Raw genomic sequence first — 69517 nt, 5'->3', positions numbered from 1 at the left:
GACACTTTATGCCTCACCCCATACTTAGCCAAGAGATTCTTTACTATTTTATGAAGTGTGATCTTTCATCGCTGATAATTGCTCTAGGAGTGTCAAATCGAGTGAAGATGTGCTTCTTTAGAAACTTGGTCACCACTTTGGAGTCATTGGTGGGAAGAGCTACGACCTCAACCCACTTGGACACGTAATCTACTACCGCTAAGATATACTGGTTTCCATAAGATGATAAAAATGGACCCATGAAGTCTATGCCTCATACATCGAAAATTTCGACTTCTAGGATGTATCTTAATGGCATTTCGTGTCTTCTTGAGATGGTGGTTGTTCGTTGGCATTGGTCACAGTTCTTCACATACCCTGCAGCATCTTTAAAGTACCTTATGCGTAGCGCACTCTCCTACATGATGACCACCATATGGTGATGAGTGGCAACTATCTAACACTTAGCGCACCTCAATTTCTGGCACACACCTTCTTACTATTTGGTCTATTACCTGCTTGAATAAGTAAGGCTCTCCCATATGTAGAACCAAGCCTCATGCATTAACTTTTTCTTTTTTTGTGAGGTTGCATCTGGGGGAACACCCCACTCACCAGGTAATTGACTATGTCGGCGTACCATGTCAATTCAGTCAACTCAAGAGCTAAAAGTTGCTCATTAGGGAATTCTTCTTTGATTTGCATTTGTTCCCCAACATATGTCAAACTCTATAACCTAGAAAGGTGATCGGCAACTTGATTCTCACAGCCCTTGCGATCTTTGATCTCGATGTCAAATTCTTGTAGCAACAGGATCCATCTTATGAGTCATGACTTTGCATCTTTCTTGTTAAATAGATACCTAAGAGCTTCATGGTCAGTGTAAACAGTTACTTTAGTACCTACCAGATAGGATCTGAACTTTCGAATGCATAAACCAATGGAAGCATCTCCTTCTCGATGACTGTGTAGTTAACTTGAGCTGAATCAAGAGTCTTGCTTGCATAATAAATGGAGTGGAAGATCTTCTCTTTTCTTTATCCCAACACTGATCCTATTGCTACATCACTAGCATCGCACATAAGCTCAAAAGGTAACTCCCAGTTAGGAGCAATTAAGATTGGGGCTCCTGTTAATCTCTTCTTTAGTAACTCGAAGGCCTGTATACATTTATCATCGAATCTAAACTTTATTTCCTTTTCCAACAAACTGCATATAGGCCTGGCTTTTTTTGCAAAATCCTGGATGAACCTTCTATAGAACCCTGCATGTCCTAAGAAACTACGCATTTCTTTTACTGAAATCGGGGGTGGTAAATTCTCTATCACTTCTATTTTGGCTTTGTCTACTGCCAACCCTTATTTTGACACTTTGTGATCCAAGACAATCCCTTCCGTTACTAGAAAATGACATTTTTCTCAGTTCAGGACAAGATTTATGTTTTCGCACCTTGCTAACACCTTTTCTAAGTTCTGCAAACACAAATCAAATAATTTCCCAAAGATTGATAAGTCATCCATAAACATTTTCACAGAATCTTCGACCATGTCATGAAAGATTACCATCATACACCTTTGAAAAGTTGTCAGAGCATTGCACAGCCTAAATAGCATACGCTTAAATGCATATGTTCCATAGGAATAAGTGAACGCAGTCTTTTCCTGATCTTCAGGTGCAATTGAGACCTAATTATATCCTGAATAACCATCCAAGAAATAGTAGTACTCCTGCCCCACCAACCTGTTTAGCATTTGTTTAATAAAAGGAACTGGGCAGTGATCTTTTCTTGTAGCTTTATTCAATTTGTGATAATCCATGCAAATTCTCCATCTAGTGACTGTTCTAGTGGGTATTAACTCATTCTTTTTATTTGTGATCATAGTCATTCCTCCTTTTTTAGGCATACACTGCACTAGACTTACCCATTTGCTGTCTGAGATGGGATATATGATACATGTATCTAGCCATTTAATAACCTCTTTCCTCACTATATCCTTCATCACTGGATTCAATCTACATTGAGGTTGTGCAAATAATTTATGCCCTTCCTCCATGAAGATCCTATGCATGCACAAGGCTGGGATAATCCCATGTAGATCAGCTATTTTCCAGCCTATAGGTTTATTTCTTCGTCTAAGCACCTCCAGTGCTGCTCGACCTGTATTTCAGATCAAGAGGAAGAGAGGATTATCGGTAATATGTCATTGGGATGAAGAAATACGTATCTGAGATGGGACGATAATGGTTTCAACTCTAATTTAGGAGCTTCCTCAGTCGAGGGTTTGGTTGAAGGACCCAATACTCTGTTCAATGGTTCTACCTATTTTTTCCACATGCTCACATTGTGAGCATCTAAAACACCAACAATTTCTTGTTCTGTTACATCGCTTTCTTTGTCTTGACCCACTAACACTTTTTCCAGTGGATCCTTTAATTCCACACATTTCTCTGCCATAGCTTCATCAATTACTGCGATCATCAATTACTATTATCATAGATAACTCTTCATATATGGAAGGCAATTTTAATACGTTGTACACATCAAATAATTCTACCTTATCATGAGCTCTCATTGTGAGTCGTCCGTTCACTACATCTATCAAAGTCATTTCCAAGAATAGGCATCCCAAAATAAAGGAAACCTTCGGGTCTAGCTCAAAGTCTAGGATGATAAATTCCATAGGGAAAATAAGAGATCCCACCTGGACTAAGACATCCTTAATGACTCCATCCGGTTTAGCTACAAAGCGATCTGCCAGTTGTAATAAGATGGTGGTAGGCTTAGGATTTCCTAAGCCTAATTTCTTGATCATAGAGGTTGGCATCAAGTTTATAGTCGCACCCAAGTCACATAGTCCTCTTGCATTCACACATTTCCTAATAGTAACTTACACCGTGAAACTCCCTGGATCTTTCTGCTTAGTTGGAAGCTTAACCTTATTCAAGATTCTAGAAATGCACTACTCAGTGAGTGCCACTGTATCATACTCAACCCACTTGCTCTTGTTGGCCATAATGTTCTTGACATACTTGGCGTACTTAGGAATTCCCTACAAAACATCAATCAAAGGTAAATTAATTTGTACCTATTTAGAAATTCTATGAACTTCGCAAAACACTCCTCTTCCTTCTACTTCTTAAACTTTTGTGGGAATGAAAGAGGAGGTTTTGTTTTTGGTTCTTCGACTTCCTTTGGTTTACTAGATTCACCTTCTTCCCCAACTCGCTCTTTATCTTTCACCTCTGTCGGGTTAATTTTAGGAGTCAATGCAGCTAGAGGGAGACTACTGCAAGTACTCACAGCATTCACCTATTTGGGATTTGGGTAAGTGTTACCTGATAAACCTCCTTGTTGACGAGAACTTTATGCACTTATCAATTGCCCAAGCTATTTTTCTAAATTCTGAGTACCTAACTGATTCTGACAAACATGTGAAGCTAACTTAGCTTGGTCTATCATGATCTATTTTAACATGTCCTTTACATTCATGCTTCCTGATTTTCCTAAGCTTTGATTACCTTGATCTTGATTATTGTACCCTTGACCCTGATTGTTGTACTGTTGCCCACCTCTTTGTGGTCTGAATTGGGTTTGCCCTTGATGTTGGTTTTGCTGATTTCCACCCATGAGAAGTTTGGATGGTTTCTTTAATTTGGGTTGTAAGTATTTCCAGAGTTCTGCTTACAACTACCCCTAGGTGCATTACCCACAAAATTCACTAACTCAGGATTATCTCCACGGTATTTGGCCGCATGTTCACTACTTTCACAAAATTCACACCACAGTGGTTGTGGCTGAACCATTTTTACTGAAGCTTGTTGCTGCCCCAATGCCAAATTGTTAAAGTGGGTGGACTCATATTTTGCATTAATGCAATCTGTGCCGTCAAAGCGGTAGTAGCATCAACTTCTAACATTCCTGTTTGCTTTTGTACCACCATTCTGGAGTTTCCTCCGATCCATTCATGATTCCCTTGAGATATATGATTTAGCAGTGTAAATAGCTCATCATAGGTTTTCTCCAACGCCTGTCCACCTACAGCAGAATCAAGAAGAATTTTGGTATTGGGTTCCAACCCCTCAATGAAGGTATGGAACAATACCTCATTAGCTTGATGATGGTGAGGACAACTAATGAGTAAGGATTTAAACCTGTCCCAAGATTGGTACACATTTTCTCTAGATTTTTGTTTAAAGCTTAAAATTTCAGCCCTCAACTTAGTTGTCTTCATTGAAGGGAAGAACTTGATAAGAAACTTGCGAGCCAAAGCATTCCATGAATTGATTGAATTTTGTGGTTCCGACTTTAACCACCTCTTAGCTTCCCCCAACAAAGAAAATGGAAACAATGTTAACCTAACATAATCAGAAAATACCCCATTAGACGTATAAGTATCGCTAATCTCTAAGAAGTTCTGAATGTGGAATTGGAGATCTTCATGAGGCAAACCTGTAAACAGCCCATTAGAGCACAACAGCTGCATCATGTTCTGTTTTAGTTCAAATATTCCTCCAGCTGGTGGTTTCTAAATGTTGGAGGTGACATTTGCTGTGAGTGGGACTGCCATATCATATACTGTCCTGTTGCCATCTCCATAGGTACCTCCTCTGGCAAAACCTCTCCTTCCAAGTCGTGATTATCCTCTAGATTAAGTTTCTGTATTGGGTATTGCGAAGCCGCTATACAAGCTTCTTGACCCTGTCCAGTGTAATGTCTCAGTTACCTGCAAAAATTTACAGCTAAGACCAAGTTAACACTAGCACAGTCAATATAGAAACTTAGGAAAGACACATTGCCTAATTTTAAGGTCGCAACGGCGCCAAAAACTTATTGTGGATACAATTACACACGCAAGTATACGTAGTCTCTCAAGTAGTAAAGTGATTCTTTTAAGCCAGATGTTGAACCCCAGAGACCTTAATGAGGCAAATTATTTCTTTTCAACGAGCTACACTACTTGCGATTATGTGATGGATTTGAGATAATTTGTTAATAATTTTGGCTGTAAGAAAATTTTCTATGATTAAAAGCAATGCAGTAGTTACGTTTATTAATCAGATTACGAGAAATTCTTGGGCTATAGAATAACGTGAAGTCAAGCTTACTACTCTTCGATCTTAGTCTCCGATGGATTATTTAATTACTTATCAAAAAGGGTTATTAATCTAATCATGATCTCCCGACCTATAATTTCCTATCTTTATCGTCAACCTAACTATATCATTGAGCAGGATAGACATAAAACAATAAAGATGCATTTAAACTATCATCCATTATCATGACCAAACATGGTATATAGATATGTGTCTCGAGCATGCTATATACGAATCATCCTAGATTATTCTAGTATGAACATATTTCTTCCATTCTTTGATCTATCTACTTGTTCTCTTTTGAATTCAAGGTAGAAAACGCATATATTCTAATGTTGGCCAAACATTAAAATCATAACCCCAAGAATGCAAGAGTAATTAAAATTAATAACTCATCATCAACCAAGCTTAAATGATATTAAATCATGCCTTCGTAGCTATAGCCCCAGATTTTGGGTTCTTAGCTACTCATATTCAAATGATAAAACAGGTATTTAATTTCATACAAATCAATGGGTACAAGAAAAAGAAGAAAAAAAGGAACCCAAAATGTTTGTGAACTTCTTTCTCTTACTTTTTTTTCTGCTCCAAAACGCGGCTGCTCCTTTTTCACAAGCCCTAAAAATCTATTTAAATTCCCTCCTTTAATTATTGTCGGACCCAGAATAATAAATAAATAAAAAGTTCTTGAAGCTGCAGTGGCGCGGAGTGCCACTATAGCTCCAAGAAGTTGTCTTTGTAGTTTTTATGCTGGTGTGGTGCACCACTATAGTTCATGCTGAGAAATTTATTGTTTTCCTCCTGGCGCGGCGCACCACTGTAGCGCCTGTAATGTGTCTCTGAAGTTTTGGCTCTGGCTCGGCGCGCCACTATAGCATCTGCAGACCAAATTTCGCCCTTATGTCTTGTGCTTCTCCAAATTTCCTACATTTACTTAAACACATACCTTAGTGCACATTTGATTGGTATTTCATTCAAAACACTCCATTTAGCTCAAACATCTTCTCAAAACGCATAATAAATATGGGAAAATATGGCATATGGGCTCATAAATGTGCCTAAGATCACTTTCATGATAGAAGGTGGAGGAAGAATTTTTGGTTAGAATGAGTTAGATTACACTTGAACTTAGAAAGGAGTTATGTTGATGTGTTAGTGTGTTAGTACAGAACAGTTATAGGTAGTGGACCGAAGAAAGAAGTTGTCATGAATTGGTGATCTAAGATGGACTTATGATATTATAGGAAGAGCCCCATGATATTCACAGATCCATGAACATAGCTAGGCAATGAGGTGTAATGAATGGCTAAATAGTACCTATGTTATGAAAGGAGATATGGGATAGACTATAATTAGACAGATTGTGAGATAGAGATCGATTACTTGTCATGAGGTTTTAATAAGAGTGTTTCTTAATTTCACCTAGTAGTGTAAGTTGGTATAGTATGCGAGCAGTGTGTGATGTGCGTGTTAGTACTAGACCCTAAGATTGAATTTGAGATAAGTGGTGAGAATAAAGAGGGGATAGCATTATGAGTGTGATAATACTAGTTTTAAGATTTGATTTAGTAGGCTTGACATGGCGTATGCGAGAGATTAAGATATTAACTTGCGAGGAGTGTGTGTTACGAATGGGGGGTATTTGACCCTGAGATGGAAATAGTGAATTGAGGCTAAGTCATTTGGTAAGAAAAGGCTTAAGATGTGTATCCGAGATAGTATAATGTTGTATGAGGCTCTAATTTTATGAGTTTCTTTGGGTGACTAATTAGTATCCTTTAGTTGCTAATGTGGAGAAGGCTGGATGAGAGTTTTTCTTTCTATCTAGTATCCATAAGAATAGGTTCGTATATAGATAATGATGAGTCTTTTGTTATAGTTCAAATTTCCTCCAACTAAGTTAGGAATATGTGAACCTAGAAGATAAGTTTTAGCAGGCTAAAGAGAAAAAATTAGATCATAAGAATTAGAGAAAGTGGGTGTGTACGTTAATAAGAGCAGCAAATATAAAAATATAACTAAAAGATAAAAGGAAGTTAAGGGAAGTATCTTAGAATGATGCCCCAGAAGCAGTTTGGTATCTTCGGGTATAGTATAATCGGAGAGTTTAAGTGTTCTTGTGAATAGTGATACTCTGTCCTGTGGAGCAGTGTGCTTATAGCTAAGTGTAGAGAATCAGTCCACAGGCTCAGAGTAGTGACCTTCGATCTAAGGGTGAGATGATGAGGTAATACACCAAAGTGGGTCTTAAGTTTTAAGAAGTGATGAGTTGAGTTGACCAGGATGAGACATCAGTACGTTTCCATCTCTTACATTTCCTATACTACAGTCAAGGTGATACCCTACACCTGTCTTGTGTATGAGAGCCACACCCATGGCCTAGACCCATGTACTTCATCTTGATTCGTGTTCATGCCTAGTTCCTAAAGTGAGAAGTGGTAACTTCCTTCAACGATCCCTATCTTATTCTTGAATCTACAAATTTCTAGCCATATGTTATATAGGAAATGATATATGTTTTTATGTTTCGGAGTATGCTCAGTTTCATAAGTCTATGATATGCCTTAAAAGTCTAGTAAGATCATGTTACGTTATGAATGTTCTCAGATCAGATTTCTTGAATGAATCGTGCTTATGATCTGTCGCTCTAAGCCCTTCCAGTGATCCCTTCTTTTCAATCTTGATAGCGATGTTGATGATAGTAGATGAATGGTGGCATATGGGAGAAAGTGGGTGTTTCTTATGGTGATAGTTATAGTGTGTTTATTCCATTTAATGCAATAGACGTAGAGGAAGAGTGAGATTGGATCTTGTTGTGTGAAATAGATAGGTAAGAGTATTTTTATGTACCTTTTGGTAGAAGTTAATGCAATTGTCGGTGTATAGATGATAAGATTGTCATGAGAATTCTTAAGAGATGTTGACTTCAAAGAATCCATAAAGTGGTTAGAATGATAGGCTTGCATGTGTGGTGGTCATTATGTGAGTGATTGCAGTAGGCTATTTGTGATTTATTGTTAAGGTTTTCAAGTAAGCGTATTGGTATGGTTATAGAACTAGGCTTGAATGTGGTATTGATGACATGTGGATGAATGCACGATGCATTAGGTGCTTCTTGATTTGGACTCGAGGTTGGTTAAAAGTAATTGAAAGGAGTAGAACTCTTGAGATGAGGTTCTCTATAAAGGTATAGAACATGAAGCTTGTGGTCTAGATTAGCATAATTATATTATGTGTAGTACCCTGTGACTTAGCTTTAGGCTTGAATATAATAAGAGCATGCAGTTAGACTTGGAATCCTAGGCCTTAGTGAAGGTAGTCATATGTATCTTTGTGGGAGTTATGAGTTCCAACTGAAAAAGAGTTATATGTATAAAAAAGATTATTTAAGCTCGAAAGCTATCAATCACGTCGCTTAATTCATAGTAGTCATACTCTTATATTAGGCTCATAAGTCTCTTTCCCGAAGTTACGAGAAATTTTGATAAAAACGTTGGAGATTATAGCCCTCCTCTCATTTTTTCTTCAGTGTCGATGTCGAAGGTAATGTCCCTTTTCTTGATTTGAATTGGTATGTCCATCCTTGGTTTACTCATCATTTGAGGACGAATGATCCTAAGGGGGAGATATTGTTATACCTCAATTTTTTTAGCTAAGACCCGAGTAATTCTTCTTATGTGTATAGGACTGATCCTGATGAATTCTAATTGTATATATGTTTTAGTATCAATTACTAAATATTTGAAGTGTATTAGGGGTGAATTAGGGTCATGAGGAACCTTTAGTACTAAGTCGAGTTCAAAGATCCTTTACCGATTGAGTTTTCGTATAAGATCATATAAGAGTCAACTTCAAATGACCATAACTCTCCGTATATTAACAGTTAGGTGGCCCATACCTATGAAATTAAATGTATTTGAATCTTCTTTCCAACTCCACCAAGTTTGCCTCATTCCAAGTCAAGAGTAAAAAGTTATGACCGTTTTAACAGAGACTATTGTTGCAGTAATTTGGGGCCTGGGGCGGCGTGCCAGCGGTGCGCCTGACCTCATTTTTTAGATTTTTTCTTAAGGAAGGACATTTCGGAATTTTTCACCTTTTCCAAACTTAAACCAAGCCGTTTTGGGACTGAAATTCGTCCCTTATCAATACCCTAAGAGTATTTTTCTCTCACTTAACACTTAGAAAGTTGAGAGAGGAGAATTGGAGAGAAGAAATAAAGCTAGAGTTTAAGGTTTTCAAGTCATTCCTTCAAAGTCTCAATCGTTCCTTCGATCTCCAGGTATGTAAGGCTAAGCACAACACTGGATTGAGTTCGTCCATGTGCCCTACATCTAATTCTATCGATTGTTGAGAATGAGTTGAGTTTAACCTAGTTTCTTGAATTCTGAATGAGTTAATTCTTCTCCTATTGAGTTCCGTATAATCATGTGTTGAGGTTATTGTTGTTTTCTATCTCTCAATTGATTGGAATTGTTGTTCATGGTTACTTTTCCATGCACCCTAATTGATTTGATAATTATGACTTTTACAAATATATTTTTAAGTAAAGATGATGGCTTTTATGCATTGATGAGTATGAAGGTCGAATATGATTGATTAAAGTCGAGGAAGAGTTTTGACAGGATGTGAATGATTTTGAAAGCATATTTTACTGAAAGAACTTGATGATTTGAGCATGAGCATTGATTTCAAATGGGTTTGAGTTTTCATATGAATTGAGTTCTTGAGTCTTTCATGATTTTATTGAGCCTTAAAGCATAATTTGTGAAAGTCTTAAATAAGCATGAGATGAAAATGAGTTGAGTTTTGAGGAGTCCCATAACTACCATTTTTGAGTATAAAAGAGTTGAAAACTTATATTTGTTCTTTTAAAACATAGATTTGAGAATGAGTTGAGTCTGAGAAGTTATTAAATTTTATTATTTTGAACATGAGTATTTTGAGTATAAATGATTGTTTGAGATAGAGTTTTGAGGAGATCTGATTGAGTTTGAAAGCCTGTTTTTAAATGGAAAGGCATTATGATTTGAGATGAGATTGAGTTTTAAAATGTGTCTAATGAGACCAGATGAGATGATCTGAATATTTTACCTGATAGATATGAGCATATTGAGTCTTGGGAGGAGTATTGAGCACCAATTTGGATAAGAGTATAGTTACAACTCAAATCCTATGAACTACGTAGCCAGCATAGGATGGAGGGTTAAACTTCTTAAGTCCCAAAACGATGGACTTTCATTGATTGTGGATCCAATGACAATGATTCGTCCCTTATCCTGGGAAAGTATTGGACGGGTGTGGCAATGACACCGCTTCGTTGTACATCACTCGCTCATATGGTGATGGTTGTCGATTAGAGAAACTCTCTAATAATAATACAAAATGTATGATTTGATTTGATTGAGATTGCATACGATTGAGTCGATTTGAAAAACTATGATTGAGTCGATTGAAAGACATTGCATATTTTTTAACTTGCATCTTTATTGAGTTGAGTTATTTTCAGAGTTGAGTCCCTTGAGTTGAGTTGAATATCTTTAAATAAGTTTCCTTCAGTTATATTACATACTCGTACAAGATATATATTGATGACATTTGGCCTGTATCGTTTAATGATGCAGATACAGTTATTAGAGATCCTCAACAGGTGCGTCGTTGAAGATCATTTTTACTCTCAGCTTTTGGTGAGTCCTCCTTGCATCCGAAGGCACTCTTGAGTTATTATCTTTTATTTTGAATATTTTCTTTGGGGTAGACATGAGCTTGTCATTGACACCTTCTTCATAGTGATAGAGGCTTCATAGACTGATAGATGATAGTGTCAAGTAGATGTCTTGGTTTTCAAAACTATCCTTATGATATGAAGTTGATATGAAATTTGTTTTAAATACATTATTCTTCTCGAAATGTTGATTTGGTTAGCCCACTTGAATGTCTCTTAAATTCGTGTTGAGTCTTCTGTTGAGTGCATGAATGAATGTGTGGTTGGATCAAGTGGTTCGCTTGGGACCAACAATGGTCTTCGAGCGCCGACCACGCCTAAGGTACCCCCTTCAGGACGTGACAGTTTATTGTACTTTTGTTATGAACTTTTACTTATTTGGTAAGATTGTATAAAGAATTGGGGCAATTTTGATAGTTTTTACAATTTATGAAAATTTTATGTTTACAAACAAAAAATACAACTTAAAAATGCAAATTGCAAGTCCAAACTAAACTTCACCTTCACCTCGTATGATTTCATCTCACATTGCCAAACGGGCCCTAATTTGGCGTTGTCATTGGCAACTTGTTAATATGCATAACTAAGCTTCAGATCGTTGCAACCTTGAGGAGTTTGAAATGCAAATGTTTCGTCCTGCTGCCAAATAACATTGACAGGAGCTAAATTGAGTAGTCTCTCATCTAAAATATCATATGCACTTCTTTGCAGTTACTGAGAATATATACACTATCAGAACTAAAGAATTCCCAAACCTCCTGAAAAAGCTAATCTAATATACAATTTGCTATATGGTGATGGGTTCTTGAATTTTGACATACACACAGATATGAAGAAAGTATTCAGGGTTCATCAAATTGTTTACGACCCATGCAAAAGGAATCTCCATCTTTGGTTCAATTCCCTGAATGCGCAGGAGCTTGATCTCAGCACCATCTGAAACAGAGCAGGAGACGATGTGCTCATTCAACATTTCCCCACTTTGTTCCGTGCTGCTCTTGTTTGTTTCTTCAGGAGATAATCTCTGTCCAACCTCAACTTCTTCTTTAGATACATCATCTTTTGGCGGAAGTTTCCCCCAAAAATGCTCAGGCAGAAGTTTTGTTATGGCATCATACAAGGTGAAGCATTTGCCTGCAAGGAGATGGTACATCTATTAATGCAGAAAGATTTCGCCTACCTTTGCTTTTGGGTCTTCTTTACCCTATCATATACTACCTTCAACTCAACTACCTAATCTACACAAACTTTGCTAGCACCACTTGTTGCACATTCACACAAGAACCTCTCTGACTTTTTCTTCCCATATGAGATTGGTGATCTTCATTCATAAGTTATTTGTTCCAAGGTTGCTCAAAATCCATCCTCATCCTAAGCTTGTCTCAATTCCATCTAAAATTTAATTGTGGTAGAAAGGACCAAAAGATGTAGATTACTCGCATTATCTTATTCTACCAAAGCAAAATTGCTAGCCTCCCACCAGTCAACATTTACCCCATAGGAAAATAAAGACTAAAGTTGAGCATGATATATGGAATATAATGACCAATCTTAAGTATGCATTGCTGTTCACGAAGTTACAGAAGTTTGAGTCACTGTGCATGAACAAATAAAATTGAAACTAAAAATTATATGGGGCACATTTCTTACCATCTCCATGGATCTCAACAGGTCTGTTTATGTAAGAGATTTTGTCCCAACTATCAACAACCGGTGCTTCTTCTAACTCATCAAAATCCTCATTGATAGTTCTAACATACAGTCGAACCGGTATTCTACCTGAATACAGCACAAAACAGAAGACAATTTATATGGGAGTTAGTGTAAAATTTTAGGATGGAGTAGACCATTTGTTGATCCCCAAAAAGGTCCAAGCAGCAAGAATGCACCATTAAAGTTAATGAGGATCTTTTCAGGGATAAACGAACAGTGTTATATTTACTGCTAAATGGACAAGGGTGGGTTTCAATCTCTAAGATACCTTCCCAAGGGAAACTTTGACAACCGATCTTGCGCTCCCACCAATAAACTACTGAAGCCCACCCCAAATAAAAGCAGAAAAAGAATTAGTGGCTTTTTTCTGTTATTTTTCCAATGTCCGGGGGCCAGCTTGCGCTCACCTCGACTATTCCATTGGAACTTGCTACCTCCCACTAGCACAAGTATTGAGTAACTTTTCCATCAAAACGTAGGCGGATGGGAAGAAATCACCTAGTGTTTTATCTCGTTTGAGATTCAAACCTACGCCAATATCTTGCAAGAATACAATTCCTCAGAAAAACAAAAATGCCATCAGTTCTGACAAGATAGCTTAAAGTAAATCTTAAGCCTAGAAAGAGCCCAATCTCCTATGCCACAACAGCACATGTTAAGTTGCTTCAGTGAGCTCATAAGTGCCACACAAAGAAACAAGTCATGGGCAACTCATCAGGTTCCACCACTTTAACCCAAAATCACAATGGAATTATCTTTCTCGAACAGTTTACCAAGTCAATAAGAAAAATCTGAAGGATGATCAAATTACAATCCCATCAGTTGGGTTTAAACTATCACTGACATGGTTTTAACTGGGATTAGAAACTATAGATAATCGTGAATCAACACAGGTGACTAAAATTTGAAGAATAGCCTTGTCATATGAAGCGATTTAAACAGCAGAAATCTTATCATGAAGGGACAATGAGACACGAATAACAAGAATATAGCTTCACTCAACTACATGCTAGGACAAGTTCCTTTAAGATGAACCTGTGCTAAGAATGTCAACTTAATCTCTCTCACTAGCTAGAGGCTTGTCAAATCAAAAGTTCATCATTCACAAACTATAGAGCAACGTTTAAATATCTATAATCAACGAAAAGAGAAGTTTCTAACTTTAATTTATTCAAAAGGGCAGGGGGATAGAATTGGGAGCAGAGAACAGAGAGCGCCAATTGAATATCTACAGTTTTACCATATTCTGTAAGCTCGCCTGACTATATACAAGTGTAGCTCACCTGTTTTAGCTGGTGCTGTGCCATCTGCATTTTGAGTGCTTTCTGGTGATTTAGGAGAGGAAATGTTCAATTGTATTGAAAAATCATCCACAACTATGCCAAGTTTAAGCTTAGATGAGACTCGAAGATAAGAGTCTAAATTACCTGTTGCATCAAGAACACAAGTTCAGTGAGTGATATAACCACAGATAGTGGGATATGATAAGACTGCCTAGAAAGATGAAACAGTCCCCTAGCACTGCATGTGCATAACATTGGTAAAAGATGCAGCAAGTAATAAATGAAGAATTAAGCCAGCTCTTTTACAAGGAAATTCATCAGAATGCATTTAACTTTGTGTTGCAAAGGATAACAGGGAACTTCCAGTAAGCCAATAATTGTTTTATGTGCCAATCCAATTAAGAAAGTGTCAACCACCTATTCCTTTACCGTGCAGTAAAAACTGACCTTTGGAGCATGTTCTTACTATTTTTGGACTGAAGTGGGCTATTCCATTCACCGTTTGAGAAGCCTATGTGAGCTGGAATTCACAGAAAGTTGATAAAGCCATCAAAAGATTTGGATTATGGTATCTGCTAACATTTTTTGGTGTACTTGGGTGGAGGCAAATTGCAGATGTTTTAATGGGTATCTCAACTTTAGGCAGTTCCCTGAAGGCTAGATGTTTGATTTTCTTTAGCTGGGTCTCCTGTAAATAGTACCGATCATTTTTTGGAGTTTGTTAGTTCTCTAGTCTTAGGGGGGGGGGGGGGGGGGGGCGTTTGGCCATGAAAATTGTGAGTATTTGAAAAAAGTAATTTTTCTTTTCAAAGTAAAAAATGACATTTGAAAATTGGAGTTGTGTTTGGCCATTAATACAAATTGGAGTTGTTTTCTAATTTTTGTGAGTAATTTGGAGTTAAAAAAATGAAAAGTTTTTGGTGTTTTTCAAATTCCGGAATTTTATGGCCAAACGTTTATTCTGGAAGGTAAGTGGGGACATCGACGATGATGTCACACATCATTTTTGTGCGGCGTGGATGAAGTGGAGGCTTACCTCCGGAGTCTTGTGTGATAAAAAGGTATCACCTAAACTTAAATGTAAAGCGGTGGTTAGACCGCCTCTGTTGTATGAGACGGAGTATTGACCAGTCAAGAAGATGCAAGTAGTGAAAATGAGGATGTTGAGATGGATGTGTGGTATATTAGAAGCGATAAGATTAGGAATGAGGATATCCAGGACAAGGTGGGAGTGGCCTCCGTGGTGGAAAAGATGAGGAAAGCGAAACTGAGATGGTCTAGACATGTGAAGAGAAAATGCACAAATGCCCCAGTGAGGAGGTGCTAGATGTTGGATATAGTGAGTACGAAGAGAGGTAGAAGTAGGCCTTAAAAATATTAGGGAGAGGTGATTAAATAGGATATGGTGCAGCTTCAGATTATAGTAACATAACCTTAGATAAGAGGGTGTGGAGGTTGCATATTAGGGTTAAAGGTTAGAAGGTATGGAGTGCTGTCTTGTTTTTCGAGAGGTTTAGACTTAGTGGTGCCTGCTTTAGTATTAGCCTTATTCTTGTAGTATCTTGCTTTTGATTTTTATCATAATCTTTTGTTTATTATGTTTGGGTTATCCATTATTGTACTACTTTGTGGTTGTTAATGTTCGATTATTAGTTGTTACGCTTCTTCATTATCGTTTTCCCTTTTTAACACCTATTTTGATGTGTTGTACTCAAGCCGAGGGTTCTTCAGAAACAGCAACCCCACTTGTGGGATTGCACGAAGTACGTTGTTATTGTTGTTGCAACTCCGGGAAAAAGTTTTAAAAAATCATGGCCAAATGCCTCCTTATAGTAGCCTCTCTTTTGTAATTGAGCTGACATACACTCTCTTTTGTAACCTTTTCATCTTCTTGATGCCTTTTAATGATATTAACTTCTTCAGAGAAAAGGAGAGAACAGGAAGGGATTCTTCATATTCCACATAAAGAATAAGCACTTCACAGAAACAGATCAAACAAGCCATTCACACTAACAATCTAACTGAGAATATTCCAGAAAATTGTGCACCCAGATAAGAGCTAATAAAGAGACCTGAAATTCCATAGGAAGACATCATAATTCCTTGTTGGAAAAAAAATGATCTGCTAAGTTGCATCCTGACATATTTTATCTCAATCACTTCTGCATATTCTGGGAAACAATCATCCTAGAAGATCAAGACATGAATGGTCTGAGAACTAAATCTACAAGAAGTTCTATAAAGATTCCAGAACTCGCATCTAATTTACCACTTGCCTAAAAAAAGGGCAGCCCGGTGCACTAAGGCTCCGCTATGCGCAGGGTTCGGGGAAGGGCCCGACCACAAGGGTCTATTGTACGCAGCCTTACCTTGCATTTCTGCCAGAGGTTGTTTCCAAGGCTTACCACTTGCCTATGAGAATAAAAACGTACCCTAAGGCTAAGGTGAAAAAAAGATTTGGCAGAGCCACAAATGTGATTAATTAGGAAATCTAGATTAATGGAGAAGAATTTGACCTGAACTCTAAAACAGCAAACCAGGTTGGATGGGTACAAGCTCAGAAAGGAATCCTGAAAAGACCCATTAATTTTTCTCATGGAAACTTCCCAGGCCAATACAAGCAGAAACCCCAATACACCAACATTTACCCCGGAAAATATAGCAATACATTGTTCTTTTTTCTTCTTTTTTTTAATATCGGCAGCAATACATTGATGGTTTTTTTTTTTTTTTGAAATATCAGTAGCAATACATTGATGTTCCTTTTTTTAAAATATAGGTAGCAATACATTGATGTTCTTCTTTACTTTTATCTTTGTCATATATGAAAACTAAAAGTCAAATAACATCGCATGATTTTTACCTCTTTAGACCTCTTGATCTATAACCAACTTTTTCCTTTTTAAGTTCAGATGGGTGATTGATACCCAGTTATGACAGGTTTAAATTTAATCAGCAAGATACTAATTCACAGTTCTTAAGACCAGATTTAGATTACCCTTATTTTGAAAGCATTCGCAGGTAATCAAAGAGGTTCCATTATCATCCATGCTAAAACGTCAAAAGCCTAACAACTTCGCAAACAAGTTATACTAGTAAGATGCACTTTACCTTGCTGGTGTTAAATTCACAAAAATAAGTCACTTGAGAAATGAAAGAATCCACAGTATTATAAACCCTGCAATTAAGAGGCATACCATCCATAATGGAGCGCCAGAGTTCTAATTGGTCAGATTGGGACATATTCATTACATTTTTGCAGTTTCCATTGATTATATATGCTGCCTGCAGATCAGCCAATGAATTTGTCAGAATGTACCCCATAAGTTCAACATCATCAGACCTCGATCTAAACATAAACCCCAACACTGATCCCCCGTGATTCGTAGCTCTTACAACCAGCATTTTCCTCTGTTCATGGACATTAACAATTAAAATCCAGTGGGCGCAATTGAATGAATTGATAGTGAAACCCAATCATACATACCCAGATTCACATCTTTGACAGCCAACATAGTCCCACTGTCCTGAAGCATTGCTATTAGCTACCAGAAGGTACATTTTAAGATAAGCTTAGGAGTCGTTTGGTATGAGGGATAATAATCCCAGAATAAAATGCAAGATTATTTTATCCTGTGTTTGGTTGAAGGTATTAGGTAATCCTTGGATTATTTATCCCACCATTTATACCTTAGTGATGGTACTATTCTGGGGGGGGGGGGGGGGGATGAACTTGATACCAAATTTAACTTACTTCAAAATGATAGAAAAATATGATTATTTGTATGTGAAAATAGCCTACCAAATCTCACTTGCAGGTCCACCACCAAAATGATCCAGCACCAGTAGGACACAAAAGAAAAAGGTGTGATCAAACTTTTACAAGCTACAATGTATCTTGGAATTACAAGAAAATACCGAACTACATTACTTGCTCAGTACCAACTTGGTACTGAGATCTGTTAGTGAAACTTACTTTAATAAAAAGAAAGAGGTTAATAGTGCAGAAGCTAACAAAAGAAACTAAACCTCACCTCTTTAAATGAATTGATAAAGCTCCATTTTACACTATCTTCGCTTTCACAGGGTGTTAAAATATTTCCAGGATATCCTCTAAAATGTACCTGCAGAGAGATTCACGAAGGTGTTGCCATTAAGCTGAGATGCATCCCTGATAATATAATAACTTGTTTCATTAACTAAAGCATGCTAAAACATCATAAAAATTAAGTCCAAAGGAAGCAACGTAGTTGGACCTTTAAGGTCGGTTTGGAAAGCCACTTTGTAATTGGAATTGAGTGTAAATAAGTGTAATTATAAAGTTTTGGTTATGTTTGTCTGACCAAGTAATTACACTTGGTCAGTATGTAATTGAGGGATTAATTACACTCTTCAATTCTTCAAAGGGGATTGAGAATTGCTTGTACAAGGTTATTATTTTTATTTTTTTATTTTAACTTTAATCTCTATTCCGTTTAAATTTATTTTTTATTTATATTTGTTTTTCTTTTTAATTTTTGAATTCCTTCTTCTTTTTTCAAATATATTATACTTTTACTTTGTTTATCTTTCATTTCCTTACTTCTCATTTCCAACCTTTTACTTTATGTGCGTCCATGTAATTTCTCATATTTTGTTTCTTTCTTATTTATTATTCTTTTTTCTTCACTTCGCTTAGTTGTGTTATTATTCTAATTAATTGAAACTATACCTCTTATTCATAGAAATAACGAGTCATCCACAAAATTGACTTATAATGAGTGCATTAAAGTTGGATTTTCTTGTTGAATGAGGTTATAGAGAACTTAACATATCATTAGTGATGTCAAAATTTGTAGATTACTTTTTATCAAACATTTGAACAATGTTGTGACATTATGGTTGTAAATTAAAGTATTTTTTTGTCAAACATGCAGTTCATGATATTTTTGCAAAATGTGTGCTTAGTTAGAATTTTTATTAATTAATTCAACTAAAATATTATATATTTGAAAATTGTATATCAATTATTTTTTTACAATATTAGCTACAAATTTATAATTATTTAATACAATATTTTTAAAAATTAATATAGTAATAGGTAAAACTGAATAATATATGACTGTGTAATTACACTTGTGCAACCAAACATTACATTTGTAATTACATTGTAGTTACGCTATGACAAACAAATAGGTCTTTGTAATTACTATACTGTGAAAGTACACCAAATCCAATTACAAGGAAGATAGATTCTGAACCAAACCTCAGTACAACTTTTTAGGACACCTGACACCAGTTGCACAACACTTTCTAGAGCATGCAACATATACAAATACACAACCTTACTTTCACAATATTAATGAATTAATAATCAAATGTATCTACTATAAGGGACACATAAGGTCAATTGGAAGGATGGAAAGGAAGAGGGCATATAGTTTATTGTAACTTAAAATGCACCATCCTTTTAGTACCTCTTTTTGTTTCCTCCTATTCTTCAAACGAATCAAATCCTAAAGTGTCTAAGACATAAATAATTGTTGTATTGAGATAATAAGCTTATATATCTACCAAAAAAAAATGTAATGGGGCCATTAATCTAAACAGATTCAAAATCTTTAAGAATATCATCTGCACAAGAGATGATTCATGCAGAAATCTCACATTAAGTGATCAATTGATCATACAATATATTTCCATCCTAGCCATTCACTTCTCCAACCTTTTAATTATTTTACAATTAGAATTCTTTTGGCAAAAAACCATGGGAGAGGATAAGGAAGGGAAAGTGTTTGCAATCTTTATCTATTAAGAAACAAAAAACATTTAGCTTTCTTCAGTTGATGAAGCAAAGAGCTTTAACCCCATTTTCTCAAAACAGAAAGGTGAAGTGAAAGAAAGCAGCTTATTGATTTATTTCATTAATACATTAAATAAACTTCATATATTGGTATCAATTGCATCCCCAATTTAGTCGACAAATGGGGGCTTTGAGAAAGATGATGTGATGGATTTCATGTCTGCACTTCCACTTCTTATTTGTGCTAGCTAAATCCTATAAAATCAAGTCAAGTTACCACTTTCTACTAACCTTCCTCAGAAAAATCCAACAAATATGGTGTTACTTTCAGCTTATTTTCCACATAGCTTATTAGCTTAAAGCAAAATACAATGACATACCGTTAGATTCCAAGGCCGTTCAGGTTCTGCACAAAGAAGATCAAAGAGTACCCCAGTAGGTATATACCTGAAAGAAGAACACAAATATCCATCAATAGAAAATACTAATCGCATTAGAAAACAGAAGTAGGGAAATTCAAACACTCTTAAATAAGGAAAACAAGAAAAGCTAAGAAAAGCCTTCCAACATGATTCAAGGAAAGATAAACCAGAATGAATAAGTCAATTCATGATCATCAACTGCTATATCATTTGAGCTGCGGATGCCAGATAGTGTTCTAATTGACTTAGTTGGCTACCATCAACAGACATCAACAGATAAAGAGAATGTATGACAAGGTTGCTTTTTATGCATTGTGACAAAAAAAGAGATAACTGGATGGTGGGAAATGTGACCAAGAAAGCTGTAAAGACAAAAACTAGATAAACTCAATAAAGAACTGTAGCATATTTCTGGAGAATATGATACTTAAACAAGAAAAACATCAGTCATCGCAAATGTTTAATCTAGAGTAAAGAGATCCCGCATACATCAAGTGAACTCATTCGTGTCATCAGTGTAATACAATTGTTTCGAGTAGTGGTATATACTTTAGTGACCCAACAATTCAACCACTGAGAAATAAACTCATGTCCAAGATACATTGATTGGCATGAGAGTATGCATACCATTTGAGAGGCAAGCCATTGTACTCAAACCAAATGGTATCTACACCTGGAGGAAGTGAATTACTGAAGAAAGGCTTTATTTTTTGAGCTAAAAGAGGCAGGTACCCAATTCGAGGAGCTAGAATCTGCAATATGAAACACCATCAAATATAAAAAATAAATCAGTTTTTTGTAGATTATAAAAATAAAATAATATATATGTGTGTTTGGTTGGGGGGGGGGGGTTGTTTATGCATATCTACATATATATATGCTCAAGCTTCTACATTGGGTTCTTATGCATTCATTCATGTGTCTGGTATAATAACCACGACATGGAAGTAAATTAAGTAGCTGTAGAAAACAGCTGATTTCAGTCTCCTAAGATTAGCTTCGACATGGATGATAAGATTTGAATCATGACGAAAAAGATAGAAACCACCAAAAAAACATCGGTTTCTCCTAGGCAATGGTTGGTCTTTTTTGACCAGGAAGAAATTTGACAAGTATGGTCTACTGGAATTAAGAGTGCAAATGCTATCCGAACCTTATGGTGCTCAATTCCAAAAAGAGCTACATTTTTGTTTAGGATTTTAGCAGACATTCCTACTTTAATGTCGCACCCCATTGACACTTTAAGCAAATAACTCAAAACAATTAATATGCAACTCATATTTATTATATCAACACATTCTGAATGCCTTTTTATTTCTTCTTTCTTTTATAAAGTTAATAAATTTTATAAATGTTTAGGCTAAAACAAGTGTCGTATAGTAGTATACACAAAAAGTAGAAAACTCAGTGTTTTGGATGGCGAAAGGTGACAAGGTTTGCCTCGCCACACGGCGAGCAGTGAGGCGCTCGCCTTTTTGAAGTGCGGCGCCAATTAATATCAAAAAATTAAAATATTTAATTGCATATATAAATAATCAAAATCTTAATAGCAATAACATATTAGCAAATATTTCAATTCAAAAATTGAAAATAGATAGTACATACTAAAAGTTTAGAACTTGAATGAGAAAAAAACAGAACAAAAGTCAACAGTTAGAAAAAAAAACAAAGGTAGAAGTAACTCTGAAGTCTCAAGAACAAGAAGGAAAAAGAAACAGAGGGAGAAGAAACGAAGAAATACAGATTGGTGGGACTTTGGAGTCGCCGAAGAAGTCTAGTCGAGTCGACTGGTTGGAGTCACAGTCTAAGAGTTCAACTGTTCAAATTTGGAAAGAAAATCCTAAAACTACCTTTTAACTTTAAAACCCTAAATTGGTTGCCTTTTTTAAAGAAAATATAAAAGGCGACGCCTTTCTTTCTTTTGTCGCCTCTCGCCTTTGTCGCCATTGTTGCCATGGCGCCACTTTTGAAGATCGCCTCACCACAAAACTAATAGGCGATGAAGGGTCACCTGGCCTCGCCTCTCGCCATTGGTGACGAGGCGATCACCTTTCACAACACTGAGAAAACTACAGATAAATATGGTCTTCTACGAGAAATACCCAATCTTCTATACAACAAGGAACTTCATGGGTGCACACCAAAAGAAAGTAAAGGATAAGAGGCTACACCTCACATTCTCAAAATTCATTTGTACCCCTTCAAAAGCTCTCCTTTTCTTTCTCTCCAACTAACCCACATGAATGCTAGCGGTGCAATAGTCCAGCTTTATGTGTCTTCCTCTTTTTACCATAATTCCAATTGAACACAACTCTTTGACAGTGTTAGACATCAAGCATGATATGCTGAACCTATTATGTATGTCCCACCAAAATCTCAAGGTAAAACGACAATGTAGAAGGAGATGATCACCATCCTCACCTGCTTCCTTTCACATGAAACACGAATTGACATGATTTTTTTTCTCTTCAGCGTCACCACTGCTCGGCAGTCAGCGTCACAGCCAAATTTCAGCCTTCGCCCACACACTCACGTTTGACACTTGGGTTTAATTTCGGGTCAATCACAATGAAAGGAACACACCACAATTACAGGCAATGCCCAACCTTTTTATTATCTCTCAGATATACAAAAGGACTCACGAATTTGGAGGCCTGGCAAAACTCTCTCTCTGCCTTAGCCAAATTCTGTCTACTAATAAAACCTACCAGGGGCAGTTACAAGGGGAGGGACGTGCATGGCATGTGCCAGCAGTTACATTGGGGATCATGGTCTACATTCTAGGCCTAACACTTCACCCATATGAGCAAAGCCTTCAGAAAATCGAGCATAACCATCGCACATGCCGCGCACACTGCGTAACCGACGCATGTGCCTCGCGCGTGGATCTTCTGCATGTGCCTTGCGCGTGCCTTAGCTTGATTTTCGCCTTATAGCTTTGTGCCAATGCCATGCCAACCCTTTACCGTGCCCATCTGCCTTGGCCCTAGCCAGCCCACGTCAATGCCCATGTCTGTCGGTGCCAACCCACAGCCTGCACGCATTCCCGCCTAGTGCCATGCGCCTGTCCGTGCCACTGACATTCGTAAAGCTACTTTGCCAATATCCAAGCACCTTGACTTAGCTGCACACCATGCCATAGGCATGCAACTCCGCACATTTCTTCCCACACCCACATAGGCCCATGTCAAGGGGAAATGTACAAGCCCTTAACACTGCCCTCGCCCTCATGCGTCTAAGTCCGAACTTGGGGGTCTGTTGCTCCTGCACAAGCTCTTTCTGGACCACTTCAAACGGTCCATCATATTTTGGGATTAAACCGCGGTGCCTAAACTTACTTGTAATCTGTTTCCAGATCTGGGGAGTAAGCTTGAGCAGCACCCTATCACCAACATTAAATTCCAACGCTCTTCTATGCTAATCTGCATACTTTTTCATCTGTTTCTGGGCCTTGCGCAAGCTGTCTTGCACCTCAGCAAACACTTCATGTTTGTCCCTGACATAACGGTAGGCAGTAGGGCATTTCCCTTAAGTCTTCTGCTTAGCAACATCAAGTGGAGTCATAGGCTGTCTGCCTAGGACTAGCTCAAACGGGCTCATCTCTGTTGCCGACAACTTGTGCAAATTATAGCAAAATTGTGCACTATCCAATAAGTCCACCCAGTTCCGCTGACTTGCTGTCACAAAGTGCCTCAGATATTCCTCCAACAAATGATTAATTCTTTCGATTAGCCCATCAGTTTGAGGATGGTTCGCCGTAGAGAATTTTAAATCAGTTCCCATCATGTTGAACAAAGCAATCCAGAACCGACCCGTGAACCGAGTATCCCTATCACTGATGATATCAGTTGGTACACCAAAGAACTTAACCATATTTTTGTAAAACAAATCTGCAGCAACGTCCGACGAACACACAACTGGGGCAGCAATAAAAATAGCATACTTTGAGAACCTGACCATGACTGATGCCATACCGTTTACCTTCGGTAACCCACGAATAAAGTCCATCGAAACAGACATCCACGGCCTTTCAGGAATAGGAAGAGGCTGCAGCAAACCCGCTTCCTTCAACATCGTCTTCCATCTTTAGCCAGAAATACACCCTAGACAGTAATGCCAACATCCGTTCAACACCCGGATACCCAACCCACATAGTGTCATGCGCCTCTTTCATTAGTTCTTTACGCAGTCCACTACCTTGAGGTACCACGATTCTCCCCCCTTCGAAATAGAGCAGATCGTCATCGATCCAATACCTCCACACTGTCCCCTCTTTAACTTGACTCATTAGCTTAGTGTATAATGAATCACTTGCAGCACAAAGTCTAATCTTATCAATAAAATTAGACTACAATCGAGAAATTGAATATATAGCAACGAATACTTCTTTTCTACTCAAAGCATCGGCAGCCTGGTTGTGTTTTCCCGGCTTATGCTCCCACAAAAGTCATATTCAGCCAAGAATTCTTGCCAACGGACCTGTTTGGGACTCAGTTTGCGCTGCGTTTTGAAGTAAGTATTAGCAAAGTTGTCCGTCCGCACCACAAACTTTGTTCCTAGCAGATACACACGCCAAGTCTGCAAGCAATGAACCACAGCAACCATCTCCTTTTCATGAGTAGAGTATCGTTGTTCCGCTTCATTCAACTTTCCGCTTTCAAAGGCTACTAGGTGGCCTTCTTGTACCAACACACCTCCCACAGCCTTGTCCGAAGCATCAGGATGCACTTCGAAGGGCAATTCGAAATCAAGCAGCCTTAGTATGGGTTCTGAAGCAATGGCTTCCTTCAACAAGTTGAATGCACCATCACATTTTTCAATCCACGCCCACACCACATCTTTTTTCAGCAAATCAATCAAAGCGGCAGCCTTCTTTGAATACCCTGCAATGAACTTGTGATAATAGTTTGCCAACCCAAGGAATGACCTCAAGTCATTCACACTCCGCGGCGCCTGCCAATTAACAATAGCCTGCACCTTCTTTGGGTCCATCCTCACTTGGTTTTGGCTGACCAAGTGCCCAAGAAACTTGATTTCTTGTTGAGCAAACTCGCATTTCTCCATCTTTACATAAAGCTTGTACTCCCGCAACCGAGACAGTACCCTTTTCAAATGGCTTACATGTTCTTCCAACAAGCAGCTATAGATTACATTGTCATCTAAGTACACCACAACAAAATCATCTAGGTACTCAAATAAAATATTGTTCATCAAATTACAGAAAGTAGCCGGGGCGTTGGTCAACCCAATCGACATTACAAGAAATTCATATGAGTCATATCTAGTTACACATGTTGTCTTTGACTCATCGCCCTCTGCTATTCTTAATTGACAATAATCAGACCTGAGGTCTAGCTTAGTGAACCAGTTTGCCTTGCACAATCTGTCCATGAGGTCCTGCACCAACAGAACTGGGTACTTGTTCTTCATAGTCACCTTGTTCAGCGCCCGATAGTCCACACACATTCTCATCGACCCATCATGTTTCCTTTGAAATAAAATAGGTGCACCATACGGAGCCTTAAAGGGCTGAATCAGACCCGCATATAGCAATTCATTCAATTGTCTCCACAATTCAGCCAACTCCTTAGGATCCATATGATACGGAGCTTGTGCAGGAGCAACAGAACCTGGCAGCAACTCAATCTTATGATTAATATCCCTCCTTGATGGCAACATTTTAGGGAGTTCAGGTGGCATAACATCTTTAAATTCCCCCAAAACGTATGCCACGCAATCAAGCACTTGTACCTTAACATCAGGTTTCATCTCAACCAAAGCAGCAAAGAAAGTTTCTTCACTTTTTTTCAAGCCTTTTTCAACAGAAATAGCAGAAATAATAGGGCTCTTGTACTTACTCAATTTTTCTGCCTCGCTATGTGGATGAACAGCCTTTATGAACACAGCCATCTTTTCTTGCATCGCCATTACTCCATCCAAGTGGGGCATTGGAACGAAGCAGTTCTTCCTCAAGAAGTCGATTCCAAGTATCATATCGAAATCTCCCAACGGAATCACCATCAAACTGTGTTTTCCAGCCCAAGGTCCAGTAAGTACCCCCACGTCATATGCCATACCTTCGATCAGTTGGGCCACCTACCTGGTTCACAGTTTTCATATAATTCGGGCTCTTTGTCAATCTAAGTCCGAATTCGGCAGCAAGATTAACATCGATAAAAGTGTGAGTAGCTCCAGTATCCATCATTGCCACTAACACTTTATCATCAACTTTCATCTCAATGTGCAACAACGAAGAATGAGGATTTGTAGATGACTCCCCCACCGTGTTCACTAATGAAATATGATTGTTCAAGAGTAAACCAAGTGGATTTGCCAAAGCAGCAACTACACCACCTTCCTCGTTTGCATTTACACTCCCCGCAAGCATAGCATTCACCTTTTCACAATTTGGGCAATTCTTGGCCAAGCGAGCCCCTCCGCAAGTCCAGCAACCTTTATCACTCGCTGAATTTTTCTTGTTCCTTGAATTTTCAGCGTCCGCAATAGCCTTTCCTTTGTCAGCACCTTTTTTCCGCCCTTGTTTCTTCCACTCCCCCTTCTTTTTCAGTCTTTTTCTTGGACTTAGAAAAAGTGGAAATTCCAGATGGAACACGTGTTGAGCGAAAATCTACCAATGAATTAGCCGCTACAATTGCACTTGGGAGATCTTTCAAGTTCTATCTCCTAAGTTCGTTTTGGGCCCACGCTTGCATCCCAGAAATGAAGTTGTGCAACTTATCTTCATCTGACATATTTTGGATGTCCAACATCAAAGAAGTAAATTCCTTGATATAGTCACGAACAGAACCTGTTTGCCTCAATCTTTTCAAGCGATCCCTAGCAATCCAAGATGCATTGCTAGGAAGGAACTGGTCACGAATTTCCTTCTTCAATTTGACCCAAGTATTGATCCTTGGCCTTCCAGCACTTATGTCATCCGCATCCCTGGTTCTCCACCACAATTTCGCATCACCAGTCAAGCACATAGTGGTGATACTTAACTTGTCATTTTCAGAAATACGGGCAGTTGTGAAATATTGTTCCATATCCCACAAAAAAATTTCCAATTCCTTTGCAGATCTTGAACCAGTAAAGGCTTTAGGTTCAGGGATCTTTACCTTGGAACGTTCTGCCTCAGGGTCTGCATTAGAACCAGCAGCCATTGCTCTCCGCAGCACAAACACTTCCAAGTTTAGAGTTTCGTTTTCCTTCTTCAGATCCTCGATCTGAACCAAGGCTTCTTCACGGAATTCATCATATCTCGTTGTCCTTATTGTCATGATCTCACGAAATCGAGCGAGTTCCGTGTTCAAGCCATGAATGCGACTAATTATAGACGTCACATCATCAGCGTTTTCAGCCATTCCCACCAGCGCCTCCAGTGCAGCTACTCTGTCCTTTAGTTCATTGTACATACTACTTCCGCCAGCCATCGTGCCACGAACGTAACCAAGCTCTGATACCAGTTGAAACAGGGGTGATTTTTTTTCTCTTCAGCGTCACCACTGCTCGGCAGTCAGCGTCACAGCTAACTTCAACCTTTGCCCACACACTCACGTTTGACACTTAGGTTTAATTTTAGGTCAATCACAATGAAAGGAACACACCACAATTACAGGCAATGCCCAACCTTTTTATTATCTCTCAGATATACAAAAGGACTCACGAATTTGGAGGCCTGGCAAAACTCTCTCTCTCTGTCTTAGCCAAATTCTGTCTACTTATAAAACCTGCTAGGGAAAGTTACAAGCAGTTACAAGGGGAGGGGCGTGTATGGCATGTGACAGCAGTTACATTAGGGATCATGGTCTACATTCTAGGCCTAACATTTCGCCCATATGGGCAAAGCCTTCAGAAAACCGAGCATAACAGTCGCACATGCCGCTCACACTGCCTAACCAACGCATGTGCCTCGCGCGTGGATCTTCTGCATGTGCCGCGCACATGCCTCGCTCATGTGCCTCGCGCGTGCCTTAGCTTGATTTTCACCTCATAGCTTTGTGCCAATGCCATGCCAACACCATGCCAACCCTTTACCGTGCCCATCTGCCTTGTCCCCAACAAACCCACATCAATGCTTTGAGTAGAAAAGAGGTATTTGCTGCTACATATTCAATTTCTCAATTGGAGTCTAATTTTATTGATAAGATTAGACTGTGTGCTGCAAGCGATTCATTATACACTAAGTTAATGAGTCAAGTTAAAGAGGGGACAGTGCGGAGGTATTGGATCGAGGACGATCCGCTTCCTAAGATTCTCATTTGTTAAGGTCACCCTTCTAGCTGCCAACCAAGTGGAGAAACACACTTTCCCTGGAACCTTTGGAATCCAAATCGAACTACTTCCTCCATCCCAATTTATCCCAATTTATGTGAAGGTGTTTGACTATGTATGGAGTTTAAAAATAAAAGGAAGATTTTTTAAATTTGTGGTTTAAAACAAGTCATAGATACTTGTGTAGCTATAAATTATCACTTTTAGGGTAAAATGGAAAGTTTAAAATTAAAGTGTTACCAAAAATAAAGAGGTGTCACTCTTTGTGAAACTAACTAAAAAGGAAAGAGTGTCACATAAAATGAGACTATAAGGGAAGACAACACCCTCTCAAATTAATAGCTTTTTAGAGAAAGACTTACTAAAAAAAGACTTTGAAATTCCCCAAATCCCACCTCCATGCATTATCGCAATAAAATGTCAAGCTTTGTTTGTGAAGCAAATTTAACACTTTTTGGAACTCATTCACCTCCCAATCATGAAAATTTCTCCTTAACCTCAAGCCCCAAAAACTCTCACCACCCCATATTCTCCGAATTTGTTGGATAGTCAAAACTCCTTTTGACATGATAATCTATAAATTCCGGGAAATCCTCTTTTAAAGTTTTGTCCCCACCTTGCCCCAAAAAACTAGCTCTCCTCCAATCTCGTAATGTGAGATGCTACATTACCACTAAATTCTACCCATCCTTCCATACAGTTATTCCCTAAACCACATTCATAAGGCAAATTCACATCTTTAGTTCTCCACCCTCTTTTCCATAGCCCCATATTTGTCTACTGTTATCCCTCTCCAAAAAGCTTGTTCCTCCACCCCGAATATCCATAACTATACCGAATAATGCCTGCTGGAAGGCCCTTAAATCTTTAACTCCAAGCCCTCCCTAACACTTAGGATATGTAACAATCTCCTATCTAACTGAATGAAACTTCCTTGGCCCATTTGACGAATCCCATGACAAGTTTCTTTGGTGTCTTTCCAACTTTTCTGTAACACTGACAGAAGCACGAAACAAGGACGTAAAATATGTAGGAATACTGATAAAGTGCTTTTAATAAGCACTTCCTTCCCACCTTTAGAATGTCTCTTATAAACATATTGGACATGTAAATCATGAGTAGCAAATAAAGTAAATCCACTTGCTTCCTTGAAACTAGGTTTCATTATTAGCCCAAATCTCAGAACCTCACATTAAAAAACCATCAAGATTATTCCACATTGCCAAAATCCACTAACAGCAATTTCCCGTGCGACTCAACCCCTAATATATAGGTCGGAGGTGGGCGCCTGCAGTTTATGACTAAACCATCATTTATTTCCCTTTTCTCAGTGGTTCAATAGCGGTTCCCCCCTTACCCCAGATAACCCCTGATCCAACGCGAGCTGGACACCAAACCAATATTTGGCGGTCAATTCACATTGAAACATTCTCTCCCCTTCACAAAATGAATCATCAGAGTTTCTCCACTTACCCATAGGTTGGAGGTGGAGGTGTTTTACCACCAGTAAAGCATCCTCAAAGAATCTTAACAATGGCATATTCAAAGAATTGATTCAAAACCCAGAAAAAACAAAAATTAAAACCCGTGGACATTCATCAAACGAAATCGATGAATAAATGGCAATAATAAAGAAATTGAAAGCATTGGCGAGATTGTAAAAAAGGAGTACCATAGCAGGGGGAGGAGGAGGGAGAGTAGTGACTTCGGATTCATGAAGATGAATCTGCAGAGGAATTGCTCCTTCCCATATATATTTCTGTGCTTCAGTTCCTCCTCCTTTACTTTCCATTATCTTCAATTCACCCTTCTCTATACACAGAGAAAGGTAAGAGTCGACCTTCTCCCCAAGAACTTCTACTTCTTTGACTCGCAGCAAATGATCACCGATAGCGTGAATTAGGAGGATATATAAAATTAACACATAAAAATGGACATCTCATATTACTCACAATATTTTTTAATAAATAATTATTAAAATATATTATACTTGTTTGACAAGAAATTGACACAACATATTATGAATGTATTAAAATGTGTAATAAATATATTATCCATAAATAAAACTTGTATTATATGAGTTTTATAAATTATTTCCGCTAATATATAGTAAAATTGTATTATAAATGTCTAGTGAAAAAAAAATTATTGTTATAAATAATAAATATTTTCTTAATATAGTATATATACGTAAGTTTTCATTTTTTCTAAATCAAAAAGCCAATTAGGCCCAAATTTATTTTTAAGGGGCTTTTTTACTTAAATAAGGTATAATATTGAATGGGAAAAAGGGCATAATCTACCTCTCAATTTTATTATTTAGAGTTGATATATTTTTTGTTATAAAAGTATGAAAGTGACTCATATATATTTTTACTATTACTCAAATATACCCTTTTTCTATGACGGAAGGGAAAAAATAATTTTAAATTTAACTTTAAAGTTTTTTGTTAAAAAAATCTATATTTGATTCTTCTCACATATAAAAAAAATTGACTTTTTTTATTCAACGTCTAATTTAAATTTATTATTTTAATGGTCAAATTTATTTTTCTCACTACTTTTCTTGTAAAATTTATTATACATGCCCTCAACTTTATTTTATTTTACAAATACAAAAACAAAATTAAAATATATGAGTAAAAAGTTAGTTTAAAATTATAATATGGCCGCAAAAAATAGTTTTAATTTTTTTATTACTTTTTTCCTTTTTCCTTTCACACATGTTTCCTTTTGTTTCTCTTATTTTAACACTAAAGAATTAAAAAAAAATAAGAATAAGAAACTCAAATAATAATAATCAAATAAGTAAAAAAATAATTGATGTGTGAAAAGGATTAAATATACCCCTAAATTTTACTAGAAAAAAATTCATGTATGGAAATATTTTTTTATTTTATTTTTTTACTTTCTCAAAAAATATATACGCTACATGAATTATTTTTAAAAATTAAAAATTTAAAAAAAAATCACCTTCTTAAGATGAAAAGGTACATGTGAGTCATTTTTGTTATGATGAGAGGTATATGTGAGCTACTTTTATAACGGTAGGGATATATATGAGTCATTTGTGTAACAGTATGCGTATATGAACCACTTTCATAACGAGGGGTAAATCAGCTCTAAATGACAAAGTTGAGGAGTATATTAGAACATTTTCTCATATCACATTAATAATGACTTATAGTATTGCTTTTACTCTTATTCAAAATAACAGTATTTTTCTAAGAATAAATGTGAGAATTGTTTTACTTTTATACACAAAGCCTTTATTCATCATTCTCTATATTTTCTCTCTTTCATGATTTTCTGCAATTCTCTCACTCTAATGAATTCTCCAAAAAACTTTGTGCTATAGATAGCAATGTTTTCAATTTCATCTAAAAAATCTTTAGTTTGATTTCGTGATACAGTACTTTTGAGGTAATGATCAATTTCGTTAGATTTTTTGTTTTAAAATTAAATTTGAAAAAGAGCAATTCGTGTTAATTTTCTCAATTTCAACTAATTGAGCTGGGGGAAACAACGATAATTGAATTATGATTGTATGATTGATACTATGAGACCATTCATATACTTCTAATTTCATTTATCTATTTCTGATTGTTATTTATTTAGATTAAAATTGTATGTCAATAAAGATACAATGTTTTCATTCTGATTCAATGATTTATGACTGAAATCAAACAAACATAATGAACTGATTGTAACTAATTTTGAATGATTTAATAATATGTAAATGCTACCATTTAATTATTTTCTTCTTGTATTTTGTTAATTGTATGAGTTTGTAGAATTCAATTGTAATATTATATAATAGGTTGTTATGTATGCTTCCATTTACAAATTACATTTTATGATTATGATAGAGATAATCAATAGTTAAATGGTCATAACATCGTTATGCTTCACCACAATGGGAGATGGAATAGTAGCGGCCGATATGTTGACTACTGATAAAAACTATATGTAAACAACTCTGAAACTTCATTGATAACCATTGAAAGAGAACTAAGCTAAAATGGAGAAACTGAATTGTATTTCACTTGAGAAGAGAATGAATTGAATTATATAGTACATTCACTACAGAGTATATATCCTACTCTATACAGCTGGCATTTAACAACTATCTAACTAACTACACGTGTATTAACAGACTCCTATCAACCTCTACCAAAATATCTAATAGGGTAATGACTATTCTTTCATCAGCTTCTTCTTCAAGTTACTCCTACTTCATCACTTTCCCTCAAGCTGGCAGGTATGAAAATGTTCAGCATGCCAAGCTTGCTAACTAGAAACTCATGTTGTGGTCGTAGCAACACTTTAGTCAATACATATGCTAATTGATCTTTGGAACTCACATGAATTGTCTTGATAAGCCTTTCTTGGATTTTCTCCCTAATGAAGTGACAGTCTATTTTTATATGTTTAGTTCCTTTCGTGGAAAATAGGACTAGCCGCAATCTGAAGTGCAGCTTTACTATCACTATACACAATTACTGATGTAATCACTTTCTCATTCAGCTCTTTCAGTACTGCAGTTAACCATACTACTTAAGATACTTCATTAGCCATGCTCCTATACTCAACCTCTACTAAACTTTTCTGGTCCATTTATCATTATGGATGAAGATGTGGATCACTCTTTTCCTGGTCCAATCAATGCAACACCTGATTGTCCTCCTGATCCTGACTTAAATAATCCTTCTTCCTCTATGGAACCTGTTCCTATGGTTCTTTCTCCTTTTGAATCTTCACAACCAGCTCCAACCACCTCTGATGGTCATATGATCACTCATGCACCTGTTCCCCTAAAGAGGTCTCAAAGGATATCTAAGGAGCCTATTTGGCATGTTGATTATGTCACCAAAAAAAGCTTCTGCTTATGTTTTGTATCCCATCAGTGCTCATCTGTCTTTTGAAGCACTTTCTCCTGCTCACCAAGCTTATTTTGGAGCTTTATCAATTGTTCAGGAGCCCAAGTCCTACCAGGAAACTATTTAGGGTAGTAGACAAATAGATGCCATGAATTCTTAATTACAAGCCCTACAAAACAATCACACATGGGAGTTAGTTCAGCTTCCTCCTAGCAATACTGCCATTAGGTATAGATGGGTCTATAAAGTAAAGTTACAGGCTACTGGGAAGGTTGAAAGATTCAAGATATATGTATTAACAGATTTCAAACAACCTCTACCAAAATATCTAACTAGGGTAATGACTATTCAGTCCTCAGCTCCTGCTTCAAATTATTCCTACTTCATCAACTACAACATAGATACAATAGTTATAAATTCTGAATCAAGCTATGAGACTCGTGTCAATAATTATAACTCAATTGTCAATTGACACTTTTGTTTAAAAAAAATAAGCATCAAATACAAAATTAATGATTGATCAACATAAATAAAAAATATGAAATAATATCAGGACACAAGTGTATGCTGAATTGAAAAAGAATAATCGAAATATGATAAAATATTTTTTGTGTATCATAACAATTAAACTAATGATCCAGGAGCATGAATCAAACTTGATTTCACATTCTTGTGCATCTGATTCAATCTCAATTTATGAAATTCTGAATTTATATAATTTTAATTCAATAATTGAAATTAATGATGCATTTCAAGAAATTGGAATGGGATTATGTGCAAAAATTCAAGGGTATTCATATGTTATTGCAGAAAAGCGTTAATCCGTTCTACATAAATTTTAATTCAAATCCATTTGATCAAATATAACTAGGTAAATATTAATTGTTTCTCTATTAAATTCAAGTTTAGTTGATATCTTTGAATTATGAATCACGAAATACAAAAACAAGGCAATTTTGAAAATGTATTAGTATAAATTAGAAACTTCACTCCTTATATTTTTGTTCAATCCACATTTATTTACATGTAGAATACCAGTAACTTTGAATTTATTTATATATTAATTTTTGAGTTGACGTTCAAATTGTGGACTTATTTTAATATTTTCTATAGTTATACATTTGAATGCTTGAGTGAAAAATTGTGATTAGGGTTTAAGAACATTAAGTTTGAACAAAACTGAAATGTTCAAAGTCAGAAATTATATCAGTAAAAACGTATGTTTTTAGGAGCCAATTCAATTTCTGGAAGACAGGCTACAACATATGTAATTGAAGGTATTATAATGAAAAATTTGTTGAAACTAATCTAATTACACATCACAGGAGATACAATGTAACATGTTTGATGATTATGGTGTGTCACTAACCTATATACAGGCCTGGAGAGCTAAGAAAAAAGTCTTAGAATTAGTGAGAGATGATCCTGCTAATTCATATAATAGACAGCCTAGTTATTTTTATATGTTGAAAATAACTTATCAATGTTAACATGTAAAATTCCACATGTCAAATGATGGACATTTTCTTTACGCATTAATGACATTACATGCATCAATAAAGGGTTGGGAGTACGGTAGGCCTGTTGCAGTTGTTGACAGAAGTTTTTTTTAAAACGGGCATACAAAAAAACAATGTTAATAACTAGCGCTCCGGATGCAACAGGTTAGTGCTTTCACTTTCACTTGTGCGTTAAAATTGTGTTTCAATTATATTAAATAATCAATTGTGTTATGTGTAGGCAATTTTGGATTCGAAGAATGATGCATCATAATTTTTTTCAATAATTCAAAGAGGCATATGGTCGGAGAGTAATGATGAGTGTAGTTTCTGATAGACATGACAATATTATCAAAGCAACTTCAATAGTTTATGATAGAGTTCCTTATTATGTTTTTATCTGATATTTGTGGAAAATGTGATGAAATTTTTTTAAAAAAATTCAATGAAATATAAAACAACAAATTTAACATCTTCAGAAATATTCAGCCAATTGATATTTTCAAATGTGAGTTTAAGCAGATTTTTTTCAACAAATACTTCTCCTAGAAAGTACTCCATCATGAATTTTAATGGACCCTCAGGATCATACCGAAGGTCATTAGCACCAACACCCCTTAAGCCAGTAATAACATCAAATTCTCTTAAGCCAAAAAAAAACTTTTCTTCATACAGTGAATAAGTTGCAATTGAGTATTGACTTTTGAAATATTAACAAGATAATCAAAACATGTATTTCGAAAAGCTTCAAATTGATTGGGAGACAACTTAACTTTAATTATGTTGACTGCCTCATAGTTTGGGAGACAAATCATTATCATCATCAATAATTTCTTTTTATTTTGTGCCAACATCTAGTTTCTCTTTTTAGATTTCAAGTGTACAATTTCAACACCATTTTTAAATACCGATTTAACCATTCTTTTACGGTTAGATTTAGCATCGTTTTTTTTCCTATGTCAAATTTTAAATTATTTAGAGGTTCGATAGGTGTTTGTTGAAAAAGTCCTCAATTGAATGATGAGATATTTGCATTGCATTCAACTCAATAAAAGATGGTGGAAAATTACTATGACCAACATTCACAACATTCATATTTCTAGGGTGTTTTCTTCTTGTTATCATAAAAGGAGTTTGCTGACTTGTATTTAGAATAGTGACAGACGGAATCGAATATGAACTCTCAATTGAGTGAGGATTCTGAATCCTAAAACTTCTCTTAGGTGGTGATAGTATCTCATTTATCACAAATAAACTCGAATTCCTGCAAAACACTAAAAAGACACCAAAAAATAAAATAAAGAAAATTACAATACATGCAAGGATTTTAAAACTCATAGAAATTTTCTAGAATAGGAGAAGATAACGTAGAGAAAAAGTTTTGAGAATCGGAGAACTTATCTCAAATCGGAGAATATAACTCACACAGATTGAAAAAGAAAATTAAGGATGGTAAGTTTTTAAAATTTATCTCAATGCTTAAGCAACTTTCAGTAAATATTCCACTAGTTGAGGCTTTAGAACATATGTCGTGTTATGCCAAGATCATAAAAGACTTGATTACAAAAAAAAAGGATAGTTAATTTTGAGCCGATAGATAACCTACATCATTGTAGTGTTATCGCACAAGGTCCTTAGTTAAGAAGAAGGAAGACTTGACATGTTCACTATTAATTGCACAATTGATGCTTTTAATTTTGCCAAGGCGATGCGTGACTTGGGTGCCAACATCAACCATATGCCACTTGTCATTTATAGATTGATAGGCTTGGGAGCTCCCCCAGATCAACTACAATGCAGTTGTTGATGGCTAATCGATCAGTTAAAAGGCCAGTAGGCATTCTTTGTGATGTACTAGGAAGAGTGAAAATTTTCATCTTTACCATAGACTTTGTAATTCTAGTATTGCGAGGTAGACTTCAAAGTTTCAATAATTTTGGGAAGGTTATTTTTTACCACAAGCCGAGCACTAATAAATATGAAAAGTGATGAGATTAAATTTAGATTGAACAATAATGAGGTAAAATACAATGTGTGTCCGTCTATGAAATAACCATGGAATATTAGAGTTGTATCAATGATTGATGTAGCTGAGGAAGAAGTTATTGATGTATCTTTGTAAAAGACATTGGCAGTTAAGACTCTAATTGTTGTTATCATGAACATTAATGATGAGTTCATTGAAGAGTATGATGAGACAATGAATGTTTTGCAGGGAATGAGAGTATACACTTATACTTCAAATAAGCTGGACTTAGACTTGAAGAACATATCAACTACTCTAGTTAAGTCTTCTATTGAAGAGCTAGCAGTGTTAAAGCTGAAAGAGTTGCCTGGCCATCTCAGATATGTGTTTTTATGTGAGAAGAATTGATTATTGTGGTTATTGATTTAGTTAAAGGACAGGTAAAAAAACTTTTGTCTATGTTGAAAAGACTCAAGAGAGCAATTGGTTGGATAATTGCTGACATCATTACTATAGCTCCTGAAATCTGCACGCATAAGATTCAGTTAGAATAAGATTGCAATTCGATTATAAAGCACCAATGAAGGCTAAACCCACTTATGCAAGAGGTGGTGAAAAAAAAGATCATTAAATGACTGGATGCATGCTTAGTGTATTGTAATACCTATGAAGTGTCTAACTCAGATAAAGTTGAAAAGTGAAGAAAAGGGTTGCTGAGGTCTACAACTTTTGCTTGTAGGAAATAATTCACAGACCGTATAAGGTTTCACAGTCCATGAAAGCCATCGTGAAGTGGACTAAGAAATTTGGAAATTTCACGAATGAGTTTAGATACTGTGAAAGCTTACGGTCTGTACACTGGTCCATGAATCCAACCTCAGAATTTAGAAATTTCAGGTCTTGTACCGGGCGCTTATACGACCCATAGAGATTTATACGACCCATATATCTTTTCATACAAGTATGCCTTCAGAAAATCCAGATCCCTTCATTCTATGGATACTTGTATGGTCTGTGGTACATCGTACGGATCGTGTAGTGGCCAGTAAAGGTGTTTTGTTATTTTTTAAAGTCAGGGTTAATTGAATTTTTTCCACTCTTTTAACTCTTATACTATGTCATTTTGGGTTTATTTAAGGGAGTATAATTGATTCATAAGTATCCTAAACTCCCCATTCACTCTCACTCTCCCAAATTTAATTCTCTTCTCTCTCAAGTTTTATCTTAAGCCAAGAACAAGGGTTTCAATCTCCAACTCTCCTTCTCTAATTTTGATTAGGGCTTTCATTAAGTTACGTGGAAAATTTATCAATGGGTTTCTCTTCACCCTTTGAGTCCTAAAGAAACCTCAATTACTTTCTTGTGATTCTTACTCAAATTCTAGGGTTTCATGATTCTTCCATGAGTTCAATTGATTTTAACTTTATAATTCATGATTAATCTTATTATGCATGATTTGATCATAATTTAATATTTTTATTGATTTTTACATGAACTCATGCTATATGAATATTTTGATTATGAAATCAAGCTTTAAAATTATCCATGCATTATGAATTAAAGAGATTATGATGTAAGACTGTTTTCAAATAAAGTGTCAATATGATTTTATGAAATTAGGTTGCTTCCGATTGAAGTATTCTCATTATGAAAGATTATTATGATTTAGCCACTTCAAATTCAAGTGCGATTTTACTATGAAAAGACTATCGTGATTTAGATATTTTTGATTAAGATTTTCTTATGAATATGTTATGAAATCATGATTTAAAGTAGCTATTCTAATGATATGAAGTTATGATTGATTTGGTATTACTAAATTCTTACCACTTTAAAGATTTTAATATGCTATGATTATGCATGTTTTTCGTTGGGAGTTTAATTAGCACCGAGTGGACTTGGAGATAAAGGCTCACCCATTAGTAGAGTAGAGTCCTTTAGTAGAAATCCCCTTGTCGCATAAATACATGCCATAGTAGGAGTAAGAAGGGTCACCCGTTAGTTGTGGTTTGATTTCTTAGTATGTCACTTGTTATATGAGGCTTAACTTAGCTAGTGGATCCACCTAGGTTTATGATAATGGTCCTTACCTTGGCAAGTAGGACACTCTCTTTTTGGTGTGGAAGCAGTACACTGGACTCCATGTTATAGCTCACTTAGTTTATGTCGATTAATGGTATCTCCTACTAAAGAATTATGATATGATTATGACTCTTTTTCAAAATATTTCATTGACCTTGTATTATGTTTTTTGAACTCAGCTTATCAAATTACGTCATGATATACTTGGTTAGTGCATTAATATGTTTTAGACTTATCATATCATCATGTTATGTTTATGCATGTTCTCCATACTCAATATATTCCATAGTACTGACCGCATACTTTTTGCTGTATTGTCTCATAATATAGGTGCTAACACACAATCTTCGAGTCGCAGTTATTGTTGGATCCTGTCAGCTTACACTACTTTAGTCAGTCCTCATAGTTTGGGGATATGCCACTTATGAGTTCTTATGTTCATTTTAGTCTAGTCTTTCAGTTTTCAGATTGTTCGAGTGAGATAAGGACATGTCTTAGCAACTCACATATAGTTAGAGGTTATTTCAGATATTAGTATTTTTGTACATATTGAGTTGTACTATGTTTAGACTTTATTTTGCTTTCATATTATTCCAATTATGTATGTTATGTTTATGCCATATGGTTAACCTAAGGTCTCTCTGGACTCTATGTACCATGTCACATCTAAGGGGTCTTAGGTCGCGAAAACCTCAGTATTCAGTGCATCAGGTTCAAGTTTCTTAGGGTGTCTGAAAACCCCTTAAGTAGATTCTTATTCATGGGTGTGAAATGCGTAATATTTATGAATAGGAGGCTATAAAACATTTAAGAAATACTTTACTTCTTTCATATTCTTAATTGCACGATAAAGTTGAACTCTATAAGGTTTCCATCTAACTCATTTTCTATGCATTTTAGAATCATACCTCCTAGAAGAGCTTTGTTGAGAAGAAATATGAATGTGAATAAGGAGAAACATGCACCTCAATCTCTGGTTGATCCTTTGGCCAAGCAAGTAACTCATGTCGAGTTTAGGGCTGCTTTTCAAGTACTTTTTGAAGCAATGACTGCTCAAGCCAATCATGAGATTGTAGCTCCCATGAACCTAAATATGGGTACAATAATGACTAGAGTTAGAGACTTTACAAAGTTGAATCCCCTGAAATTCCTAGTGTGAAGGTGGACAAGTATTCATCAAAATTTATAGAAGGGATCTAAAAGATTATCGATATTATGGGTGTCACTACAGTGAAAAGTATAGGCTTCGCCGCATATCAATTGAATGGTGTTGCTCAGATTTGATTCAAGTAATGGAAGGAAGAAAGGGTTGTTGATGAGGGTCCATTGGTTTGGGACAAGTTCAAAGGGGATTTTCTTGATCGATTCTTCCGTTTCGATATAAAAGAGGCAAAAGGGTAAGAGTTCATTAATTTGAAGCAGGAGAACATAAGTGTGAAATAATTTCATTAATTTGAAATAGGGGAACATAAGTGTGAAATAATATTCTTTGAAATTCACTCAACTCTCCAAGTATGCTCCGGCTATGATGGTCGATTATAGGTCTCGTATCAGTAAGTTCATTTTTGGTGTCTTAGAGATGGGTGTGAAGGAATGTAAAACTACCATGTTGATCAAAGATATGGACATGTCGAGGTTGACATCTCAAGGTTGATGACTTATGCTTAACAAATTGAACAGGAAAATCTTAATGAAAAAGCTAAGGAGACTAAGAGGGCACAGACAGATAGTGGTTACTACTCCCATTCGAGGACCAGTAGAGGTGGTCTTTCTCAATTTAGGAAGAAATTCTCTAGCTCGACTCCATCCAATTCTTTGATTCAGAAGTTCAACAAAGATAAGGTATCTAACCCTAAGCCTTAAGGAGGTGTTCCTAATAGTCAGACTTTCCCCACTTGATAGAAGTCTGGCAAGATTCATCCGAGGAAATGCTTAGTCGGTACAGATGGTTACTTTGGATGTGGTAAGGTTGGACACAAGATGAGGGATTTACCTTCGCTTGCTAGCAAGGGTCGAGAGGTTCATCAGCAGACTCAGCCTAGTGCTTCAATAAGTCGCTCAATTCAGTAGGGTACCTTACTCGATTTTGGTGGCCGATAATGCCAAGGAAGGTTTTATGCTCTTCAGACTCAACATCAAGAGGATTTCATTGATGGTCACTGGTATGTTGCGAGCCTTTCAGTTTTATGTTTATGCCTTGTCAGATCCAAGAGAGAATCTTTCCTTTATGACTCTTTTTATTGCTATGCAATTCAATGTCTATCCTGAAATATTATTAGAGCCTTTTGTAGTCTCTACTCATATTAATGACCTAGTTTTAGCTAAACATGTACATAGAAATTGCTCAATTTTAGTTTTTCAATTAATCACTTTAGTTGGTCTTGTAGAGCTAGACATGCTTGATTTTGATGTCATTCTTGGCATGGCTTGGCTATATATTTGTTATGCTTTTATTGACTATAGAACCAAAGTAGTAAGATTTCAGTTTCCTAATAAGACAGTCATTATATGAAAGGGTAGTAATTCAGTGTCTATAGGTTAGTTTGTTTCTTGCCTTAAGGCCAGAAAGATGATTTCCAAATGTTTAATCAATCATCTAATTCAAATTAAGGATGCTAGTTCTGAAACCCCAACTCTTCACTTCGTTCCTATTGTGAATGAATTCCTAGTAGTATTTCTCGAAGAACTTCCTGGATTTATTCCCAATTAGGAGATTAACTTTGGCATGGACTTTCTTTCGAATACCCAGCCTATCTCTATTCTGCCTTACTAAATTGCTCTAGTTGAGCTTAAAGAGTCGAAAGATCAGTTAAAAGACCTTCTAGATAAAGGTTTCATCAGGAACAACTTTTCTCCAAGGGGTGGTCTATCTCTCTTTGTTCGTAAGAAATATGGTTCTCTCAGAATGTACATTGATTACCGCCAGTTGAATAAGGTCACAATAAATAATAAGTATTTTATCCTAAGAATTAATGACTTATTCGATTAGCTTTAGGGTGTCAGCTTTTTCTCAAAGTTAAACTTCAGATCAGGCCATCAACAACTCAGTGTTAGAGAATGTCACATTTCGAAGATAGCCTTCAAGACTCGATATGGTCACTATGAATTTTTGGTTATGTCTTTTGAACTAAGAAATGGTTCTACAACTTTTATGGATTTGATGAACAGTGTGTTCAAATAGTATTTGGATTTGCTTGTCATTGTCTTCATAGATGATATCTTGATCTATGCTTGGAGTAAGGATTAGCATGCAGACTATTTGAGGATTGTCTTGCAGATTTTAAAGAATCGTCAGTTGTTTGCTAAGTTTAGCAAGTGTGAGTTTTGGTTGAGGTCAGTAGCATTCCTTTGCTATATTATTTCTGTAGAGGGCATAAAGGTTGATCATTAAAAGACTGAGGCGGTTAAGAACTGGCCTAGACCTCTTTCTACCTCGGATATTAGGAGTTTTTTTAGTTTAGCTAGTTACTATGGATGGTTTGTAAAAGTATTTTCCTTTATTGCTTCCCCTTTTACCAAATTTACTCAAAATAAAGTCAAGTTTCAATAATCTGATGCTTTTAAGAAGAGTTTTATAAGAATCGAAGACTCGACTTACTACAACCCATTTTGACTCTACCTGATGGTTCGGATGGTTTCATTGTGTATTATCATACTTCCAAAATTGGTATTAGATGTGTATTTATGCAACATGGAAAGTTCATTGCTTATTCTTTCAAGAAACTTAAAGTTCATGAGAAGAATTACCCAACTCACGATCTTGAGTTGGCAGTGGTGTTTTTTGCCTTAAAAAATTGGAGGCATTATCTCTATGGTGTCCATGTGAATGTGTTTACCAATCATAAGAGTTTACAATATGTATTTAACCAAAATGATTTGAATCATCGCGAATGAAGGTGGATTGAATTATTGAAGGATTATGATATGAGTGTGTTGTACCATCTGGGTAAAGCTAATATTATGGTGGATGCGCTTAGTAGACTGTCCATAGGTAGTGTTGCTCATGTTGAAGATGAGGAAAATGAGTTGGCTCGTGATGTTCATTGACTTGCCAGTTTGGGAGTTTGTTTGGCTCATTCTAAAGATGGTAAAGTAATTGTTCAGAATCTTCTCCTATGAGTGATGCTAAGGAAAAACAAAATGAGGATCCAACTTAGTTGAATTAAAGGAAGTGATTCTCTAAAGGAACGTTAAGGTTTTCTCCCAAGGGGGAGATGGCGTGCTTCGATATTAGGGTCGGTTGTGTGTTCCATATATTGATGGGTTAAGGCAGCAAATTCTAGTAAAAGCTCATAATTCTTGATACTTTATTATCCGAGAGCCACTAAGATGTATCATGATCTACGGGAAATCTATTGGTGAAATGGCATGAAGAAGGATATCACAGAGTTTGTGGCTAAGTATCCAAATTGCAAAAAATTAAGGTTGAGCATCAGAAATCAGATAGTATGGCTGAGAACATTGATATTCCTACTTGAAAGTGGGAAGATTTGAATATAGACTTCATTATATGTTTGCCTTGCACACGTCGATAATTTAATTCTATATGGGTGATTATAGGTTTGCCTTGTCAGCGATGTAATGCTGAAATATTTGAGCTTTCATTAAAAAAAGAAATTTCTACATGATGTGAGCAAGTATTTCTGGGATGAGCCGTATTTGTTTAGTTGTTAGCTGATAATCTAGGTTGAAATATTGATCATCTTGGAGGCTTGACACTCATCTCTGGTTGGAGTGCATTATGGTGGGTTTGCACTACTCAAAATATTCTCCAATGTGGTTATATTGCCCCACCATTCATCAAGATGTGCGTGGTTTGGTAAAGTTTATGATAAGTGCAGAGGCGGGGAGCAATATCAAGGCAACATAAGTTTAATATGGCTCTAATCTTGGAGGTTGAGCTGTTCGATGTGTGGGGCATATATTTTATGGGACCATTTGTGAGCTCCGATGGTCTGAAATATATCTTGGTGGTAGTTTATTATGTCTCCAAATGAGTGAATTTTGTGGTATTGGATGACAATGATGGCAAGAGTGTTGTCGGGTTTCTAAAGAATATTTTATCTGGGTTTGATACTCCTAAAGCATTTATTAGTGATGTGGGTCTTATTTATAGAACAAAGTTTTTTGGACTTTGCCAAAAAATATGGAGTGAAGCAACATTAAATAGCAACCCCATACCATCCACAATCAAGTGGTCAAGTTGAAGTATCAAACCAAGAGATCAAAGCTATTCTAGCAAAGACTATAAATGCCAACATAACTGATTAGGTACAGAAGCTTGATGATGCATTATGGGCATACCAATAGCTATCAAAACACTCATTTGTATGTCCTCATATCAGTTAGTGTTTGGAAAGGCATGTTATTTTTTGTGGAGCTAAAGCATAAGGCATTGTAGGCCTTGGAAAAGCTAAACCTGAGTTGGAATAATGCTTATAATTTGAGGTTGAACCAAATCAATGAGATGGATGAGTTTCGGTTGAGGGCACATGAGAGATCAACTCTTTATAATCAAAGGATGAAGTTATATCATGATCAATGGATTGAGAAAAGAGAGTTTAGTCCTAGATATATGGTGCTATGGTTCGATTCAAGGATTCAGTTATTTTTGGGTAAACTGAGATCCAAATGATCTAGTCTATTCAAAGCGGCACAAGTTTTTCCATCTGGAGCTATGGAATTAAAGAACCAAAAGGGTGAACGATTTAAAGTGAATAACTAGTGGGTTAAGCAGTACATTGGAGTACCAGGGAAGGTAAAGGTAATGAAATATATGTACCTTGATGACATCTGAGTAATCAAGGTATTGTATCATGCCGAAATGTTAAATCAGGTGTTGTTTAAGAGGCAAACCAAAATCTTTATACATCCACATTGTTGTAATTTTTTTATTGCATTGATGTGTTTGAAAGGGGTGTTAAGTGTTCAAGTTCAAAATGAATGAAATTGCTCAGTAGAAATTGACGTTGATATGATAGACCGTCGAAAGACTGATGAACCGTCAGACAACTATTGCTAAGGTGCATAATATGAGCATATTATTAGGGGATGACAGAAAGGGGGACTGGCCATTACAAGTGTGAAGAATGTCACACAACCTTCATACCTAAGGTAAGTTGCTTTTAATTAAAACCCTAATCAACCCAATACCAAACTCCTAAAACCAACCAATTAATTACCCGATCCACAATCCAAATCAAACCGACCCACAAACCAAACCCTTAACCTAACATAATTTGGGTATTTTCAAATACCCAAATTATATCTCTAAATCAAGCACCATTAATTCCCTCTCTCATAACCTTTTTCCACTTCTTCACTCTTCACATTACTACTAATTGTTATACCCACGACATTGCCGAAACTTCCCCCTCTCACCATATTATCACACTCACAAAACCAAAATTGACCATTATTCATTGTGATTTTGAAGACAGTCACTTTTATCTCACTTGTTCATCTACAAAAGATATGTTGATGTTTTGAATTTGAGTAAATTAAATATGGATTGTTGGTATTAGAACAATAGCATCAAATGGGGTAAAGTCAAATTAACCCCAAGAATTAATTAAGGAATTGGATGATTGTTCATGATGCATTGTGTTTGAATTTGCACAAAGAGTTTGCATTTAAGTGTTAATTAACGGTTCCCGATAATAGATTGAGTGACGATATTCTTAAGAAAAATCGTTATTTTTGTAAACATGTTAATGGTATACACCGAGAAAGTTTTAGCATATGATAATGTCATCGAGTGTATAGCGAGGGTGAAGTCTAAGTAACTCTTGATGTGTTTGACTATCATTGATATTTTGTTATGTTATGAGATTTACAACTCGCTCGAATTTGTATCCTTAATAACATAAGGAATCTTTAACATAAATGTGAGAAAATAATTGAAATTAGCTTATGATGATGCCTTTGATGAACTATCACAAGTGTGACCGATCATTAGAAGCACCATCAATAAGCCTAAAACATTTGGACACTGATATAGTAGTGACGACAAGTCCAAAGGACCATCACACTTGTGATAGGCAGTCAGTTCTTTTGTCAATTAATAGGTTTCAATTTAATAATAAACGAGCAATAACGGTGGAACTAACGACCTTTTGGACTTTTGATGTCTTGCTAGGTTAATCATCACATGCTTGCCAATTGACTGATCATCAATGATGGTCAATACGATGGTCCTTCACTTACTCTTATATGGGCAATATTCACATGAAATTTGCAATTTTAACATGGGTTTTTTATGGCCGTGTTGTACAAATATTCTCACTATACATGTACAAATGGCTCCGAAGCTAAAATCAACACGTGAAGGGTCTCAAAGGAGAGTTGGCACTGAAAGGCAATTAATAGATGAGTCTTCTGGCTTTGAGGATAAGGTCTGATAGGTAGCTTCTAGGACTATTATCCCAACATATCAAACTAGAGTCGCAGTGAGACATCAAAGAGAATCTCCCAGTCTAAAGAGGGAGATGCATCAAACACCAACTCTAGCTTTGATGTGTACTCTCTAAGTCTGAAGGTGAGGGCCCAATTGCAGGTGACATGTCACCTCGCTAGTCTACATCCTGGATGTGGCCGGCACTTAGAACCATTGCTGGCCCGAGCAAACTCTTGATCTGGCATACTATTAGACTGAAGGCTGACTAATGCGGTAGCTTTTAAAAGATTAGCATGTAATGTAATAACTTAGAAAATAAACTCAATAACTTCACAGTAAAAAAATATAAAAAGGACGAATCGAACTAATGGATTCAATCTCTGAGCCCTTACCAGAGGATTGTTTAGGATTCACACAAATCAACGATACGATCCTATCCTACACTGGCGGTACAGTTCTATGATTTAGATTATCTGAACCTTTATTCACCTTGGTTCTTAATGCTACTCCCAAAACATGCATTATACTCAATAAATAGAAATATGTCCCATTTTAGGGAAAAACTAAAAATCTGATACTTGGAATCTAGTAAGCGTGATTTTTGGTTGAGATCAGTTGTGTTCCTTGGCCATATATTTTTTTTGTGATAGTTTTAGAGTTGATTCTAATAAGACCGAGGCGATTAAGAATTTGCCTAGATCACTTTCTCCCTCAGATATTTAGAGTTTCTTGGGTTTAGTTGGTTACTATAGATGGTTTGTGGAATAATTTTCCTCTATTGCTTCACCTTTGACTACTTTGACGCTAAAGGAAGTGAAATTTCAATGATCGAAAGCTTTGAGAAGAGTTTCCAAGTGTTGAAGGATTGACTTACTTCAACCTCAGTTTTGACTTTACTAGAAGGATCTGATGGTTTTTGTGTATTGTGATGCCTTAAGAATTGATCTTGGTTGTTTTTTGATGCAAAATTCTAAAGTGATAGCTTATGATTCTAGGAAACTTAAAGTTCATGAAAAAAATTATCCGACTCATGATTTGGAGTTAGTGGCGGCGATGTTTTCTTTGAATATATAAAGATATTATCTTTATAGTGTCTATGTGGATATGTTCACCGATCATAAGAGTATGTAATATATTTTTAAGCAAAATGATTTGAATATTTGCTAAAGGAGATGGCTTGAATTATTAAAGGGTTTCGACAAAGTGTTATTTACCATTCGAGTAAGGCAAATATGGTTGTCGATGCTCTTAACAGATTGTCCATGAATAGTGTTACTCACATTGAGGATGAGAAAAATGAGTTGGTTAGTGATGTGCACCGACTAGCTTGCTTAGGTGTTTATTTAGTTGATTTTGAGGATAGTGGTGCTATTGTGTAAAATGGGTCAAAATCGCCTTTTGTGTAGGATGTAAAGTCAAAATAAGGTAGTGATCTGACTGTGGTTGAATTAAAGAAACATACTTTAGAAAAAGCCATTGAGGATTTCTCCCAAGGGGGTAACGTTGTGCTTCATTACCAAGGTCACTTGTGTGTGTCGGATGTTGATAGTTTGAGGAGACATATTTTATTTAAAGCTCACAGTTCTCGATATTCTACTCACTCGAGATCTACCAATATATATCATGATTTCTGAGAAGTCTATTGATGGAATGACATGAAGAAGAATATTGTAGAATTTGTGGCTAAATATCTGAATTGTTAACACGTTAAAGTTGAGCATCAGAAATCAGGAGGTTTAGCTCAAGACATTAGTAGGAAGTATTCCTACTTGGAAGTGGAAAGATTAGAATATTGACTTCATTACGAGTTTACCTCATAGCGTCGTTATCATGATTCAATTGGGGTTTTTGTAGACTGAATGACTAAGTCAGTGCATTTTCTTTCCTTTAAGAGTTCTTATTCAGTCGAGGATTATGCTAGGCTTTACATTTGAGAGTTGGTTAAGTTGCACGGTGTTCCATTGTCTATCATCTTTGATAGAGGTACTCAATTTACTTATCAGTATTGGAGATTATTTCTGAAAGGTCTTGGTACTCAAGTTAAGCTAAGTATAAATTTTTCATCCTCAGGCCGATGGTCAAGCCGAGCACATTATTCAAACTTTGGAAGATATGTTAAGGGATTGTGTGATTATCTCCAAGGGTAATTGGAATGATCATTTGTCTTTGATTAAGTTTGTTTGTAACAATAGTTATCACCTGAGTATTCAGATGGCTCTATTTGAGACTTCCTATGGTAGAAGGTGTACATCTCTTATTGGTTGATTTGAAGTTGGTGAATTTATTTTGATAGGGCTCGAGTCAGTTCATAAGTCTATGAAGAAAGTTTGACTTATTAGAGAGAGATTGAAGATTGTTCAGAGTAGACAGAAATCCTATACCGATATAAGAAGAAGAGAGCTTGAATTTGAAGTTAATGACTGGGTTTCTTTTAAAATCTCACCTATGAAGGATGTGATGCATTTTTGTAAGAAAGGGAAGCTCATTCCCCGATATGTAGGCCCATATCATATTTTAAGGCATTTTAGTAAGGTGGATTATGAGCTGGATTTCCTCAAAATTGGCATCGGTGCATCCGGTGTTTCATGTTTTCTTGTTGAAGAAGTGTATCTGTGATCCTACTTTGATTATTCCATTAGAAAGCGTGGGTGTAAAATAAAGTCTCTCATATGAAGAAGTTTCGATTGATATTCTTGATCGTCAAGTACGGAAGTTGAGAAATAAAGAAGTTGCTTCCATGAAAGTCCATTGAAGGAATTAGTTAGTTGAGTGTGCTACTTGGGAGGCCAAAGCCGATATGATGTCCTATTATCCTTATCTCTTTCGCTCTGCTTCAGTTTCATCTTGAGGTATTAGTTCCTCATACTTACTCTTCCGAATTCATGTGTTTCAGCTATTCTCATAATTTCGTATGCATGCATTCTTATGAAATTAGTTTTTATGTTCATATTTTAGCTTGGGGTAGAGTACTCCTTGGTTTTATGTATTTTGCATTCATGTTGGATTGTTAGATCTCATTCCCTACGCTATTCATTCTAGCTTGAGTCTCATTCGAGGATTAAGGTTTCCAATGGGAGATATTATAACACCTTAGAAGTGGAAAAGTGTGATTAAAGAGAAAAGTACGAAAAATTTTGCTAGTGGAAGGTTCCATGAGGTCACCCATGGTCCGTGGAGGTATTTGTAGGTGATCTCTAACACTTGAAAAAATGTTGAAGTTTTAGAAGTAGATCTACGAGCTAACTTACATACCATATAATGTCCTATAATACATAGAAGGCCATCGTAGGTGATATCCTAAAAGTTGGGAAATTTTCATATTCCAGAAGATCTTCTACAGACCAATAAGATAGTCCATAGATGGGACCTATAGTCCATAGAATGGGTCGTAGGATGAGATTCAAAGAATAGGTCTTCAGGGTTCAACAATACGAGAAGGGACTATGATCCATAATATGGTCTACGAATCGTAGAGGGTTTTGTGGTTTTGGTCTGAGATTTTGGGCTCTCTGATCGGTTGTCTAGGGATGACCAGGATGGTCCTTAGAAGGACCTATGGTCTGTAGGTTGATCCATAGGTCACCTTTGACAATTATTTTTAGGGCTATTTCAGTCATGTCCTACCCATTTAATACTTAAGTTATGTCATTTTAAGCACATTCCTAAGACCTATAACTACTTTTACCCTTTAAATTCCTCTCATTTCTTCTCATTCACCCAAAACCCCTAAAGTTCTCTAGAAATTCTCTCTCAAAAGTCTTCTTCTTCAAGCAAGCTACCGTTTCCAGGATTCAAGTCTCCTCTTTAAAGTCCAAGGCTAGAATTCATTGATGTATGTGGGAATTTCATCAATATATCCCCTTTCCATCCATGGAGTTCCAAAGAATCTTCAAATTCTCTTTATGATTTCTTCCAAAAATCTAGTGTCTTGATGATTATGCATTGAGTTCAATCATTTATGGTTTTATTTACTTATATTGATCTTATTATGCATGATTTGATCTCAATTACTTGTTTTCAAGGGTTTTTACATGATCCCATGCATTATGCCTATGTTATGATTATGAACTATGTTTGAGAACTAAACATGCATCATGAATTGAAGAAACTATGATTTCAAGGATGATTTTAGATAAAGTATCAAGTATGATTTTATGAAAATAAGGTTGCTTCAAAGTGAAGTATTCTTATCATGAAGAATTTCCATGATTTTCTATGAAAAAGCTTATCATAATTTAGATGCTTAGATAAGTGTCTTTTTATGAATATGTTATGAAATCATTATAGGTTTAAATGAGTTATTCTTATGATTTATATATATTTTGATGAATTTGGTATTACTAGATTCTTACAATTTTTAAAGATTATGATATGTTATATATGATATTCCGTTGAGATTTTACTTAGCATCGAGAGGAATTTGGGATGTAGGCTCACCCATTAGTAGAGACGGAGTTCTTTAGTAGCAATCCTCTAGTCCCACAACTATGTGCCCCCGTAAGATATCCCAATTGGATGAATCAACTTAAGCTAGTGAGTCCACAAATAACTCATGTCATTGTCCTTACCTGGCAAGTAGGACAACCTCTTTTAGATGTGGAGAAGACACTAGAATTTATATTATAACTCACATGGTTTATGTCTATTAACGGTATCTCTCATAAAGCCTTATGATTCTTATTTATGTTATATTTTGGTTATGAATCTCTTACGAGTTATTGCATTGACCATGTGTCATTTATCTAATGATGTTTTAAAGGATTACGTCATTTTTAGCTTGATCATTGCATTATCATGTTATATGGCATGAATTGCACATTCTCTATACTCAGTATATTCCATAGTACTGACCGCATACTTTTTTCCAATATTGTTTTATAATATAGGTTACGATGCTCCATCTCACACCCGCAGTTAGTATTGGATCTTCTCAGAATTTCACTGTCTTTAGTGAATCCTTATGGTTCAAGGGAATGACAATATTAAGAGTTCTTTTGTGTTTTTCAAGACTTCTTTCAGTTTCAGATTATTTCGTGAGCTAGGGCTTGTCCTATGACACACCTATGTTAGTAGAGGCTTGTTAGACTTAGTATGATTTCCGCATTTTCAGTAATTATACTCAAATTCTCCTTATGTTAAGGTCGTTATTTTGAGACTTATCTTCCACTTTTTGAATTACTTTCTTATATGTTTTATCTTAGTGTCATGATTATATCAAGTGGCTTGTTTAGGGTCTTCTGAGATCCTATTCGCTATGTCGAGTCTAGGGATAACTTGGGTCATGACAAAAGGGGTCCATGTGTTATAATAAACATGAAATAGGAATTAAAGATCATTAAAATATTTTTTTTATGAAATTTGGAAACTTTGATATACAACTGATATACTTGATATACGAATGATATATATGGTCTACAAACTTGAAGCTGAAATCTCATAGTGGAGTATCTTTGGTAAAATGATCATTACTTCTTACTCTGAACTCCTATTAATGAAAATTTGATGGAGTTAGGAAGAAGACTCATAGAAATTTAATGTGGTAGGTCATAGTCTACCTAACTTATCATATTCTAAGTGATATGGTCATTTGAAGTTGACCCTTACATTTTTTTATGCAAAAACTTAATCAGTAAAGGATATTTGAACTTGACTTACTACTAGAGGTTACTTATGATCTTAATTCACATATAATATACTTCAAATACTTAGTAATTGATCCTAATACATATATACAAATCATTGGGTTAGGGCTATACGCATATGAAGAATGGTTTGGGTCTTAGCTTAGAAATATTCGGGGAATTACAATATCTCCTATTTGGGATCATTCATGCTCGAATGAAGTCAAACTAGAGAATAACGAAAGGGATAACATCTAATTTTTTCTTTCTAAACTAAACTTACTATTGAAGTCATAACCGTGAATAGGAAGATACAAGGTATGAACATAAATGTAGAATCTAAAACAATCAAACACATGATATAAGTACTGAATCTGAAATGAGAGGAGGGCTACAATCTCAAATGCTTTCATCTAAATTTCTCATAACTTTAAAGAAAAGAATCACGGGCATGATTCACATGACACATCTGAATATGAAGCGCTAACAAGGTGAAAGTATCTTAGTTAGCTGACATGGATTCATAGAGGATGACTGATATAGATTTGAATATAATTCACACTCTGTCTGAAGCTATTTGACATGAAACATGGGTACCGTGGGCATTAAGTAAGAACATGACTATAATGCCTTAAGGGATACAGATAGTAACCTTTAATCTTAGCAACATTTCTCAACTACTCTCCCTCTTCTAACTACTTCAATTCATAAGCCACAACCTATAGCTCCCACAAGGGTATATATGATAACTCCTACCAAAGTCTAAGTCTAACTGCATTCTCTTAACGTGTTCAAGCCCAATCTCAAAGTCAGAAGGTGCTACACTTGAGATGATCATACTAATCTAAATCATGAGATTAATGCTATATACCTCCTTAGAGACTTTTATTCCGAGAATAGTAATCCTTCTTACCACCTTATTCAATAAATCAAGAAACATCTAGTGCATCATGCATTCATCTACATATTATCAATACCATATTCAAGCCTATTACTATAACCACTTTATGGATTCCTAGGTAACTAATTCTCCTAAGGATTTCCCACTTTCCTATCATATGTACAAAAATTGAAATTTCATGAATTACTACAAAGAGGCACACCAAATATTCTCATCTAGCTACTACATATAATCAAGCCTAATCTCGATCTTCGTTCACACTCAAAACATTATCTAGAATAAACATACTATGATCTTTATATTAAGGGTCATTAGTCCTATCATCTAAACAATCGCTAAGTTGATATCAACACTAATATCAAAACTGAAAGAGGATCACAGAAGGGCTTAGATCTAAAAGATCATAAGCATGATTCATTCAAGAAATCTGATCTGAGAACATCTATGACGTATCATTATTTCACTAGCCATTAAATATATATCATGAATTCATAGGACTAAGTATACAGTAACATGAGTTCATATGACATTATTTGTATAACATAGGACTTGAAATTCTCAATTTCATGAAGTAAGATTGGGATTGCTGAATGAAGTTATTACTTCTCATTCTAGGAACTACGAAAGAACATGAATCTATCTGAAATGAATGAGCATAGGTCATAGGCATAACGCTAATATGTGATACATAAGTAGGGTTTCATTATGATTGAAATCTAAGAAATACGTTAGAGTAGGAATGGATTGCTATCTCATCATAACTCTTTCTGAACACATAACCTTATCATCTCCCCTTTAGGTCTAAAGCCGAAAGTCTGTGGACATATTTCATATTATCTAAACTAGTCTATATTCATTTTACACAAGGATACTAACTACGCACACTTAAAAAATCATAAGCTTTGAGCCTCATATGATTATATACTATACTACCTTGGGTACACACCTATCTTCATAAGGCTTAAATCCCTCTTCTACGTAAAGAATTTTCCGCATCTTACTACCTCACATAATGAGCACATATACTTAGTAGTTGCATTATTACTCCCATGGAAAGCCTATAAACCTAAAAAATTTCACATGTTAACTTTTATACACCAACTAGACTTGATCTATACAAACACAATGGCGTACTCTAAGTCACCTTAATCAATCACTCTCTTTGTGATACTAACATGAAATCTACACACACTAATAATGTCTTAACCAACTTATAAGGGATCATCACCTCAATACAAACTTACTAGGTACATAATCACAACTACATACTTTATTCAATCACTAGCCTCATTCTTTTAGGTTACAACACTTCTAAATTCACATTTCCAACTCTGGGGACTTCTAATACTAATGGCTTATAATATCGCAGATCACACCATCTTTTAGGTGACAACACTACTCATGTATTCTAAAACACACTTCTCCCTAAATTCAAGCTACGATTTTCAGATTTCTTCAAGGTTCTTCTTCAATTCTTAATGAGTTCAAGCAAGGTATGTGGAATTGATTCATGGGCTCTTGTAACCCACGAAATCCCAAACATTTCTCAAGTTTTCATTCAAATTATAATTGATTATGAACCCTAGTTTTGATGAATTGCATTTGAGCTGACTTAATTTCATTTTTAGATGTTATTAATGATCATTATATGCATGTTCTCATGTGAATTACATGATTTTAAGTTGAGTTATTTATGCCCATGCATAAAGTTATTTTCAAGTTATGATTATAAGTTTGTAACATCCCCTAAAAACGTTGTATACGATATTTCAATTCTCGCTTAAACATGATACATTCTCTGTATTTTAGACATCACTTTTCATAGGAATATCCAAATTGGGTGATTCAAATTTCTTAGTAACCACAATATCATTACCTACAACTTTTGGAAAGACCATATTTTAAGTTTCGGAGGTTAAGTAGGTCAAATAAATTAATTTTTGTAAGGTAGGATGTTGTGACGGAAAGGAGTATCTATAGAATAAAAATCATATCTCACTGTAGGTTTATCCAAATTGGTTGATTCTTGAACTATATGAAACTAGACTTCCATATCTATAATTCTTATGAAGACACCAAATCCTAATAATGAATTTATCTTATTCAAACATATCTCCAAAAAAGAGTATTCTGTTAAAAAGAACTCATCTCACCTACCATTGAAAGATCTAGATACATTTGACATCACTCATGACATAAATTGTCCTCCATTTAACATCATCCATGACATCAATATATTCCATTAAATTTTTAGATTTTTCTTTATAATTATTTTATTTATTGTTAGGTCCCTCTTTCCCACCTATAAATACCCACCTTATTTCCTCATTTTATTCATCAAGCTTTCTCAAGCAAGTCTTCTCTCTATACACTTCTTTACTCATTCTCAAATATATTTTTAGCTGTTAGTAGTGAAGAAATACTATTCCGGTGATTCATATACTCCGGGTAGTACACAAAACATTCCGGCGAGGAGAAAAGCTAGGACTCAAGAGTTTTCATTAAGTCTTTCGGTTCTGACTAAAGCTTCGGATTCCAGGTATGTAAGGCTTTAATGAGAGTATTCCTTCCACTCTCATGTCTAAATTATTTTGATTATATGATAAATTATGTTTATTTTCTTTAAGCTTTACTCTAAGTTATGTGTGTGTTTATCCATGGGTTCTTCCACCCATGTAGTCCAAAAACTCTTTCAATTAAGTCTCTTGGTTTCAAGTAATATTTTCTTATGGGAAATTTTTATTTTTACTTAATAGTATGAATCATGGTTAAACTAATAATTATTGGTCTATTTTGATGCAACATAATCTCATATGTATGAATTGATGGTTTGCAAGTAATTCCTCTATTTATCTATTTAAAGGTTCTTGAAATTCATGGTGGGTTGTTTAAAGCATGATATTTAATTAATGGATTTCAAAGTATTTATGCATATTATTTACATACATGTTTGCAAGTTTAAATGATTTGAACCCACCTAGTTTTACTATATCTTCAAAGAAGTTTGACTTGAAAGTCTTGACTCTAAATGAATGTTTATGAAAGCAATATCTATGATAAAAAAGGAGTCTTATGAAATGAAAGAATGATGAAATGATATGAATAATGGATTCTTTATGCAATAAGGACAATTCTTGCATATTTGAATTACCAAATGTTTTAATGAGCTATTCTACCGAGTATGATGTTTGAATTCTCAAGTTATATGCTATGAATATTTTGAAGTATTAAACTATTCCGTGGGATTGACTTAGCACCGAATGGGTCATTGAGGTGGGATTCGGTAAGGGAATCCTAGTAGCAACTCCTTGTCTCATTAACTATGTACCAACATAGGAGCCCTTGTAGGCTTAGGCTAATGGATCCATAAATAGCCCTTAAAGTTAAAGTTAAAGAAATGAATGAAGTTGACGGAGTTCTACTTGGCAAGTAGTCTCCCCGGCCAATGTAGGGGGTTATGTTGGGTTCCATGTAATAGCTCTCATGGTCTTAAATGTCAGTTATGGTTATTTTCCCATAAAATGAATATTTTAAAGGATATCCATATGATTTATTATGCATGTATTACATTATGTTCCATATTACATAAATGTTATAATGTTTCCTCAATGTTCATGCATCCTTACATACTTAGTATATTCAAAGTACTAACGCATACTCTTTTGCCTACATGATATCACCATGTAGGGATCGGTGCTCCTCCTCGTTCTCCTCCACATGGCTAGTTGAGACTTCGTTTGAAGACTACTTTTGGTGAGTTTCCATGTTCCGGGAACAATACTCCTTTATATTTCTAGCTTATGATATATTGAGATATTTTACTATGGTATTTCTTTTATTATGATTAAGGGTGAGCTAGGGACTTGTCTTAGCCCCATTAAATCTAATAGTTAGAGGTATTGTTGGACATATGTAAGTTGAATATTTACTATTATGATTTTCGCTTCTTTATTTATCGTCATTACCTATGAAAGGCTAAAAGAATGCTAAGAGGCTTGTTTGAGGTACTTTCGGGTTCCTCATTTGCCATGTCACGTCTAGGCCCTAGGCTTGGGTCGTAACAAAGTTAAAGATGAGTTTATGAGTTGATCATGAGTTAAATAACTTACAATGAAAGTTTTCGATAATTTAAAGTTGAGATTATGATTTTAAGGTTGAAGTTATGATGATGATCAAAGTTAAGATAAAAGATGTTATTATAGTGTGATAAGTCCAATTCTCACACAAGTATGTTCTAAGATGGTGATAAGGACAATTCTCATCGAAGTTATGAATTCTTATGAATCATTAAGTTAAGATGAGCTATTCCTAATATGTTTTAAAGATGGATTGATTAGAAGTTACTATCTTTTCCTATTATGTTATGATCATTTTTATGAGTTTTTGTTAGGATATTGACAAAGTACCGAGAGGGCTTCTAGGTGGGGTTCGGTCCGGTAAAGCAGTTAGTTACCCAAGGGAATCCTAGTAGCAACCTAAAGTCTAAAACTATGTTGCCCGCATATGTTGCCTTCATGGCCTAGCTAGTGGATCCACATAGCCCAGTTGAATAGTTATTTTTGGAGTATGCCCTGGCAAGGTAGCCTCCCTTGTTTCGATGCAAGCGTCATCGGCCTATCTCGATGCAAGAGGCATTGGATTTCATGTAATAGCTCGCATGGTCTTAAATGTCGATTAATGGTCCTATCCCATATAAGTTGGAGTTAAGTTATGAGATGTCAAGTTATGAGTTTATGATAAAGTTTTTATGATATGCATTGACCAAGAACTTCTTATGTTTTAAATTGCTTTTAAGCTTTACTCATATTCATTGTGATTGGTCATGCATCTTATGACATATTGATTATATTTCATTACTTGTTCATGCATACCTCACATACTTAGTACATTCAAATGTACTAACACATATTTTGCCTACATTATTTCATAATGTAGGGATGGACGACACTCGCGATCATCCTATTCGTGGCTAGTGATTTCCCTAGATTTCTCAAGAAGTTGGTGAGTCATCATTCTATCGAGGACATAACTTTTATTCACGTTACTATTATTTTGACTTTCTTCTATTAGTAAGGTGAGCTAGGAGCTTGTCTTAAGCCCCCGTCAAAGGTTAGACTAGACCTTGATTGATTGATTTCATCCCTTAGTCCCATCCCCTTTGAAATGATTACTTCCACTTATCTTTATCTTTTTCTTTACCTTATGTATGCGATGTATGCTAAGATGGCTTATGGTTAGGGTCTCTCGCATCCCAATCATCATGTCGCGGCTTGGCCCTAGCTCGGGTCATGACACTCTTAATATAAATCAAAACAAAGTCAATTGAATAGTAAAGCATGCATGTGTGCTTTAACAAAAAAAATTTAAAAACTGAATATACGCAATAATAAAAAATATTAAAAATAATATAACGTAAATTTTTTGAGGAGTTTCTCTAACCGACAACAATCACTTTGAGCATCATGATGTTACAATGTCTTACCCACCTTGCTAGAGTGATCATATAACTTGCCAGGGTAAAGGACGAACTGAACTAATGGATCCAATCTCTGAGACCTTACCTAGGGCTTTCTAAGGAGTCGCTTGAATCAATGACACAATCCTATCCTACGCTAGCGATGCAGTTCTGGGTTTATATTATTTGAACCCTTACCTAACTCGATTCTCAATACTACTTCCAAAACATAGACTATGTTCAATAACTATAAAGATGTCCCACTTTAGGGAAAATCAAAAATCTGATACTTGGAGTTTATGCTCAATAATACTTCTTTAAAAATTAACTGAACTGAACTTTAAAAACTTGACTATGAATTTCTGAAAATCTTACTATGCTTTCTCAATTCTGGGATATGCTTTCTTTAAAGCTGAACATGTTTTCTTATAGATATTGTCTTCACTTTCTTTATGAAAATATGTATCTTGATGCAAAAATATACTTTCTTGAAACTCGTCTTAAACAATGCACTTAAAGCAAAATATACTTTGTTGACACACTTCTAAAATAATGCACTTAAAACAAAATATACTTTCTTGAATATGTTCTAAAATAATGCACTTAAAGCAAAATATACTTTCTTGAACGACTTCTTTAAAATCTTGAAACTTACTTTCTCATAAAAATAATGCATATGAAAAACTATGACTAGGTTTTCAAATAACTTTTGCTAGAAAGGGGTTCATGTGGTATAATAAGTATGAACCATAAATAAAAAATCATTAATGATATGATATCATAGTTTCGATAAATAAATCAAGAATCAACAATAGAAAAATAGAGAAAATGCAAAATCTTGAACTTTGGGGCAAAAAGCCTAGCTATGATCTTACTAACTGAAGTTGTTGATGTAGGGCATGAGGAATAACTAAGTTCCTCACTATGACAGCCTTACATACCCTAAACGCTCCAAAAATTTTGAAGAAGAATACTAACTTGATGAAGAACAATCAAGAATCCTTTTTTTAATTCTTGAATTCGTTTCTTGAAAATTCTATATTTTGATGGTAGATTCTTGCTTACAATACATAATTCTACGTTAGAATAACTAGGAATATGATATTATTTTTACATTGATTTGGAAGGAATAAACTTGATGAACTTGCTCAAAAATAAAATCTTCAACCCTAGAATTGAGTTCTTAATTTCAGTAGAGATAGGAAGCAGATTTGTTGTTAAAATCTTGTAGAAATTCTAGGATTTATGTTGTATGATTATGAAAAATATTTACCAAGGGTTAGTAGGGTTGAAAAGAGTTTTTGGGTTCTATTAAGGTCGACCAAAGGGTGAAAAGTGAGAAAAGAAACTTTATGTAACGATTTTATGAAATCTGAAAAATTTGATATACAATGAATATACATAATATATGGGTGATATACATGGTATATAGACTTGAAGTAGAAATCTCATATTCGAGAATTTTTGGTAAAATGATCATAACTTTTTACTCCATACTTTTATCGATGCAAATTTGGTAGCGTTGAAAAAGGCTCATAGACATTTAATATGGTAGGTTATAGGCCACCTAACTCCCCATATTCTAAAAGATATGATCATTTGAAGTTGACCCTTACATTTTCTTATACAAAAACTTAATCGACAAATGATCTTTGAACTCGAATTAGTACTAGAGGTTCCTTATATCCCTAATTCACATATAATACACTTCAAATACTTAGGAAATAATCCTAATGAATTTATACAATTAGAAGTCATTGGTTTCTGGCCTATACACATATGAAGAATGATTTGGGTCTTAACTTAGAAATATTCAAGTTACTACATGACAGGAGCAGGGTGGACGTATTGGAACTGATCTATGGTGACATAATCAAATTTAATATGCTCGGATTCTATGATACATTGAAATGGGCAATCCAAGTTCTGATAAATACTATCAAACCCTAACAATTATGACCTAAGGCAGCCTAAAATGAAATATTGTTGAGGAGGCTAGAATAGTGGCGACAAATTTGCTGGAGCACCCTGGTATAGAGAGAAGGCTTAATGAGTATAAGCTAAAGTGGATGTCGCAAGAACCATGATCTTATTATGCAGATATGTTCCATGAGTTCTATGCCAACTATCCTACAACATTGGACTAAAGGACAAAAACACAAAAATATGAGCTTACCGTGTTGCTTGAGGTACCAGTTCGGGGAGTGCATGTAGATATTTTTCCGACCACCATCAACGGGTTTCTATTTGGGATAGATTTTATGCTACCTCAATGGAACATAGAGCTGATCATCAGATGTGTGTTAGATTCCAACAACTCCCATGATTTTCTCAAGTTCTAACTAAAGGCCAACCCTCTTGGTTGGCGAATACGAAAGAGCATATCAAAAATGCATCTTACCCTTTCCCAATAAAGTTTTGGTGGGGAGTTATAAGGTTTATGTTGTTTTCTACTGTTTGTGACAACACAGTTGTGGAGGATAAGGTGGTATTGGTTGAGAATTAGCTGTCAAGGTTCCTTATAAATTTTGGGAAATTTATCGCTGAATAGATAAGGCATAGGGTGACTAAGCCTGATACTTATGTACCTTTTCCTTGCTTGGTGATGATGCTACGTTAAGCAACAGAGGTGCCTATGTTAGACAAAATCAATGTGGAGATGGTAGTCACTAATAAGATCAACATTGAGAATGTGAGGATAAGTTGAGGCATGAGATGCGGGTTCACAAACTAGTGCCACATGTGATTAGTACATGTGCACAGTCAGGAGTCGAGGTTGGGGAGAATCATACGACGTCCACTAACACTGTTATACGAACTCCTACACCCTCAAAATCAGAGGCAATAGGAGCACAAAGTGTAGAGCCTACTGAGACTACTTTATCGTTGCCACATCTCTCACCATATGCTCTTACATCGGTGAATTTAATGAGATTGGTGAAGAGGGAGGACCGGCATGTTAAGAAAATGAAGTTGTTTTCTAAACAACTGGGTCCTTTTGTTGATAGGGACATTACAAATGTATTGGTGTCATATTAAGATTTGTTTGCTTGGATGGAGGATAAGATGCTCAGGTTAATGACCGATGACAAAAACTGACTGTGCTAATTTGGCGAGGTTTCTGGCTGAGCTTGCCCCAGCTCAGGATAATATTTCTTAGTTATAGGAGAAGTCGATAGAGGTGTTCCTAATTCTGAATATTAAGGAATCGGAGGGGGAGGGGCTATTTATTGATTTACTTAGTATGCTCCCTAAAGCCTCGAGAAAGCACCCACGTGAAGAAGGTGGGAAATAAAGAAGTTAAGAAAAAGAAGAAATAAACAAAGAGATATAGAGAAAGAGCATATTGAAGAGGCCTTGAAAAGGTCTTCGAGGAAGAATTGAGATTAGAGGAGTTGCGAGCTCATGCGGGTGGAGTTTCTTCCAGTGCACTACCAACTGATAGACCCGATGAGTAGGGTTGACATTGCCATAGAGTTGCAGACTCCTGTTACTCTACTAACCATTGTTGTGGTTCCTCCCGAGGCACTATTGAGCATGTCGATCATCATTGGTGCCACTATTGATGTTATTGGGGAAACTGATATCCTAGCGTGAGTGCCAGACTTCAAAGCCTAAGATTTCACTAGTATACCCTACTTTAGAGCTTTATTGTATTACTAATGTATTGGGGACAATGCATATCAATATAGAGAGGAGGTACACCTGTGAGTCAGTCATATTACCTAAGGTTTTTTTTTGTCGTGTTTCCTTTCTCTCAAGTGCTATCTAAAAGAAACGACATGTTTAGGACATCTGTAGTGTGTTTGTGTAAATATATGTTAGAAAGTTGTGTTTGTGTTCGTAAAATAACTGATCTAATTTTTTTTGCAGTAGTTAAGAGTAAAAGTTTTGTATATTATGTATGGCATTATCATGACCTAAACCACCGGGCCGTGCGGGCACCCACTCTAAGGCCTAAGTAGGAGAACCCTTAACTTCTTACATAAAAAATATTGCAGAATATTTATATCAAAACTTGAGTAATTAAGCCAGAAGTTTATAGAAATTTGTAGTAATACACTTGTACAAAAAGAACACATAAAAACTCTCATGGATACTAGTCTAAAACAAGTACAGAAGCTTCTAAGAGTGATAATATAATAAATGAACAATGACACAGCTCCCACCATAAGAAAGGAAAATATGAGCTGCTGGAGAATCACATCCATCTTCACCTAAGAGACATAACTGATCCTGTAACCAGACTATGCCAAGTGGCAGAGCAAAGGTAGTATCAGTACAAACAACTGGTAGGCATCATCGTTCAAACTGATACCCACCGCATAGTATATGAACAGAAAAATAAGAGAGATCGTGATAATTAAACTTCATAAGCCTTTCCACCCAGCCAAATAGGTAAAATCCTTACTCTCACTCTTGTAGTCTTCCCCACTTTACTACGCATTTCAGTCTATCAATTACCAACTAACAGCCTTATCCTCTCAATGGTTCCACCCTACTACCACGGGTCTTGATCCAATTATCTCACAACATAGGACCCTCGCCATTCCATAACCACACCTCATAACTAACCCCGATTTCAAGTGATAACCATTACTACTACAACTACTAGGGGAAACTTCAATGAGAAAAATTCTCTATAACCAAATAGCCTCCACCTCTAAACCTATAAATATAGGATAAATCATATATCACATACGTCACATTGAAGTCTAACACGGTCCACCATCTTACCCTCTAGTAAGACTATACAGGCTCACCGATCTTTATAACTGACATGCCTCAGCTCATAGGTTCCTTTATAAGACACTTTTCCATGGCTCATTTACCACTAAAATTATTACTACATGAAAATACAGATATCATCAGGTCTCATGGGACCATCCACACACACATATTTTCCCCTCTCAAGGTACCCAATACATTCATATATGTGTCGGAATATGACACCCGATTCAAGAATGTGTTAGAATGTGATACTCGATGCAAATACGTGTCGGAATGAGACACTAGATCCAAATATATGTTGGAACGTGAAACCCGATTTAATTATGCAAACTAAATCATAACTATCGACAATAGACCACGTTATATCACATGTGTGGTGTCATTACAAAACAAGCCAACAAGTGATTATTTGTATAAAGTCTAGCTTGTTTACCCTATCCATACACACCTATGCATATCATCAGTAACTCAACAAGTACATGACACATACATAGGAAAAAACACATCGCCAACACTACCAAACCCTTAAGGTTTATCTCGAGAATCTACTTATTTTATATCTCTACACACACTAATATGCACTACTATGCCCATTACAATGTAACTGTCTATATGCAATAATATCACAATCAATAAACTTCCCCAATAATTATAACTCCTTATTAACCCGGTCACTTTCAAATAAAACACTAATACAACTGAAATTCCTGCCCGTGACCCATGACCCACAACTTAGTTATACGATTTCTCATTAAATTCTCTTCTATACCACACAATGGGTATAGATTTACTACTAAAAAAGAGAAGCCTAGCCTACTTGGGCACGAAGAAACCGTGGAGAGATAGTGCGGCTGAAATCCTTGGTTCCATATGTTCTACAGACAAGGCCAAACTGAATTCCATCGGTTAGAAGCCTTCCAAATGTTGAGATTCCTTTCCCTCATCTTCTTAAGACAAGAGCAGCCTTTTGGAGGGTTTTTGCAATAACACTCGCCTCTAACCTATCCCTTGAAGAAGTGGAGGAAATAAAAAAATTGTGACTTAAGTTCTATCCCACGTTATTCCGCTCTAGCACCACATTCTTGCTCTAGCGGCGCCGCTAAGGCGGGATCATCCTGTTATGGCGGGATGGTGGGACCCAGTTAAGTAAATTTCTTGTGATTTTTTCTTATCTTAATTAACGATGATTCAGGTCATTATAATAGATACCAATTTGTCCTTCGTTTGTCCCTAAATGAGTCTTGAGAGAAGCCACAAACTAGTTAAGGCATGCTTGAAGCCATGACTATAGCCATGATCTAGGGAAAAATTTTGCGTACTCTGAATCACACTGCGAATGGAAATAACTTGAATACATGCCCAACATATATTACTTAAAGAGAATTTGACCCACTTTCAAACTGCACTGCCCCGACTCATCCTGTCTTGTGGGACTTTCTCTATTGGAGTGGTGTCATTGGAGCGGGGATCCTTCCGCTTTGGCGGGATGTCACGACCAATAAAGGTGGGGAGAAGAATAGTTTCTCCCCATTCTCATATTCCCTCACTCAAACTCTCCCAAAACTCATTCAAACTTCTCACTTACATCATCTTCTCTACGGTAAGAATCTTGTCTATTACTTTAAATTAATGCTACTACTTATATTCTAATAATAACATGCTAAGAATCAAAGGCCTAGAGGGTAGTTTTCAACCTTTTTTGGAAATATATTGATTGCATTGGTAGATTAACGTAGCATGGACCCTCCCCTTACATCTAAAATGTCTTCAGGATGTCTTGGGCATAAGGTTAGCAATGGATTTCACCCAATCGGACTAGAATATGGGGGGTGGAATTTGAAAGGTCTTTCTTGGCCTAAACTTGATTATGCTATCTATTTGGGGGTTTTAAACCAACTTCCTTTGTAAATATGGTTGTTAGGATACTTAGGAGCACTGATCCGCAAAAATGTTGAAGAAATAAATGATTTGAGGGTGGGGAGGTACCATGAATGCGCCTAGTGTTTATCACAGATGAATCCCTCTCTGGCGGCCTTCATCCTGCTCTGGCAAGATTTTGCCAAGCAACGGCCTCGCATTTGAGGTCCTTTCTCCCCCTCATAACCTCTGTTTTTACACTTATACTCTTGATTTCTAACTAACTTTTGTGAAACTTGTAGATATAGCACTATGGCTCATAACGATGATGCCAACCTCCCTTTTATTAGATTCCCCGATGCCGCTACTCGAGAAAGGAATCACGACTTCAGAAACAACAAGTTTCTACCCGACAAGGCTTCTATATGCTGGAGGTGGAGGAAAAGTACCCAGTTTTCATGCTAGGTTGGAGGAGTTCGGGTGATGCCTTTTGAATGAATCCCCTCCCTCCAAATGCATTGGTTGGATAAGGAAGTTCTATGCTATACTCCATACGGTAAACTGGTATGACCCTGACCCCTCCATCCGCATCAGAGGGGTGGATATTCTACTAAGTCCCCACTTCATAAATATTGTACTAGAGGCCATGATGCCTTCAATGCTGACTATGAGTCCAAACTGAGGAAGATAGATCTGGAGTGGATATAGGACACTCTAATGGCTCCAGAGTGTTGGAACATAGTCTACTGGTCCATTACAGAGGGCATCTCTAGCGCTGACTGGTCGGATGATTCTAAGAGGTGACTACATCTAGTAGCCAGGAGGATTCCCCTTACAGCAACCGCGCAAATGTAACTTTTCTAAAAGCTCTAGTGATGGCTTACGGCATTTACAGCATAGGCCTAAATGTGGGGGCCTAGATTATATCAGAGTAGAAGATCTTCTATCGAGGTAATAAGAAGTCGTTCTTCCTATCGGGTATGATTTTCTCCATGTGCAAGATGGCTAAGGTTCCACTCTTGGATTCTGAAGAGGTGCTCCCTATGGACCCTTATTTTCACCTCTTACTTATCAGGCGGACCTCTTCCCAGGGGCTAAAAAAATGGAAGACAGACGGGGCTGAGAGCATCCTGGCAGCAGCAGTAGAGGGCGAGGATGAGGACGAGGATGTTGCCCCTCCCACTCAGTCACAGCCACTAGTCTACCCTCACTTGGAGGAGGATTTAGTTGTTGTTCGGAGGCAACTAAGAGGCTTATTCACCCAAATCCTGCTCCCATCCCACCAACCACTGGTATAGAGGTGGAATGCTTTGTCGTCAGCTGCGGTGGGAGAGGAGGAAGAGCATAGAGAGAGACCGCCTCATGATGAGGATGTGAAAGATGATTTAGGTCATATTTTCTTGCATCGCTCCCTAGAGAAAGCTTCCCATCCAGAAGCTCGGGAACTTGTGAGAGTTCAACTTCTTGAACGAGGCCTGGACAACAGAGTACCCTCCAGAGAAACTAGATTCAGATGATGACACTCCCCCTCCTTTCCGTTAGACTTTGTTATTTGATTGGGTTTCCTTGTTTGGGCATGTATTAAATAATTTATTACTTTCTTTACCACTTTCTCTATTTTTGTAAGCACCCATATACTTTTTAATTACTTCACATCACCACATATATATATTTCCATTATTTTATGACTATTTAGTCTCTATTGAGTACTGTATAGATCTTAGATTTAGTCATTTGTGCTTAGGAGTTCATTCACAAAAGCAGGGGGAAAACAGGGGACTTCCTTTGGGGTTTTTGTCTCGTGCGATCCTGCTCTGGTGGGATATTCCCATTGGTGTAGAATTTGCCGAGACAGTAACCTCAGTAAATTTTCCCTGGTGCATTTTCCTGCCCCATATCCCCTTTAGTACTTTCAGAGTCGAAATTTAGTCCATTTGACTCCCCTTTAATGAGAAATTAGAGAGGTATGTCTCAGACTCAAACCCAACACCCCATATTATGAAATCTCTTATCCTCATTTACCTTAGTTTAACAAGAATACATACCACAAGGATCCGTCTAACTTCCACATTAAACAAGGTCATAAAGATAATGAAAACACAGTCCAAAACAACTAGTAAACTTGAGTTCTTATCACTCGTTCTCAATATTAAAATTGTTAACACAGATAGCATAAACCAGCAAAACATTGATTTAGCCTAGTTATGAAATAGGTTAAGGAAATCTTTCATAGCTACCTTTATGCGAAGAGCCATAATAGTTCTTTTTTCTCACCCGATTCCCAACCATATTCTGACTGCCCTGAAACCAGAGTTTCTCTACAGTCCCAATTTGTTCTTTTCCCTTACCAATTTTATCAATAGTAAGTCCACGCACCATTTATAGGCTGCATTCCCTCACATGAATATTTCATTTAACACATTAGAACCCATTCCTTAATCACCTTGTGTCTTACAAAAAGACTAACACACATTATCCAATTATGGCTCTTTTTTGACATAGTTCACAGAATTACTATAGCAATATATATCACATAATTTCAACACGCAAGCAAGGGTTCTTCACACATTATGTCAGGAATTATTATGCGCATAATCATAATTTTGGCCACATAACTAAAGCAAGCTAAAAACTATTAACTAGGTCTACTTCGTGGATGACCATTAGTTGAGCACCTGTTCATTCTCACCGCCTCCAAGGAAAGATACCAATTGGAACCTTCATGGTTCCAATTTCCTTTACTTGTGACCTTTCAGCCATGAAAACAACATCCAATTTATTGTTGAGATACCAATTAGACTCAACCCATACCTAAAGAGATAGACCGCATGAATAAGAGAGAAGAAATGGAATTACTTCCTAAAATGCTTTATAACTTCCTGAAGATTAGATGTGGTCATCAATACACCAATCCATAGGAGTCTAATCCACACTTTCTCTTGTATTGGGAGAGCGGTAACCTAGGCTCTGATACCAACTTGTCACGACCTAACCCACTGGGCCGTGCTAGCACCCACTTTAAGGCTTAAGTAGGAGAATCCTTAACCTCTTAAATAAAAAACACTAGGGAATATATATATATATATATATAAACTTGAGTAATTAAGAAGGATGTTTATAAAAATCTGTAGTAATACATTTGTAGAAAAATAACACATAAACAACTCCAGGGATACTAGTCTAAAATTGGTACAAGAGCTTCTAAAAGTGATAACATAATAAATGACAATGACACAGCTCCCACTATAAGGAAGAAAAATAGAAGCTGCTGGAGGATCACATCCGTCTTCACCTAAGAGAAATAACTGACCCTACAACCAGACTATGCCAAGTGGCACAGCAAGACTAGTATCAGTACAAATAACTGGTAGGCATCATCGTTCAAACTGATACCCACAACATAGTATATGAATAAAAGAATAAGAGAGATCATGATAATTAAACTTCACAAGCCTTTCCACCCAGCCAAATAGGTAAACTCCTTACTCTCACTCTTATAATCTTCACCACTCTACTACTCACTTCACTCTATCAATTACCAACTAACAGCCTTAGCAATTCAATGGTTCCAATCCACTGCTACAAGTCTTGATCCAATTATCTCACAATATAGGACCCTAGCCATTCCATAACCACACCTCATAACTAACCCCGATTTTTAGTGACAACCATTACTACTACAACTATTGGGGGGAAAACTTCACTGAGAACATTTCTCTATAACCAAACAACCTCCACCTCTAAACCTATAAATATAGGATAAATCATATATCACATACGTCACATCAAAGTCTAACACGATCCACCATCTTACCTAACCTAGTAAGACTATACAGGCTCACTATTTTTTATAACTAACATGCCTCGGCCTACGAGTTCCTTTATAAGACATTTTTCCATGGCTCATTTACCACTAATATTATTACTACATGAAAATACATATATCATCATATCCTCTCATGGGACCATCCACACACACATATTTAGCCCTCTAAGGGACCCAATTAGGACATATATTTGTCAGAACATGACACTCGATCTAAGAATGTGTTGGAATGTGACACTCAATCTAAGAATGCATTGGAATGTGACACTCGATCTAAATACGTGTCGAAATATGACACTCGGTTCAAATATATATCAAAATATGATACCCAATCCAATTATGCAAACCAAATCACAACTATCAATAATAGACCACATCATATCACATGAATGGTGTCATTACAAAACAAGCCAGCAAGTGATCATTTGTATAAAGTCTATCATGTTTCCCCTATCCATACACACCTATGCATATCATCAATAACTCAACAAGTATATGAAATATATAAGGGAAACAAACCATCGCCTATACTACCAAACCCTTAAGGTTTATCTCCAAAATCTACTTATTTTATATCTCTGCACACACTACTACACCCACTACAATTTAACCGTCTATATATAATAATATCACAATAAATAAACTTCCCCAATCATTACAACACCTTCTTAACCAGGTCACTTTCAAATAAAACACTAATAAAACCGAAATTCCTGCCCGTGACCCATGACCCACAGTTTAGTTATACGATTTCTCATTAAATTCCCTTCTATACTACATAATGGGTATATATTTACTACTCAGAAAAGAGAAGCCTAGCCTACCTGGGTACCAAGAAATTATGGAGAGATAGTGTGGCTGAAATCCTTGGTTTCAAATATTCTACAGGCAAGGCCGGGCTGAATTCCACCAGTTGGAAGCCTTCCAAATGTTGAGATTCCTTCCCCTCATCTTCCCAAGCCAAGAGCAGCCTTTTGGATGGTTTTTGCAATAACCCTCACTTCTAACCTATACTTGGAAGAAGTGGAGGA

General features: G+C 36.1%; 1 protein-coding gene across 1 annotated transcript; it reads right to left on the bottom strand.

Annotated features, from left to right (window-relative positions):
* Positions 1-11357: 11357 nt before the first annotated feature.
* Positions 11358-30165, bottom strand: LOC129873081 (autophagy protein 5). Its single transcript, XM_055948083.1, has 8 exons — positions 29945-30165; positions 20626-20750; positions 19957-20023; positions 17829-17918; positions 16992-17079; positions 13795-13938; positions 12449-12577; positions 11358-11932 (listed from the first exon to the last, which is right to left on the bottom strand). Exons 1-8 carry the CDS (start codon positions 30062-30064, stop codon positions 11586-11588), a joined length of 1110 nt encoding a protein of 369 aa, XP_055804058.1. The 5' UTR covers positions 30065-30165; the 3' UTR covers positions 11358-11585.
* Between the last annotated feature and the right edge of the window lie 39352 nt (positions 30166-69517).

The sequence above is a fragment of the Solanum dulcamara genome, chromosome 11, assembly GCF_947179165.1.
Source record: "Solanum dulcamara chromosome 11, daSolDulc1.2, whole genome shotgun sequence".
NCBI lineage: Eukaryota > Viridiplantae > Streptophyta > Magnoliopsida > Solanales > Solanaceae > Solanum > Solanum dulcamara.
The sequence above is the reverse complement of the archived record's forward strand: the minus strand, read 5'-3'. Positions and strand labels throughout refer to the sequence as shown.

What these genes read in the sequence shown, in the direction of transcription:
- LOC129873081 (XM_055948083.1), bottom strand. Translation starts at nt 30,064, where the DNA reads ATGGAAAGTAAAGGAGGAGGAACTGAAGCACAGAAATATATATGGGAA. An exon ending in AACGGCCTTGGAATCTAACG is followed by an intron (nt 17,919 to 19,956) that starts GTATGTCATTGT and finishes ATCTCTCTGCAG; the next exon opens with GTACATTTTAGAGGATATCC. An exon ending in CACAGCACCAGCTAAAACAG is followed by an intron (nt 12,578 to 13,794) that starts GTGAGCTACACT and finishes TGCTGTATTCAG; the next exon opens with GTAGAATACCGGTTCGACTG.